This window comes from Tursiops truncatus, chromosome 1 (assembly GCF_011762595.2).
Source record: "Tursiops truncatus isolate mTurTru1 chromosome 1, mTurTru1.mat.Y, whole genome shotgun sequence".
Lineage (NCBI taxonomy): Eukaryota > Metazoa > Chordata > Mammalia > Artiodactyla > Delphinidae > Tursiops > Tursiops truncatus.
The window spans coordinates 9,079,866-9,151,954 of record NC_047034.1 but is presented as its reverse complement, the minus strand read 5'-3'; the positions used below and the strand labels follow the sequence as shown (position 1 = coordinate 9,151,954).

The window sequence follows — 72,089 nt, the reverse complement described above, 5'->3', positions numbered from 1 at the left end:
TCTTGGTTTAGGGAATCCAGGTGTGTGCTGGGTTGAGTCTGAAAAAGCAGCATGTCTGGCCAAGACTCCCCACACCCTGCATGATGCAGCAGCAGCCCAGGAGAACCGCCTGGGGTCTCTAGGCAGCCAGCTCTGGAAGCGTCAGAAGGTCCCTCTCCCTGAGTCATGGAGGAGCATGGAAAGAGCTGGAGAGTTGGACTGGAAAGGCCTTGCAGCCAGAGATGAGAAGAACTTGGCAGCTACCTGCCTGGACCAACAACTGAGGACTAGACAGGCCCAGGGATGAGTAGGCCATCAGAGTGGCTGGACCACCAAGGACCAGAGGGCAGTGTGGAAGGATGCCAGGATGTACAGAGGATAGAAACTAGGACCAGGTGGTCTCTTCTGCTAAAAACAAGACAACAGGCCCAACATGGAGTCAATTTTGCTGAGCTCCATGTCACCAAATCGAGACAATTAATTTTCACTCTCCCAGAATGAAATCCTACACCAATCAATCAGGAGTCACCTGATCAGCACTAGTGAGGTCGCCTGCCTGATAGACCCATGCCATCCCTTAAAGGAAAGTGCCCTGGCAATAACCAATCCGCTTTTTTTCCAAATATAACTTCCTTGTGCCTGTTCCCTTCTGCCTGTAAAAGTCTTTCATTTTGTACAGCTCCTTGGAGCTCCTTTCTATCTGTTAGACTAGATGCTGCCCAATTTGAACCAATTTTTGCTCAAATAAACTCTTAAAATTTTTTAATATGCCTTATTTTATCTTTTAACACTCCCTACCTACCCTGATGCTACAGTTCTATGGTAAACCCCAGAACAATCAGAGATTTTGAAATTTACATAGAGGATATGAAATTTCAGTTTCTTAAATACATAAATTAATGGACTGAAATCCATATTCACTCAACTGTTGAGGAAACCAAGAATGCAAATATACATATTTCTATACAGATATGAAATACACATTTGGCACGGAATATATACATTGAATGCCAAGACCTCTTTTTTTTTTTTTTTTTTGGCCACGCCACATGGCTTGCAGGCTCTTAGTTCCCCAACCAGAGCTTGAACCCGGGCCCTCGGCAGTGAAAGCACTAAGTCCTAGCCACTGGACCGCCAGGGAATTCCCCCAAGACATCTTTTTTCTTGCTCTATTTTTCTCTGTGATTAAGGTTATCTAAACTCTGGATGTCATCAATCTTGTACAGACCAAATCCTGGACGTGCTAGGTAAATAACATTCTGCTGTAATCAAGAAAATAAATTACAGCTAAGAAACTGCTATGACAAGTAGAGAGTCATGAGAGCAGAGAGCAGGGAAATCTGACTTGGGTTGGAAGATTGGGGACAGCTTCCCTGGGCAGGTGGATTTTAACTCAGTTTCCCGAGTGAGGGAGCCTCACTGCAAGCCTGTCTAGCAGGATTTTTTCACACCTGTTTTGCAGGTGAGGAAAAGGGAGACAGTGTTTACCTGGGTATGTGTGGGTGGGGGGGACTGGTGCACTGTGGCACCGCAGGGGTGTCAAGGAGCTTTATTCAGCCTTATCTATAATTGTTTACTTTTCATAGGGAGAATGGTTTTGTGTATTACTTGTGTAATTAAAAATCAATTTTTATATAAGTTTACATAAATCATGCCTGAGATCACCTAGCAAGAAACTGCCAAAGCTGAGATTTCAATTCAGGTCTGCCAGACCCCAAAGCTCATAACCAATATGCTCTGGAAAACATCCAAACTTCCAATAATATGGCAATGGGTATGGAAATAATAGTAAAAAGAATACAGAATGAGATATTTTAATTGGGGGGTCAGAGGCTCGGTGCCCTGGGTGTGTAGCATAGGTCTAGCACGGATCTGCCAGCATTGGGGACTTTAATGACTGCTCCAGGGCAGGTACCCAATGCCCTTCCATATGTACGTTCTTCTGTTTTTCTACGTCAGAGCTGTGACATCCCCTGGCTACAGTACTATGACTCGTGTGTACTGTTCTGCAAGGTGAAGGAAAGATACAGAGCTCCAACAAACAAATAAATGAATGCCAAGGGCAGGACCTGGATCCTTGGCCTCCACTGGCAGAAATCTCTTCCTGCTGTAAACAGACACACACACAGGGCACATGTACACAACCGACTACCACCACCGCTATTTTATCCAGCTCATTACTGGCAGCTAAGAGGAAATCTATGATAATCTGGTAAGAAAGGGTGATAGGCCTTATTTTATCACAATATAAGCATCAATGTTTTACTGCCTTGGAAATTTTAAGTATGTAAGTCAGAATTCTTTGTTGTAAGCAAAAATAAAACAAAACAAAAACCTAATTAAGCATAAAAGGAAGTTATATATTAGAGGGCTATTGGGTAGCTCTTATAATCTCTACAGGGCCCAGAGGTTGGAAACTCCATTCCAAATCCTGCTGGAAAAGTGTCCAACACATTGGCCATCACCACCACAAGCCCAGGGAAGAGGCCCGCAGAGCTGCTTCCAGATCCCTCAGCACCACTGCCCCGGGAACAGATTACAGCTGCCTCTCCTCCACAGCTCTCCCTGCAACGATCTGCAGCTCCTCTTTTCCACGTGACTAACTTCTGATTCACACTGGTCAACGTGCAGATACATCTGATTAGCAGATGCCATGACATGTACCACGTCCTTGCTACAGGGAGTCTGAAACATTTTTAATTTTCATTTACAGAGTGGGCTCTATCTTATAAAGTAGGGGGTCTTCAAGGGGTTCAGATGCCTAGAAATCAAACAGAATGACAAACATCCACCAACAAGTACCATGGCAGAAAAGAAGAGAACCAAAAATGTCTTTTTCTATCCTTGTTTTCTTTTTCGAAACAAAGGACTAAAAAACCAAAGTCAATAATGGATGTGACAGATCCATTCCGAAAACTCTTTAACATCTTCATTTTCAGCCAAAAGTGAGTGAGTATACTACCCGAAGAAAACGAGCCTTCACAGAGGTTAAAGTGTACTGCTGCGAACTGGTGTAGGAGAAAATAGATGCCTGGTTGGCTTCTAGTCACCCAGACACAATTATGTGCCCCTTAAGCACTGAAGTTGCCATTCCTGCAGACCCTCCACAGGTGACCTCTCCCCTCCTCAGCAGCCCTGCCACCCCTGCACTCCCCTCTTGGAAATAACATGTGCATGACAAGTGGAATCCCAAGACAAGACAAACGGCGTCATTATTTAACATTGCTAAAACATACTGCTTTGGTCACTAAAATCCTCTCAGTACTATAATCATAGACTATGAAAATAACTATGTGAAATCTATTACTAATTTCTCTGTATCTAACCTAGGGCTTAGATACAGAATCCCAGGGGTGGAAAAACATAGAGCTATGCAGCTAGCCCTCTAAAGGTGTCACAATGCTTCAGGAGAAGTGCAGCTATTGACTTTTTCTACAAAATTATCATATTGGCTTTTAATTACAGTGCATTATGGTGACATCTAGTGGCTAACAGGCATATTTTGAAATCCCCAATTTGATCAGTTTAATCAATTTTCCAATTTTTTTTTCCATAAATGCAGACATAATGTTTCCATTTATGGATTCTGGCACATTTAAAGAAGAAGATAAATATATGAAAGATAGAAATGCTCCCTATCACAAAGACAGAAATGCTCAGGAGAGCTCTAATTAAGAAAGGCCACCTTTAAAAAATTCTACTTAAATAAATCTCTTGGTATCAGCTATCAATCGTAGTTAAAAAAGAAATATAGACAATAAAATTATGCAAGTTCAGAATGAATGCATGCATTGTAATCAGTCAACCCTCCAAAAGTACAGGAATATGAGGCAGAATTTATAGGCCTGATTGGGCTGCTAATTAGCTATTGTGACCTTGAGCAAACTCTGTAACTTCTCTGTGCCAAAATTCCATAACTCGTAATACAAGAAGGTTAGAATTTAGATGACATTTGAGAGTCACCAAATTGCTACAAATTACTGTCAGTCACGTGGTCTTCCTCGTCTTGACCTCTGTTCCTAACACTCCAGAGTATCTGGGTGCTCTGTTCTGACTCAGGATTAAAGGCTTAATATACATCAGCATTTCTGGTACATGAATTTTCTTTTAGGTCATCAAATTTAGGTCCCTAAAATTGAATTCATTTATGGTCTCAACCTTGAATAAATGTTTCATAATTTCTTTAGCTGCTGAATGAAGTGATATTAGCTTTGAATGTTTCCTCCACTTACTTCACTAAAATGAAGAAGGAACCACGAGCATCCTTTACTTGGTATTTAACAAACAGATCTTTTTTCACTTAAGCCATGAGATTCTTAATTCTGTGTAACTCCACCAAGTCTTCTCACAGTCTTCCATTTTCTACATCTGAAAGCCCTAGTCCTGTTTGAACTCATTTTAGAGTTTTCCCTCTCCCCCCCACTAGACCTCCTTGACCACTTTTCATATCTTCACTTTCTCTCTTGTTATTTTAGTTTTCATTTTCTTTAGAAAAATTTATCATTATCTATTCTGAGCAGAGAGAAATTATAAGTAATAATACATCAAAGACTCATGGATCCACCACTTTTTTTTTGGTAAATTTTAACATTTTGTCATATTTGATTTAGTAAAAATAGAACACTGCACAATTGAGACCCTGTGTACCTATCCTCCATCCCTGTATCTTCACTATCTAAATTCGCAGTTTATAATCTACCTGCATATCTTCACATTTTATTACATATAATTATAAATAGTATGTGTATTAGTTTGCCTGTTTTTAGATATTATGTAAATTTTATATACAAGTATATATCATTTTGCAATCTATACAGAAGTTGTTCATTTTAACAGAAAAATTTACTAATCTTTTCCCTTAAGGTTTATACCTTTAGATTTTAAGGATCTTTCTCTTAGCTCAAGGTCATAAAAATAGTCTCCATTAATTTTTTTTAATTAAAGCTTTAACATTTATGTCTTGAACCCATATTTTTGTGTATAAAGTGAGGTTGGGGGTTTAAATTTATGGGGTTTTTTCCCAAGTGGATAATCAATTATCCCAGTACTACTTATTGAATAACCTATATTTTCTGCTAATTTCCTCCTCTGTCATTTTATTTTCCATATGAGTAAGAATGTTCTGTCCTGGTTCTTCTTTCTACTTGTCTTTCTTTGCACAGATATTGTACTCTCTTAATTTTTGTAACTTTAAGTGAATCTAGATATCTGTTCTCTCCACCTTTCGGGAAAGTGCATTCACTATTTTTGAGCCTTCCTTTTACATATGAATTTATGTCCAGAACTTGTCCAATTCAAAGGAAAAAGCTCTAGTGTACTTTTGTTTGGAATTCTATGGAATGTACAGACTAATAAGGGCAGAGTTCATATGTTTATAATATTTTCCTTCATGAACGCAACATAGATTCCTATTTATTTAGGTCCTCTATTTGTTTTGCAAAAAATATTATATTTTCTCTAGAAATTCTTTCCTTTTTCTTGTTAAATTTATTCCTAGGTTCTAGATAATTGTTGTCACTATTATAAATGTTATGCTTTAAGTTATATTTTTCTCATTGTTTACACTATATAAAGAAAAGCAATTTATTTTTACATGTTAATCTTGTATTTCAACAACATTATTAAACTTTCTTTAATGTCAAATAATTCCCCTGTATCATTCTTTGAATTTTCTAAATAAGATAATCCTACCATAAAATAAAAAGAATAATTTTGTCTCTTCATTGCTAATAATTATTCTTATTTTTAATTTCTGCACCAGATATGGCCTGTAGCAAAATGTCGAATAAAAAAAGTGATAACTACATTTTATGACAATACTTGAAATGTTTCACTCTTACTATGGCAATTGTTGTAAATTTTGGTAGAAATTTTTCATAGGATTAAGGAAATTCTCCTCTATTATTAATTTTTCAGGAATTTTTATTGTAAATGAGTATTGCATATTTTTATCAAATGATTTTTCTAAACTTATTGAGGTGATCATAGGGCTTTTATCTATTAATGGGGTGAAATATGCTAATAAATTTCATAACAGTAAAAATTCCTTGCATTCTGGAACAAACCCAATTTAGTCCTAATGTGTTATTTTACCCAATACTAGATTGGATTTGCTAATACCTTAGGAATTTTGCTTATAAATTCATAAGAAAGATGAACCTACAATTTTCCTTTCTCATGTTGTTGCTCTTTGGTTTCAATATAGAGGTTTTACTAGTCTTATAAAATGTGTTTACAAGGGTACTGACTCTCTACTCTCTGTAAAAGTTTATGTATTGGGATTATCTGTTAATGACATATTTGGTAATGGATTTGTACGTTTGTGAGTGTAAGTGAAGGGGGGGAAGGGATTGCGCGCTGAAGATTTTCAACCCTTCCATCCAATTCCCTTAATATAGATTTATTCAAATATTTTATTCATTTTTCAGTCAGCTCAGATAAATTATATTTTTGTAGAAATTTGACCATTTATTTCCTGCATTGATAGTACTTGCCTATGATTATGCTTAATATCTATTGGATCTGTAGATCTGTAACCCTGACCTTTATCCATCCTTAATTGTTATAGGACAGATCTCTTTTGTTCCTCCATCACTTTTGCCAGACAGACTTTCTTATTAACTTTACATAGAAATAGACAAATTTATTTCTTAATTCTACGTTCCCCTTCTATTAAATTAGAATGACAATTTCTACATTTTATTAATATTTGCTACAGGTCTATATCATTGATGAATATAGATGCAAGAATTCTCAATAAAATACTAGCAAGCCAAATTCAGCAGAACATTAAAAGAATCATTCACTATGCTGAAATGGGATTCATCCCTGGGATGCAAGGATGGTTTGACATATGCAAATCAATCTTTGTGATATATCACATTAATAAATGAAAGAAAAGAATCATATGATCATTTCAACAGACACAAAAAAAGGCATTTGACAAAATTCAACATCCATTCACAAAAAAACTCTTAACAAAGTAGGCACAGAAAGAACATATCTCAGCATAATAAAGCTCATATATGACAAACCCACAGCTAACCTCATACTCAATGGTAAAAGATTTTCTTCTAAGATCAGGAACAAGACAAGGGTGCCCACTTTCATAACTCCTATTCAACATAGTACTAGAGGCCCTAGCTAGAGCTATCAGGCAAGAAAAAGAAATAAAAGGTATCAGAATTGAAAAGGAAAAAGTAAAATTGTCTCTATTTTCAGATGACATGATTTTATACATAAAAATCAATCAAAAGGGCTTCCCTGATGGCGCAGTGGTTGAGAGTCCGCCTGCCAATGCAGGGGACACGGGTTCGGGCCCCGGTCCGGGAAGATCCCACATGCCGCGGAGCAGCTGGGCCCGTGAGCCGTGGCTGCTGAGCCTGCGTGTCCAGAGCCTGTGCTCTGCAACGGGAGAGGCCACAACAGTGAGAGGCCCGCATATCGCAAAAAAAAAAAAAAAAAAAATCAATCAAAAGACTCAACCAAAGAAACTGTTAGAGCTAATCAATCAATTTACTAAAGTTTCAGGATAAAAATTAACATGCAAAAAGCAGTAGCATTTCAATGTACTAACAACAAATTTTCTGAAAAAGCAATGAAATAATCAATCCCATTTACAATATCATCAAAAACAATAAGATACTTAGGAATAAATTTAAATTTTCACCTCTAAGGAGGTGAAAGATCTCTACTCTGAAACTATAGGACATTGATGAAAGAAGACACAAATAAATGGAAAGGTATTCCATGATCATGGACTGGAAGAATATTATTGTCGATTCTACCAAAAGCCATCTATAAATTCAATGCAATCACTATCAAGATATTAATGGCATTTTTTACAGAAGTAGAAAAAAAAAACACTCCTAAAATGTATACGGAACCACAAAAGACCCCAAATAGCTAAAGAAATTCTGAGAAAGAAGAACAAAGCAGGAGGCATCACACTTCTTGATTTCAAGCTGTACTTATAAAGCCATAGTCATCCAAGTAGTATGGAACTAGCATTAAAAACAGACAAATAGACCAATGAAACAGAATTGAGAACCCAAAAATAAACCCAAGCATATACAGTCAACTTATATTTGACAAGGAAGTCAAGAATACTCCATGAAAAAAAGACAGTCTCTTCAATAAATGGTGCTGGAATAACTGAACATTCACATGTAAAAGAATAAAACTGAACCCATATCTTACCTTACTCACAAAAATTAACTCAAAATGGATTAAAATCTTAAATGTAAGACCTGAAACTGTGAAACTCCTAGAAGAAATATAGGAATAAAACTCCTTGATATGGTTCCTGGTAATAATTTTTCCTTCTTTTTTTTTTTTTTTTTTAATTGTGTCTACATGACAAGATAGATGCTGCCTGAAACTATTGTGGTAATTATTTCACAATATATGTAAATCAAACCATCATGCTCTACATCTTACACAGTGATGTATCATTTATTTCTCAATAAAAGTGGAAAATGTATATATACTGAATTGGCATCATGGGAAAATAATAACAGCAAAATTAAAATATCAATAAAATCTACCAATCATTAGGAACTTGAGATGTGTCAGTTATTACTAATCCTGATAATAACCTTCAGTTTCCCTCAGGAAACTAGCATTTGTAATGTTAAGTAACTTGTTTGTAATCTCGCAGCTAGTTTCATGATTCAACTGGGAAAAAAGATCCATCTCTTTCTGACGTCAAAGTTGGTAACCTTTCTACCTAAGAACTTCCATATGTCATTCATGGATCATAATCAGAGAGCACTATTGCTTATTTTGGGTATTTATTTGTGAACACTTTAACTCAAGTTTATTCAAGTAAAACTCATGTTACTTTTCTCTTTATCCACTATAGTCACCTCCATCAGCTTGTATATCCAGAGCTTATTTTTTTTATCTGTAAACTTGTTTAAGTTGTCACAAGTAGAGATTAAAATCATAAAATGGTACACAAAATGCAATCAATGGTAGAGACCGTGTCTTGTTTATCTACGTAATCCCACATCCTCATATAGTGCCTGATATTGCTAAATAAATAAAGTCAGAGTGATCTGAAAATATTTTATCTAACTACTTCATAAAGTACCTTACAGTTCATAAATAAAACATATTATAAATATAATTCTTCTTAGAAATTATTGAAACTTCAGCCCATAGCAACTATGTATACTTTTTTTTTTAAAAAAAGCCTTTTATTTCGTGTAAAAATAAAGAGAAAAAAACTGAATTTAAGATCTAAAAATTCAAAATCATATTTCTCTCATGTAGCTATTAGGTCAGTCAACAAATTTAAGTGTGCAAAAACCTTCATTTTTTTCAAAGGAAACTAACTGTCTATCAATAAGTTTAGACTTACTAGGAAATAAACCAATGAGACTTATTACCATAACGTGACTCAGACCACGTGGTCCCAGGAGATTGTGGCATCTTGCTCTTTTCCACGGCACTAACCAAAAACCAGAACACATTTCTATCACCCTTAACTGTCTATCCTTTCCAGGATCAGCCTGGGGAAGGAAGGCGCAGGCCCTGCTTGGTAACTAACTCTCATCTCCTCAGAAGGTTTTTGCTGCTACTCAGACTCTCCTTTCCTTCTGTGGTACTGAGAAACTTTATTAAATCTGGGGACAGAAGTAGTCCTCACAATCTATATTTTATATTCTGATTTAAGCATCTGAATTGTACTTGCTTGTTGCTGTTCTTCCTGTGTGTTGTGTATCATCCTTCCCTGAAACAAACAAGGCTGCAGGCCTGATGTCTGGGACAAGTTGGGGCAGCAGAGTACAGAAGGGTAAAGAGATTTCTGAAGAAATGAGGTGAACTGTCTGCTTTATCTGCAAAGAACAGACAAGTCTTAGAAGCCCAAAACAGTTGGCTTTAAACGTGAGTAAAGACAATAGCTTGAATCATATAAAATTATTAATAAACTATAAGTATTACCTTATAAAAAGACAATTTCATACGGTTTAACCTAATAGAAGAGTATACATGTTATGAGTCAGTTCATCAGCTTAACATATTTTCTCTTTAACAGGGAAATCAAGGACCATTCTCAATCTATATAATCTATATTTCTCTGTAGAGGAGGAATATAATTCCCTTCATAATGCCATCTACAGAGATTAGGGTCATAAACTCTCCATCACCTATGAAATTTTATAATATAAAAGCCATTTGGACAGATTATGAATACCTAGAAGGTGGCACCGTGTTCTTTGGCATGTAAGAGTATGTACATTGGAGCCAGACAGCCTGGATCCTAACCTAAAAGTCTCTTTTTTGCAAGCTATATGACCTTCTGGTGCCTCACTGTTTTTAATCTATAACAAAGAGATAGGGAAGGGTAAGCTGGGATGAAATGAGAGAGTGGCATGGACATATATACACTGCCAAATGTAAAACAGATAGCTAGTGGGAAGCAGCTGCATAGCACAGGGAGATCAGCTAGGTGCTTTGTGACCACCTAGAGGGGTGGGATAGGGAGGGTGGGAGGGAGGGAGACGCAAGAGGGAAGTGATATGGGGACATATGTATATGTATAACTGATTCACTTTGTTATACAGCAGAAACTAACACACCATTGTAAAGCAATTATACTCCAATAAAGAAGTAATAAATAAATAAATAAATAATAAAGAAGAGATAATAATAGTACCCATGTCACAGGGTTTTTATGAGGATTAAATGAGTTAATGTTTGGAAGGGCTTGGTACATTCTGTGCTATGTGCTTGCTTATTAGTATTACTATTATTAGATATCACGTGTTGGATTCTGTCCCCCAAAGGTTCATATGTTAGAATCCTAACCTCCAGTACCACGGAATGTGATCTTATTTGGAAACAGGGTTGTTGCTCTTGCAATCAGGTAACATAAAATCATACTGGAGTGGGGGGAATTCGGACACAGACAGACATGCCCTCAGGGGAGCACCCTGCGAGGATGAAGGCGGAGACTGGGGTGATGCTTCTACTGGCCGAAGAATGGCAGGGATTTCCAGCAAACCACCGGAAGCTAGGAGAGAGCTGTGGGACAGATTCCCCACCAAAGCCCTGAGAAGGAACCAACTCTGCTGCCACCTTAATCTTGAATTTCCAGCCTCCAGAACTGTGAGACGATACATTTCTGTTGTTTAAGCCACCCAGTTTGTGGTATTTTGTTACAGCAGCTCTGGCAAACTAATACATTAGATAAAGCACTCCTATCTAGAAATATGACCAAGAAGTCTAAAATAAACCTACTTTTCTTTAAAAAGACACCCACTTTCTTTGAAACACGTGCAGTCTGACAAAGAATAGCCTCCCCAAGTATTGGCCACAGCAAGAGAGAACAGTGACCCTGTTCTGCAAGGACAACCCACTGGTAGAGTGTGATATGACACACTCTAGCTTGGGAATTCTCAGTACTTGCCAAGCAGGCTTTCTGCACATACACATATGGCCAGGATAGGATTCAATATGATGTGCACTAGGTGGCCTTCCAACTCAGAAAAACATCTATGCCAATATGTCCAACATTTAAAATCAAGATCACCTACAACTCAGGATGGACTTAACATGATCCTAATAAATATTTATTTCCTCACTGAAAAACAAAGAGAGAGATTATCACATTATTCAATCAAACATTTTTATCTAAATGAATTGGTCATCTCAGGTGAACTGTCTTGGTGTCTAATTTATTTGTTTCATTTCTGCATCTCTACATGAATAGCTCTTGCCCTTTTTTATAGTTCAGTATCTTTGGTCTCTATACAGAATATAACCTTTAATTTTATGATTCACTTTTGAAATAATAATGTTAATCTCACCTTCCTTAGTTGTCAGATTTTAAGAAACAGGAAATATGCCTTACTCTTTAAAGAAATATACATATATATATATTCCCCATAGTCTCTAACTCACAGAATTCAATCAAGGATAACTTACTGTGAAATGCCCGGAAAAGATAAATCTGTAGAGACAGAAAGTAGACTGGTGGTTTCCAGGGGCTGGAGAGAGACTGCAATGGACACATGTGATCTTTGGGAAGTGATGGATATGTTCTAAAATTAGATTGTGGTGTTGGTTGACTAACTGTACATATTTAGTAAAATCCCTGACTTTTACAATCAAAGTGAGTGAATTTTATGGTATATAAATTATTTCTCAATAAAACTGTTGAAAATTTTTAATAAAATAGGTCTCTACATGATTTGTATTTTCATAGCCAGCAACACAGAGCTCTAGACATGTAGAATGGTGAAGGCTTAGGGCTATGAAAAAAAAAGCTGCTGCCATAGTACAGCTAATTAACATCTTTACTATCCATCCCATTTTCTTCTATTAGCAAAAGTGTCTCTGGCCATCCTCACCATGGAAACATTCCTAGTGTTGGTTTATGTATGTTACTTTATTAGTTTTACAATCTCCATCTAAGGAAAAGCTAGTTGATCCCATGCTGGACTGATTGCCTAATATTCAGACAGCACCCACTATGTTTTATGTTCAAGACACTGCCATTTGAGAAAGGATTATTTACCATGACAAATCATAAATGGAGAATGAAACATAATTTAACTTGAAAAATGTTTCTGTGCCAGAGCCATATGCGCGTTGCAAGAGGGAAATCAAACTTCCCTTTAAAGTGGTTTTAATTATTCAGTCTCTGACGTGATTTCAATATAATCCAACCCAAATGCTGCCTGATTCTCCTTCGCCAACTCTGATGAGTAGTGTAACAATACACTGCACTGTTTAGGGAAAAATCCTTTCCTTTTCCCGACAGTGTGGATTCCATACTCAAGCATCCTGAGTCCCCGTGAAGACTGAGTCACTGAACCAGAGGAGTTTATGTTCACTGAGTTTTCTGTGTGTCTCTAGAACCCCCTTTGGATCCTTTTGTGGAACAAACTTTTAAGGGCCGGATCAACACAATCTAAAACGCAGGCTCCTGGGCTGCTGGTCACCGATACAGGAAGTCTTTACTATTTCCCCTAGAAAGACACAGTCCCACATTATCTTTTCAATATTATCTTGCATAATTATTTCTTTTTTTTAATTGAAATATTATATTAGTTTCAGGTGTACAACACAGTGATTTGATACTTTTATACAACTGATCACCACTATGAGTCTAGTAACCATCTGTTACCATAAAAAGTTATTACAATATTACTGACTATATCCCCTATGCTGTACATTACATCCCTGTGATTTATAGCTGGAAGTGTGTAGCTCTTAATCCTTTCACCTGTTTCTCCTTCCCACCTCCCCTCTCCTCTGGCACCCCTAAGTTTGTTCTCCATATCTATGAGTCTGTTTCTGTTCTGTTGTGTATGCCCGTTTGTATTTTAGATTCCACATAGAAGTGAAATCATGCAGTGTTTGTCTCTGTCTGACTTAGGTTACTTAGCATAATACCCTCCAGGTCCATCCATGTTGTCACAAATGGCAAGGTCTCATTCTTTTTATGGCTGCGTAGTATTCCCTTGTATGTATGTGTGTGTGTATATATATATATATATATATATAAAACACATCTTCTTTATCCATGGACACTTAGGTTGCTTCCATATCTCAGCTACTGTAATAATGATGCAATGGAAATTGCTTTCTCTAGTCCACTATTCTCTGGACCAATCGATGCTCACTCGGCACTCATTTCTGCCAAGGACTCTTACCTGTCCTTGAAAGCAGAGACCATGTCATTCATCATCTTCAAATGTCCAATTATTAGATTCCACCCATTTTTCAAGAACTATCCCAGTACCACCCCTTCCATAATATATTTCTATCACCAATCACATATAATTTTTTATTCCTTTTATACCCTTTCTACATTGAACCACTTTTTCCACATTTATTATATCCTCTTTTATTACATAGTACCTTGATTATTTTTCTTACTCCTCATTATACTACAAGCTTGTGAAAATAAGAGGTACTTTGTACCACCTTGTGTTCTCCATTCTGCTCCCAGCCCTCAACCTCACCCAGTATCATTCTCAGAATTAGAAAGGGCTCAATAACATCAATTAAATCAAATAGTAACGGTTATGCCATCCTTACCTATAACTACAATACCCATGTATATCAATTCAAATGGCAGAAACAATGAACAAACATGCCTCATCCAGTTTCCTTGTCTAAGGAGCAAAAAATACTTCTCCTCAATGAAAAGAACTTCTCTGTGAAAATTTCGAAGGGGACACATCTCTTTACCAATGTCCTTTTGCCAGTGTATCCACACACCTCCCCAGCTCTCATGTTTTGCATGCTTCCGTCAGCATCTGGAGTGATTTTTATATCACTCTACCTTCTAACACACAGAGCAGTGTGGTGTAGCAGAGAAGGTGAGTGATTTGCAGTCACTCAGGCCCAGCTCCAAATTACATAGCTCAGCTGGATGACCTGGGCAGGCTGCTTACCCTATCTGAGTTCCAGATTCCTTATCTGTAATATGAAGATCAGCAACAACCCTGAATGGTTACTGTGAGGATTACATGGGAAAATCTGTTTAAGACATGATTTGCAATGCCTGGCATATTAAAGGTACTAATAATATTGAATTAAAGGTATCAAATCAATTAAACAAATATTTATTTGAGTGCCCACTGAGGGCTTTGCACTAATTTGCGCTGAGGACCCAATAATGAACAAGACTGGCACGGGTCCTGCTCTCAAAGAGCTTAGAGTCTAGAGAAGGAGCCAGGCCCTTGCATATGCAAATGCAGGCCTGTGACAAGCCCAGTAAACGCAGAAATAAGCACAGAATGCTCGTAGGGCACAAATGAGGGGCGCCGATGGCATCAGAACAGATGCTGTCACTCCTCTGATACCGTCAAATTGCAGAGAAAACTCGGTACCTACAAAGTATGGCTGTTATTAACATAAAATCTATGTCATGGCCCAGTGCTGGGGCATAGTACAGGGTGCCAGGTACCATCTAAGTGAATCACCACACCTTCTAGGGCATGCCACAGTCCAGAATCCACAAGCAGAGTCACATGGAGAAACAGGAGTCAAATCTACACACAAATGCCCATCATTCAGATATTCAAAAGGACCTCAAGATACAAGCATAATCAATACACAGGTATTTTATTTGCATATTTTCCCATTTTTGGTAATAAGTTAAAACTCAGCGTGAAGAGACAGGGACTGATATGCAGTTTCCGTAAAGCAGATGCCCTGCGATGCTTCTAAAGCCTGCTTTCTTCGTTTTCTAAAATAGCATGCTAATTTTAAAAGGCAGAATAATACACGACATACAGGCTGGTGAGTGGAAAAGTTTCAAGGCTCACAAGGTCAATTTCCCATTGTAAGTGGCCCCTGGGGAGTGATGAGAAACCTGCACTCCACTCATCAGACAGGAACCTGTGTGGCTATTTTACACTTCACTGTACTTACAGCAGCCTTAGCCGACCGAAAAGCTTACAGAGGAAAAAACAACACGAGTTTAGGTAAATGAAGGCCGCTTGGCTTTGCTGTTTAACATGGATGACAGCGGTGACAGAGGGCCTTGAGTTCGTGTCTAGGGGCCACGTCCTCTGCTTCTGAACGGGTTTGGCAAAGAGCTGCAGGAGGGGGCCCGCCATGTCTCCAACCCTCCCCAGACGGGGGGCATCACCACACTCCTCTTATTCTTCTCTGCTCTGCACCCGGCAGAGGGGTGAATATGCACATTCTGACTTTGTGGCCTAAATCCTGAACATCTTGGGCAAGCACAACCTAGCAAAGCCTTCCATTTCTTTTCAATTTCTAGGCAGGTCTGCTTAAACTGACTTCAAATATTGTCCTTTCTTATAATCAGAATACATACGTCACCATAATATTTCCATAAAGTGGCACCCTTGTAGCTCTTCTATTTCTTTCGCCTGGATTAAATCTTCATCAACTGGAAAAAATAATGAAACTAAATACCATGAATTAATGCACACCCTAGTTCTTTCTCAGCAGAGAAGGATGGAATGGAAGGGCCCCCACTAAATGCACTGGAGCCTATGCTAAAAACTGCTAGAAGGCTGATGAAACCTAAAATCTACCTAATTAAGAGCCATGCGACATTGAGCCCCGATTTCCTCTTCTGAAAAGTGAAAATAATAAGATCTACCTCTAAAGGTGGCTGAAAGGATGGGGTGAAGTGCTGAGCTCACTGTGCCCATCGCAGGCCCTATGTAAATGGTACTTATTACTATTATTATTACTCTGATTAATAAGCAGTCCATAATAACCTTGGGACATGTGTAAACACAGAATGCAACAGAACTCCTCAAATATAGCGACTACGGACCTGACTGACCAGAAGACGTGTGATGTCAGGGAAATTACCTGGACCAGAAGTAAAAGATCTGGTCACTGGACACGGCTCTGCACACTTAGCTGGGCCACCTGGGCCACCCATGACCCTCCTCTCTTCTGATTTTGTCATTTGAAAATTTAAGGAGTTGAACTAAATTATCTGTAATACCCCTGAGAGGCCACAGGCTATTATTTTTATGAATCCTCTAGATTAATCAGGGCCCAGCCACAAGACCTGAGAAAATGAATGTCCGGGTCTGACCCCATACTCAACTTGGTGAGGAAATACAACTAGATAATACACAGGAGCTTTGGGGGAGAGGACGGTGGCTACTGCATATAAGCTGTCTCCCTGGACAACTGCTAAGTACAACACTTGAACTCCTAAACTTCTTCAAACCACATCCTCCAAGGCAGCTCTGCTAGACCCCAAATTCACTTTCTGGTGCCAGGAACAGGCCACTGTACTCATTGATAAAGCACCTATCTCCCAGGGCTCAAGCACTTGACAGATGCTATCACACTAAACTGTTAGTATTTGAGAGAAGCTAGGATAAAACATCTTTCTACTGATAAGGAATCTGAGACACTGCAAGTCAAGAGACTTTCTCTTGAGCACCAAGCAAGTCAAAGGCCATGGAATGCTGCAAACTGTCTTTACTCCTCAGGCCTCCTAATTAGGTCAACCGCAACGGCCCAGGCCACTTGGACGGCCCGTGCTATGGACCTCTCCCCCAGCGGCCACTGCTGCACTTCCTCCTCTGAGACCCCCCCGCACCCCCTAACCTACTGCTCCCCCCAGGTGACATTCGAAGCTGCCCTTCACTCCACTATCAGCTCCACTACGTGGCCTCTCCCCTCTCAGCAACTCCAGGGTCAAATGCCCTCCAGACATTTCATCAACATCATGATGTCAGGAGGATTATTTAAATGCCTTCTCGCTAAACCCCATTACAGAGAACAGAATTCTCCATGGCACAGACTGGAATTTGCACATTTGACTTCTGGTCTCTACCTCCTGATCTTTTCTCTCCCCTTCCAGCAAGAGCAGCTAAAGAATTTGTGAGGCCCAGTGCAAAATGAAAACAAAAAGCCCTTTGATTAACAACAACAACACAACTGTGAAGAATTTTAAGACCATGACAGCAGAGCATTAAAGCAAGCCCTGGGCCCTGTGTCTCTTCTTCCTGAGCTCTGAACACCTTTAAAGATGCATGGTCTGTGTCTTCCTGCACCTGGACTGCCGCCCCGCCACTACAGCAGCCCCCAGCCACTGTCTGCCAATCCCTTCGTCCCGCGCGCCACTGCCACCTGCATCCTGCCACAGCCCCTCAGAGACCAAGCAGTCGGCTAGTTAACTCACCAGATGAATTGTGCGCTGTGTCACCTGGAAGGTCCTAATCCCCACATCCTCATTTCAAGCGTGGCCTCCGGAACCCTGGCTGCACTGCCCTGAGGAATTCGTCACTGATCGGCCCAGGGAAACCCTGTGTGTGTGGACTGTGGGAATCCCACCATCTGTCAAGTAACCTTGCCCATGGCCCACCTAGACGTGGGGCTTAAGCCTGGAGAGAGTCTCCTCAGCAGAGTAATCCATCTCCTTTCTCCAGAAAGACAGACGAAACATTTAATTTCTCATTCTCTAGAACCAAATGCACATTTGTCAACTAAGAACAGCTCTGCCAATTAGCAGAGGCCTCAACCTGAATCAATAAACTTCAGCCTAAAAATAAAGCCATGCAAGCCCCTTTGCAGTACCGCTTGACTCAAAACAGACCTAAGTGGAATATTCCTTAATTACCACTGTTTCATAATAGGTTTTTTGACCCTCTTTTCTCAGGCATGTTTGACTCTCCAGGGTATTTCTAGGCATTGCAATTCAGCAATTTTAAATCTGTTTCTAGTCTCCAGATAGTATCATTCATCCTACCAAACAACCCAGGGCCTTGGCAGAAAGCAAAAATAAAATAAGAATTATATTATTAAGTACTGTATATCATTGCTCACATCATCCAATATAACCAGCGCTTTGAATTGCTGGCATTATTTAGAAAAGTCTGGGTGTTTTTCATGTGTCATTCAATTCAAGTACGTTTTACTTTATGTTCTGGAAACACTGAGCATCAGCTGAGTTTCAGAAATTTAAACTAGAGGAATTCACTAAGGGAATCCTTAAAGAATTCTTTTGTAAAATAAACCACTGTTTTCAATATGAATAATCATCCTGTAATCTATATTTTCTGTCAGATAGTTTACATATTCTGGTAGTAGGCAGCATATACTGTGTTTCATCAAAGAATGATGCCCAAACTGCATCATCTGAGACCGATAACTTAGATTTAGAAGTATTACATTCTATTTATTCAACTCAGGAAACCATGTTACTAACAATCCAGTGGAGACGCCAAGTTCTCAATATGAAATGAATTAATTACAGTGAATACAATGCAGGAAGAATGGGGCAGGACTTGTATAACTATAGCATCTGTGCCACATGTCCTTCTGGTAAAGAAAGAAGCGGGGGAGGGGTAGACATCTAGACACGTGTGCCTGAAAACTCTTGGTTACTACATAAAAACTGAAACAAAAATGTAAGATATGGGCTTCCCTGGTGGCGCAGTGGTTGAGAGTCCGCCTGCTGATGCAGGGGACACGGGTTCGTGCCCCGGTCCGGGAAAGTCCCACATGCCGCGGAGCGGCTGGGCCCGTGAGCCATGGCCGCTGAGCCTGCACGTCCGGAGCCTGTGCTCCGCAACGGGAGAGGCCACAGCAGTGAGAGGCCCGCGTACCGAAAAAAAAAAAAAAAAAAAAAAAAAAAGATACGTACAATTCTCTAGTCCTCAATCAGAAGTAGATCAGAAAAGGGATATAGGAAGAGCACAAAGCTCAGGGCTTAAGAGGCCTGAGTTTAGTGTGATTTGGAACAATGCAAAAGAGATCAGTTTCTTTGTCAATGAAATGAAAGCTTTCAACTAGATTATCTCCAAAGTTGCTTTAAACTCTCAATTTCTGTGATAGAATTTCTACTTTAAAATGCGGTTGGAGAAGCAGCTCTAGTACAAGCTCTTCAACTCCTTACACAGACAATACCAAGATTTAAAAACAGAAATTTCACCCTTGTTGTAAGTCTCTTTCACAAAGCTGTTCAGCAAAGGTATGAAGAAAACAACCAATTAATATAATTTTCACACTTTTGTTTACCCTCTGCCTACTTAGAAAAGCAATAAGAAGGCGTAAATGTCCACTAACCTGAAAAAAATGCCATCTTTCCCATATTATTGTATTTGAAAGTTTTCAGTAAAGTTAACACAAATTTCATGTTTTATTAAATATTATTTTCTGTATTATTTGAAAGTATGTTGGGAAAAATGGATGTTGTGACGACAGCCCCCAATTTTTCTTTTCCAAACTAAAGTCATACTTTCTTGTGTCTCAGTCTCCCTTGTCTAATTCCTATTCGGCCCCTTTCCTTGGCTTCATCTCTAAAAATCATTCAATAATCTCCATTGCTCTGATGCCCTGTATGAAGGATGCCTTGCAGGATTCTAGGACCCCAGGATTGTATCTTTTATAATGGCAATGCTGCTCGTTTTCCTTTGGACATAATTTTCTTTGGGCCAAATTACTTTTCCTTTATGTAAAAATGTCTTAAGCAAAGATTTTCTATATCTTAAAAAACAAAACAAAACACTTATTTGAATGACTAGTTTTACAGTTGCTAAAGCAAACCCCAAATATTCAAACTTGTGGGAGGAAAAATACGTATTTTTTTTTTTTTTAATGGAGGAAAGCACATCAAAGTAGACTTCTAAAGGTCTGGGATCGCCATTTTTTAAATTCCTTGCCTTCCATAAAAATTAAACATGTTTTAACTCATTTTGCTTGCTTATCATGTCCTTCCAAAGGTTTTACAATGTAGTTTCATTTTGTTATTTTTCAGATCCAAAGACAAATGTTTGCTTTGTGTTTTATTCTAGTTCCTTATTTGAGAGACTCATAAGGACTCCATTGTTCAAATTTGCATGCTTCATAAAAAACACATATTTGAGTAAATTATACTTACAAAGCTTAGCATTTGCTGACATCTCTCATTAATTACTACACTAATTTATAGGTTATAAAAAGGCTACAGGGAAGACACAGGACTGTCTCTAAGGAAGGTTTGTGATAGGAAAACTTGTGCAATATAATCCTTCTCCCTAAACTCCACAATTTAATCATAAGTGAAAATTGGTCAAAAGAACATTAAGGGTAGTTTTTATTTTCGATGATTCTTGTTGGAAAGGGAATATATTCATTAATTGTTCAAATATTTACTGAGCATCTACTACACCAGTCTCAGTGCTCTGTCCACATATGCAGTTGAAGCATGGGTGAGAAAAGCAGGGTATTCCTTTGGTACAGGAGGGAGATCCATGCAGGCTGACCCCAAGTTCTCCACCCTTCGATGTACTGCCTACCAACCGACTCAAGGACCTATTTCTTCTCAGATTGCCCTTGTCTCTGAGCCACTACCTAGCCAGCTGTTTCCCTGAGTCCCTGGACACCACACAGACCTCCTGGAGTGGGATGGAGCTATTCATCACCATTCACCACTGCCCTGGGGACAGATTTGTTTCCAGATTGTCAGCAAGTTTTGAAATAGTGATCTGCAGAAGAGCCATTTTAATCTCTGTGATTTAAAAAAAAAAAATTTTTTTTTAAACGAAACATAGGAAATGTGGCCCAGGTGTGTTTGTTCCACCCATCTATAGCTGAAAATTCATACACTTCGCAGAAAGCGCCAGGGTTATGTAAAGAATAAGGGCAGTGAAGTGAATTGTTTAGGTGATGAGAAACCAGACAGGCCTCAGCTTTGCAACCATGTCCAGTGGGTCCAGTATGTCTAAGGTATTTCTCACTTAAAGAAGCACATAATGGTGGTTTCCATCTGTGATAACAAGGGACTACTGGAGTTCCAGCTTCCTTGATATTTCATTGAGTTTGACTTTGTTAAAAAATAAATATATCACATTTCATATAAAAGAAAATATGGATTATAGGAGACAAGGCGTATCTTGAAAGATCTCACTACCAGACACCTAGAAATGCTAGAAATATATATATATATATATATATATAAAACAAATACCCCCATTTAAATGCATAGTTGAGCTCACAAAAAGTAACAGAAATCCCCAAGGAAAACCAGAGCAGAGCCGTAAACCAGCATGAAATGTACAGCTGAACTCAGCCAGAGGGCTGGCTCTTAGGAGTCCTTTGAAAGCCAGAAAAAGAGATCCCAGGCTGTATCAGGTAGGAAGGCGAGCCAAGGACCCTCAAAGTGCTACATCTTCATTGAGAGAGTAGACTGGAAAACCAGTTACCTGCAAAGACTGAGGACAAGATGAAGCAAGCATGTTGGATTCAGCATAATACCAGGTGTGTGCTTTCCTGGATTCATCATTTAAATTTACCCTAACTGTGTGGTCCAGGAACCAGCCCCCTCAAACCCAAGTCAAAAAATAACAAAGCAGTCCCGGGTTGGAAGGGCCTGGGGACACCTGACAGGGCCTATGCAAATCTTCAAATGGATGTACCCTCAACCCCAAGCAGAGATAACCAGATCAGCGATGTGAATGTAGAAAAAAAGCTAATAGATGCGTCCCAGTCCAAATTAAACAACGGTGCACTGTCTTCCTTTTTCTAGGAAAAGAACATTGCTTTCCTAGCTAAGTTAATGTTGCCTTAAATACGGTGGGGAAAACAATAAAATTCTAACTGATCCCCTGGAGACTAATCTGAAAGGACAGGATGAGACCACTAAGTGCTCAGGAGAAAGGGAAACCAAGTAGGGCTGCTGTTGCTTTGTAATAACGAACTGGAGATCAGGACCCTGACAGCATTGCTGATTTCCTGGGAAGGCCCAGAGAATGGATTCAGAGCAGCTGTCGCATGGAGACTGTGATGATCGGGCGTTAGTGACTGAGCTTTATAGGCTGGCAGAACCATAACTGTAACAAAGGCATCTTTAGAGTCCGTCATTTGAATAAATGCAGACAAAATTGATAGTTAGTTTTAATTGCTATTTAAGTGCATTTTGTCCTGGCAACAGTGTCGGGTGCTCAGTTGACTGTTTCTAATTTATGTTGTCACTATGCTTCTGGCTCACACAGGGGAGAAGCCAAAGTTAGATTGTGTCTAAGTCAGCAGCAAGCCAGAGCTGACAAGACCAGGAGGTGAGTCAGGTCTCGTGGCAGAGGTAGGGCCACACTCTAAGACGTGGACCTTGAGTCCATCACGACAGATCCTTGCTCTGCAAGGATGCAACATGGGAAGGAAGTGCAGGCAGAAAGGACCAAGTGCAAGGCTAAGGGGGCAGGGTTAAAGGAAAGCAGGAGCGGCCCCGGTCATCCTGCACCAAGGGCACAGGTGGAACAAGGGGAAATCTACCCAGAAACGAAGAGGAACGTCTCAGGAACGTCTCAGGATCCGTTGCCTTTCCCGTTGCCTGGGAAAGGCAACGGATCCTCACAAAATGCAGATCACAGATATCTGGTCACCCCAGGAAAGGGGGCCTCATCTCTTACTTGGTGATACAGTGAGGATTGTGGCTAAGAGACCAGTAGTCTGGGTAGTTGCTTGGAGCAAGGTACTATCAGAACAAGGTACACAGAACTCAAATGTTTCCTAACTTTTTAGTAAAAATTCTGTGTCTTTGTAAGTAAGATCTTGAATAAAATATTTTTAAATCCTTTAATGAAAGAATGTAAAGCTAAAACAATTGCTTTAAAAAAAAAAAGCTTCTGTTAAAGACTAAAAAGGCGATGTGACATTCACATCATCTAAGACTGTCTTTGACAGATTGTTCCAGTACACTTTTCTTTTTGTTTGTCTTTTTAGATTAGTAAACAGGAATTATTGGCATTTTTATACAGTACTTAAGCATCGCTGTAAATGTTTTCATAATTCATTATCTAACCACTTAATTTTCAGTTTAGTGAAAGGAAATGAAAACATTCTAAATGAGTTTTCCTAAGTATTGGGTGAACACAGCTAGAAATAGCTGCTGAATATGATTATAAAATTTGGTTTGAAAAGAAATATACCTCTGTAGGCGGGTAGAATATAAAAGTCTGTACTTCAATCTGAACAGAAAACTTTCCACAGCAGTAAGTGTAGCAGCCATTCCGCAGGGTCTCAAAGCAGGTGATTATATTTGTGGACATGTGGGAAAATCTCTCCTATATGGGAATGAAAACACTGCCACACACTGTCGACTACTGGATACGTTTCATTGAAGAACTCACCAGCGCCTACTAGTCAAGTCACTAGAGGTTTCTTTTGGTTCTAGAATATATTATAAAGTGCTACCGTACGAATGAATGGCAACAACTATTTAAGTAGGATGCACTGTAAATAGTAGGCTTATTTCTTAAACAACCACCATCAATAACCAATATCCAATATTTCTTTATTCTACTCATATGAAGTTCATTTTGGATTTTAACCATACAAAAATATTAAATATTCACTGATTGTGCACATTTGAACTTCTGTTACTTTGGACTTAGTTTGGCTGAAACAGAAATAGAGTAAAAGTGATTATGCAGAATGTGCAGATCGAAGTTAATCAGAAAAAAAAAAAACAGCCTCTCAAAGGCAAGGGCATTCCAGAGCTGCACCAGCAAAAGCACAAGGATCCTGGTACCTGCCCAGACCTGACATCACTGAATCAGTCACAGCCGCCTAGGCACCAAGCATTACAATGCTCCAACCCAGGCACAGTGGTTGAGAGCCCACCTGCCAATGCAGGGGACACGGGTTCATGCCCCGGTCCGGGAAGATCCCACATGCTGCGGAGCGGCTGGGCCCGTGAGCCATGGCCACTGAGCCTGTGCGCCCGGAGCCTGTGCTCCACAACGGGAGAGGCCACAGCAGTTAGAGGCCCGCGTACTGCAAGAAAAAAAAAAAAAAAGTAGCCTACAATGCTCCAACCCCATCAATTGTCCTGACCTACCCTTTTCCAGAGACACCACAAATGCTAAGAAATCTGTCACAAGCATCTACACCTTGTTCTGGAATTCTTCCAGGACTGCCTTCTACCTACCCATCCTGTTACTTGTCCCTCCATGGCTTGTTTCCCAGCCCCTGTTGACACCCAGTTTTCACTCCATAGGAAGATGCTCCAGTTTTGTTCTGTTAAATAGGCTTTGAAAGGGCCATTCGTTCAGGGTGTCACTTTCAGAATCTTCCTGTCTGCTTCTTGCACCCAAACCATGAGAAAGAGGAGTCATTCCTGAATCCCAGGCTCAATGCCTGGAGAGAGTCTCAAATGCCCCGAGCTGGGGAAGGAACTGTACGACGAGAAGCCAATGAAAATGACTGCATTCAGCAAACAACCTGGATCCTTCCCAACTAATCCAAACCCCACCCTTTATTCCCTGCACCATTGCTACATCTATTCAGCTCCTGACTTCCTGAACTTTGTCTGCCTTTTCTATTCCCAAACTTACCCTTTAAGCTTGACAGATTCAATTTCCCTGGGTTTAAACCTCAAAATCATAGAATACACGTAAAGGTACTCTTCTACATCATTAGGCCTCTAACTACTAAGAAACACTCCATCAACCACAGCCTGATCTTTCCTGCTGTTTTATTTAGCATTCATTCCTCCACCGCCACCACTCTGTTTCTCCCCCTCTTATCAATCACCCTCCCCCCGCACCACACACACAATTACCGGAGGCACAGGACAAGGGCACTGGCAATCTCACCATCCTCTGCATTCACCAGTCCACATCTGCAGCACCGTGCTCAGTTAAGATTTTAACAGGTGTTTTCGCAAACTGGAGAATGAAGGAAAGTCTAAAAACTGCCCTATGAGGACCAGTTGAAAGAACTAGAAAGGTTTAGCTAGAAAACAGGCCTCTTCAGATCTTTCGATTGTTACAAGTCCTTAGTAATTTGACTATTCCAGATTGATTTTAATGGTTCTCAGTAATTTGATAACAAGTGTTTGCTGTGGTAGCCGACTTATGGGTACTCGGTTCCCTGTCTTTTTTTTAAAAGGGGGATTTTACTTTAAGCTATACATTTTCTAAAACTACAAAAATGAATTCTTGGGGGAAAAAAATGCTGACTACTACATTGAAGATTTCATGGAACTACCGCTTCCAATCATCTGATCACTTCAGATGGGCTAACAATGTTAGATAAGACCTCTTTATCAGCAACGCCATTGCATCCCACAGCACTGATTTCCATATTCAACAAAACCTCTCTTTGCATAGATACGTGTGTAAAAACAGAACATCCGGTACAGAGGCCAGAGTGCCATCGAAGGTAATTATTGAGACAGTCAAGTTCTTTTATGCCAGCAAAAATAAGATGCTGGGGGTCTGAGGGAATTTCAGAACCTGATTTCAAAAGGATCATACAGGGAGGAAATAGAATTTAGCATGGTGGACTACTCTACAGCATATATTTGTAAGTATGAGATTCTATAAAATAGTTGATGAATACAATAATGTTCCTTGATATAAATGACTAGTGGATGTTTATTTCAAAAGCAGAAGTGTTAGCAGGGTTCTTCTAAGGAAAACAAAGAAACAAACTAGTAAACACACTTTGTGTGGCCTAGGCTTTGAATACTTAAAACTTAAAAGTCACTCATGTATAAAGAAGCTTCTAAATTGAGCAGTAAAGTTTAGAGTATGGTCTTTCATTTTATGTGTTTCTTGTGTGTATGTGTGTATATATGTTTAGATAAAGATACATTATAAAATCAGGAACTTCAGAATTGTTTGTTTCAAAAATTACGCACTACCAATCATTAGTTCCATCATTTAATTAGCTGTACTGATTTCAAGTGTAGGTTGTTAGACGGTTTCTATGAAGTATTAACTTGATTTTATGAAATTTCTTCATTCTTTAATGTTATGCCTAAGCACAACTATTGCACAAATTACTTGTTTTTCACTTTTATTTAAGTTATTAATTTTTTAATTTTTTAATTTATTCATTTTATTTGTTTATTTTTGGCCACATTGGGTCTTCATTGCTGCACGCTGGCTTTCTCTAGTTGCGGTGAGGGGGGCTACTTTTCGTTGCGGTGGCGTCTCTTATTGCAGAGCACAGGCTCCAGGCACACGGGTTTTAGCAGTTGTGGCTCGCGGGCTCTAGAGCACAGGCTCAGTAGTTGTGGTGCACGGGCTTAGTTGCTCCGCGGCATGTGGGATCTTCCCGGACCAGGGCTCGAACCCGTGTCCCCTGCAGGCAGACTCCCAACCACTGTGCCACCAGGGAAGCTTGTTTTTTAAAAGGCAAGAATTTTGTGTGCTATGACAGACAAAATCTCACTAAAATAAAAATTTTTTCTACGTTTTTCTAAATCTTATGTGACACGTCACATTATAAAATAAACACATTCAAATGACAACATTACATATGAACAGAATGTCAACTGTCTACCAGGATAATAAGAACACTTAAATATGTCAAAAGGCTCAATTTAAGAAAATTTATTTATTTTCATATCACTTTGAGAAAGATTTCATTTAAACGTTAGAGGAAACTTGAATCTATTCCTGGCATATTATATATCTAACTCAATTAATAACTAATGCATTTATAACCACTCTAAGAATTGGCTTTCATAGATGAAATATATTCTTTCTTTAAAATAATCAGGAAAAAACATTGGAGGTAAAATCATACGGACGCCTAAACTTGTTCCAAATATTCTATGCTTAGATAGTAACAATGCACACTAGTTTTACCACGAGGATATTGAAAAATAAAAAAGCTAGGTAAATTAATATATAATATTAAATAAGATAAAATATTTAAAGAAAAAGCAATGGAAAATACAAATAAAAAGTATAGGAATTTTTATGATATCAATGCATGAAACTAATAAAATTCTAAATAAGGAGTTAATAAATCAAAAATGTAGATAACCATAATCTAGCACTTACAAAGTGGAAAAAATATTTGCTTAAAATGTAAGGCAGGGAATTCATAGAAATCTTTGCCAAATATGCATTCTCCAGGAAGCACACAATAATTTTTTGTTTGTTTTTGTTATTATTTTATTTTTAGGTCAATGGAATTTTTCTACGTATCATACCACCAATATGAGGAAAAAATGATTATTGTTGATGTGAAGCTTGGTGAGTTTCTCCAATTTAAATCAATTCTATAGCTCATCAGTTTAAGTCATTCTTTCACAGGAAACTCTTTTCTTGCCAAACAGAATTATAGTTATGTGGAATATTTGAGGCTTATTTATATTTTTACCAGTAAATGACCATGTGTGCTCTAATTTGAAAGGTATAATTTCACCGCAAATGTTCTTAATTGGATTTAACTATAAGCAAAATAAATATGAGTTTATCAACAGGAATTTTAATCAAATTCTAGTTGTGAAGAACTATACTTTAAATTTTTTTTAGAATTTACTCCTTTTGGAATCACCAAAAATATTTCTTAAAAGTTTGCAATTGTAGGGCTTCCCTGGTGGCGCAGTGGTTGAGAGTCCGCCTGCCGATGCAGGGGACAGGGGTTCGTGCCCCGGTCCGGGAAAGTCCCACATGCCGCGGAGCGGCTGGGCCAGTGAGCCATGGCTGCTGAGCCTGCACGTCCGGAGCCTGTGTTCCGCAACGGGAGAGGCCGCAACAGTGAGAGGCCCACGTACTGCAAAAAAAAAAATTAAAAAAAAAAAAGTTTGCAATTGTAAATATGAAAGTGTTTCACTCTGTCACTATATTTTGGTAACTGTAGATGTGGATGCACTACTTAATGATAAATATTGTTGAATGCAGGACTGCAGACATTTCCTTTTAAACCACTAGCTATTTTGGAAGTTCTTTGTCCTCACACTGTGAATTATATTTTCTTCATTTTGTCAGATGAAATTCCAAAGGCTGCCTTTTCTCTTCTCCTTTTAGAGGTATGAGAATTTTAATTTCTATTACTTTGTCTGCTTTCCATCTTCCAGGATTCGTTTGAAATATTGTGTTTTCTGTCTCCATGTTTAATCTGCCTTCTCCTTCATGTTTAAGCCTTATACATTCCTTTACTATAATTTGAGCAGTGTCAGTTGGAAGAAGTAATAAACTCAGGAGTTCAATCTGTTCTATTACCAGAAACTGGGTTAAATAATTGTGCATTTATCTCTTGGTTTCAACGCTGGAGGCATTATGAGGACATGGGGAGTGTTCTGTGATATTCCAGCAAAGTGGAGGTGCATAGTGATAGTGAATCCAGCAGTAACTGAAGGAGGGTATGCAGGTGTGCAAGGGACGTGCAGTCCCAGGAATCTTAGAAGATGAGCAGCAGGCTTCCAGTCACTGGGACAGCAACCAACAAGCTGCATTTCTCAATGGATTAGAAAACCAGAAAACTTCACAAAACAAGACTATTTTGTGATCTGATTTTTCTATGTAGAAAAATCATCTTGTACCCAATTCTGTCACTAAGTATTAATTTAATTGTTGATGCTTTTATGTCATTATATTCTATTGGCATTCCATAATTTAATAAATCTGTGAATGTTTGGCTTAGAATACAACAACATATAAACAACTACTTATACATGATTATCAAATAGCATTTGTACATAACAGCAGGAAATTTATACTCTAGTAAGAGTAAAGTCAGAAATATAAATAACATTATTTTTATATATTTGTATATATTTTTGTATATTATATATATTTATATTCCACTCCTTTTCCGACTAATGAGCCACCTGGGCCAGAGAACCTCCCTCTGCATCAGTCATGTAGCTGAGCACAGGGCTGCGACTCATCTATACGGAGCCTTTGCTGGAATTTAAAAAGGGAGCCTTTCCACCACATGGATGAAACCCCACTTGGGGGCCACAACCTGGAAAGGGAAGTGTGGGTGGATCTCAGCCCTTCTCTCCTCCAGACCAGGCATCCGGGTTGGGGGACAGCCTGCATAATTGTACATAAGCGGAAGCTCTGGCTGGGCTGTCCTCTCGCCCCTTCCCCTCTACCCCTCAAGCTTGTCAGGGCTCTTCTGGCCAAACAAATCCTTCCTGGCGGCCCCATCCCTTCAATAGGGTACACATGCCACATGTGTCTGAAGCTCTGCAGCAGACCTAGCTAATTATAAAGCTGGAACCTCAGCTACTAACATAATACGTGAACAACAGAAAAACAGGAACACAAGAGCAAACGCAAACGAAGGAAGGAGGATTTGCAGGGTGTGCTGACACACTGAAGAATGAACAAGATTAATTGGAAAAACTTATGAGGTGAACTTTAAAAAGAGGAAGGAATACAGTCTGACAGAACATGTGCTTCCTGTACATACATTAGAGCTTAGGAAATATTTCCTGAGGGACAGAGTGTAAGAAGCTGAAGGACTGATCAGATTAACTGGAACAGAAAGTTTTCGCACACATGCATTTTTCTAATATTTACAGTTCCATTTTAGAGAAGAGGAAATTAGGAAACTGAGAGTTTAATTAATATGCCCAAGTTCACACAGCTAGTAAGAGCCTGAACTCAAGCATATGTCTGTTTGGCTTCAGAGCCCAGGATTATGTTAATACACCCTGTCATCTCTCAGGAACTGCGGGACTCCCCAAAACTCTAGTGCACCCAAAAATTACTTTACCTTTGCTGTGCTGCTGACCTCCGTGGGTGGTGCACACTAAGACTGCTCTGCTTTTGTCAAACAGGTGCATTCAATTTAGAAAAGAAAATATGATGACTTATAAACAGACATGAACTTTAGATACACAGATCACCAATGTGTGCAAATAGATCCAGTAGATCAAGTGAGGAGACGATGAGATATAAAAACGATTGTTAGGGCTTCCCTGGTGGTGCAGTGGTTGAGAGTCCGCCTGCTAATGCAGGGGACACGGGTTCGGGCCCCGGTCCGCGAAGATCCCACATGCTGCGGAGCGGCTGGGCCCGTGAGCCATGGCCGCTGAGCCTGCGCGTCTGGAGCCTGTGCTCCGCAACGGGAGAGGCCACAACAGTGAGGGGCCCGCGTACCGCAAAATAATAATAATAATAATAATTTAAAAAAAAAAAGAAAGAAGTTGTCTACCATCCTCCTACTTAGAAAATAAGCAGAGAGCCATCAGGTATAATCCTCATCTTAGAGTTGATTACAGAGATGAGGAATCTTGAAACTTGAGGGTGCAATTACACACAGGATCAGTTAAGGACAGCCAATCGCTGCAACAGTTTTCTCAGCCTCGATTATTTCAGTGTTAATCAACTTCAGTCAGATTTGTCCTTCTAGAAAAAGACTTATTTTCATCACATTATTATTGAAAGACCTCAATGAATTATCCCTACCAACAGGGTAGAGCCCAGCATTGAAGGCTGTCCAGAATCTACCTGCACAAACATATTCCCTATAATAAACTCTCCCTTTTGCTTAAACTAGTGTGAATCTAGAATAAACTCTCCCTTTTGCTTAAACTACAGTGAATCTATATTTGCACTCAAGAGTCCTAATTTTGTTCCATCCTGTAGATGTATTTAGCTTCCTGTCCCTTGGTTCTCCTCACAGCAAAGACCACACAGAAAATGAAGTCCAGCAGACCACAGCACCCATAAGTTCTTATCCCCAAACCTGCAAATATACTTAGACCTGCACCTGTGCCTTCCCTGCCCCTTCCGATTACAAGGGGACAGTAACTTCCTCCTATGCTTCCACTGGGACATCTCCAAAGTCCGACACCCCCCTTCTGAATCCCACCTCCTCCTTCGTCTTCAGAAACCTGAAATTCTACTGATTTTCCCTCCTTCTCCTATGTGTTCACCCTCTGTCCATGGCTACCACGGCCAACTTCAGGCTGAATCACTCGCAGTGTAGACTTTATGAACCATGTCCCCAGAGATGTGCAGGCCAGGTCTCCATTTCCTCTTATTTTTTGCTGCTTGTTTCTGCCCTCCCCACTCCACTAAAACCACTCTCACCGGGGTTATAGATGACCTTCTTGTTCACAAATCTGAGGGATGTTTTCAGTCCTTTGCTCTCTTAATCTCTACCCAGGTCCTAACTCTATTAGCCATTTTTTTTCCTTCTGATAACTCCTCCCTTGGTTTCTGTCATAGCATATTATTCTGATTTTCCTCCTCTGTCTCAGTCTCTCTCTTAATCACGTGTGTTCATTCATCTGTCTTGAGCCACCCACTCTTCTTGTTTTGTACTGTCTCCTGGACCATCTCATCTTTTCTTTTGGCTTCTCTTATATGTTTTATGAAAACTGCCCATGTTTACCTTGAGGTTGAATCTCTTTCACCTGAACTTATTTCCTTTCCTTCTCCCACCAGGTAGAGTCAATAGATCAACAAGTTCAGATAGTTCCTCCGCTAAAACACCTGAAATCTATCCCCTTCCCACCACTGCTACTGCCACCTTCCTCACCGAAGCTTGTAACATCCCTCACCTGGACTCCTGCAGTCACCTCCTAACTGGTCTCCCTCATTCCACCCTGGCCACCCTACAATCCATTCTACTACAGAACCAGTTTCAAATGTTAACACGTCTATTCCATATCTTAAAACCTTCAATGACTTTTCAGCTTCTTACTATGAAACTGATGGTGTGTAAGGCCTATCGTGCTTGGCTTCTGCCTCTACCCTTATGACTTCATCTCCCACCACGTTCTTGCTGCAATGAACACTTTGGAGCCTTTCTCTCCGAGCTCTCTCCCTGCCACACTCTGGACTCATGTAGTGACCACATTCCTTTCATTTCCTCAACGAGGACTCGACCCATTGCCTCCTGACCTGGGCCCAAGCTGCCTCTCTCCTTCACTCAGCACATTCCTGCACACCCTGTAGTTCTAGCTCAGCTACTGCTTTACCGGGATGCCTCCTCTAACCACCCCCGGGTCCGGTTAGGTTCTCCTCGCATGTGTACTCATGGGCCCCTGTACTTCCTGTTGCAAAGTCCCCACCACGTGAATTTTCACTGCTTGTTAGTGAGGATGGGAAGAGGAAAGACGGGACCTATGTAGACCCCCGGCAGCCAGAACCTGGTACATAACAAGTGTTCAACAGATGTTTCCCATGAACCAATAAAGACTGATATTAAACTCACTCTTTATCCTGAATAACTCACTGCAGATAAGTGTGAATATATATTTAGCAAAGTATTTCCGGCTCTCATTGTAAAGTGTGGATTTAATCATTTTTAACAAATGTTTGAGTTTTTTTTCTCAAAGTCCTGAGTTAAAAACCTTCTGTGCCATACATTGTCGATAAAGCCTGGGCTGACTAACCTCTACCTGAATTTTAAAGTCAAAGTCACGCTGACCAGAGTGGGGAACGCCAGGTAGGCAACACTCCACTCAGCACCCGCCCTTAAAAAGGCTTCTGTTTTTATTTGGCTGTTTACACTATTTTGTTTGGTTAATTACAAAGAGGCCAATTCTTGTTCAGTATATTGAGAGATCTTTCTATAAACAAGAGTTCTCCAAAGTGGGAAGACTTGGGAGTTGGTGAATTCATTGCTGGGAGCCCCTGCATGGAAAGATCTTTTTCAGAGAGCTGTATTTTTTGAAAGCTGTTATTAGAGAACGGGTGGGCCAGATGAGTTCTAAAATCACAACTCGAAGCACCTATATTCCTATAAAGCATTTATGAGATGAGTTATTTTATTCTCTTCCCTCCTTCCCATCCCCACCAGTGGTTGTGTTCCATTAACTTCAAGAACCCATCCTTATTATTTTATGATTTATAACTTTGTCTGTTCTTTAGAAATTGACTCTAATATATAATCATTTTAAATCACTAGATTATACTAAGTATATGCTGCATTTCTTTAGAAAAATGAGCAGGCGGAATTGTTGGATTTGTAAGATGTGCAGAGATGACTCTAAGAGGCCTCCTTCAAAGTAAGTAGCATGTAAATTATATTACCGTTATCATGTATATTTATCACATGATAAGTAGGTGTATGTTTATTCAACTGCTGTCTTAATTTTGCTCAGAAAGTAAAATTTGCATTTACACGTAATTCCACTAGAAGGGCAACCATGCGTTACACTAAGGTTCCATTTTCATTATTCATGGTTCACACTTGAGAATCCAGCAAGGTTAATGTTTTTAGAGAGTCTTTTACAAACAGATATTCTTGGGGTTTTTTTAAAGTCTTATATTGTTAAAATTTTATATGTTAAAATGAGATTCTTTCATCCAAACTATTTACATGGTTCAAACCCTCTATCTACAAAGCGCCAGACCTTCGTCCGTGGTCGGAAGAGGTGAGACTGGAGGGGTAACCAAATGCTCACCAAGCTCCCAGGTCTCTTCTACATTTTGCCATAACTCAAAGTGAAGCCATTCAGGTGGGGCCAGTGGCTATACTAAAATGGAAAGCGGAATGCCTGAGGAGGGTAACAAACCATTTGACTGGATTTGCTCACCCTGAAGAATCCCCAGGCCGAGGATCCCTGTTAGGTTAACCTGAGAGCCTGACCTCATCTGCATGGAGACTCAGTCGTGGCCACACATCCCTGCTGCAGTCGGAACTCCTGGTATGCAGGCTCCCACCCTGAGGTATCCAAACATCCAAAAATGCAAACCACCTACTGTGTGTTTGGAGGATGCAGAGTCTCCGGTGGTGGGTGGGAGAGACAGGAAGACCCAAAGCTCAGCATTTCAATTGACCAGTTGAGGCTGCTGAACTGCACAGGCCTGTGTGAGGAGGAAGACGAGAAGGCTGGTTTGGGAAGAGCTTCCTCTTCTGCTGACGATTCCCATAAAGCATCACCATCAACGCTTGCCTTCCTTCTACCTGCCCTGACACCCACCATCAGGGCCGGCGAAGGCCAAGGAAAGAGAATTCACATTCCTCACAAACCAAGAGATGACAGTCATTTGATAAGTGCTTAATGTTCTTGACCTAACTTAATGTTCAGGGTAACTTTGTGGATAATAAAACTGAAGCTTGGAGATTTTAAGTTAGACCAAAAGCTATCAAGTCCAGCCCAGGAATCAGAACCCAGGACTGTCAGACTCCAGACCCTCCTCATTCCTCTCTCCGCAATGTTGTGATGTCTCAGAATGCTCCCGTATCTGTTTGGTGCCTGCTCTCTCTCTGTCCAGAAGAAAGGAGGGGACACAAAAGTGGAGTCTGTTATTAGAAACTCCAGTGGATGAGGGGACAAAGGTGTTTAGAATTACCCTAAGGGAAACTGGTAGCCACGGGACAGCATGAAATTGGTGAAATACTCAGGAAAAATTACAAGCAAAAATGGGATTCAGCCAAAACCAAATTTTACTTCACAGCTTTACCCCCAACCATAATTACCCCAATCACAATGCATCTCCATAAACTCATGACCCTTAGAGGCACAGGTACTCCCTTGCCAACAATCACCAACACCAAACTTTGAGCTAACCCAGGACAGTGACGGCATCTCCTCTCACGCTGTAGCTTTTCTTCTCTCCTACATGACAGTTAGGTCTGCAGGACACCTTGCCAAGCACTTTTCATTTCGACGGATTGGCAAAGGTGATTTTAGGTTTCTGTTTTTAAAAGTTCTAATACGAGAAAGGAACAACGAGTCTGACACCGTTGCATGGAAATGTTTGTTGAAAACAATCTCAACGGCAGTGCACTGTTAAGCCTCAGTGCTGATGTGAACAGTCCATCTAGAACTAGCAAGTACCACCTGAACTTTCAGAAAACAAAGGATATTTGACCTTTCTAGGACTCCCAATATTTTTCTGTGTCCCAGGTTACTTTTTAACCTCTTTAACTAATCTTCTTTCGCTGTGTTAAGTACCTGCTAATGCAGATGGCTGTCACCTCAACACTGAGTACTGAGCTAACTATACCAGGTGATAGCCAATGGGCAGTGCTTGCTTGTATCTATAGTGGCTTTTGATTAGATGCGGTTATTAAAAATAGGAAAAGTAAGAACGTATCATAAACTCAGTGGCAATGAACGGATTGAGTATTTCAAAGGAGGGAAAGAAAGTGATTCTAAAGAACAGTCGCTTACCAATTCACCTCAAAAAGCCCACCAAAATGAAAGAAATGAAGTCTCGAAGCCAGTATCTTCCACAGATATTTTCAAAATGGTAAATAGCCTTTTTCATATGTTTAGGTCAAATGTAACTTGACATATTATTCACAGTGATAAAAACTAAAACTGTCAAGGTAAAAACATATAGAGCAAATAACTGACCAAGAAAAGATTTATACATAATAAATACAAAGTTATGCATGCCAATAGGTTTTGTGGATAAACTCTAAGAGTCTAATACATAAATGAGCAAACACATTGCTGGTGGCAGCGGCATACAATGTATAACCTTTTTAGAAGCATTGATTCTACTTCTGTTAATCTCTTAAGGAATTACCTTGACTGTGGGCATGGCAAGCCTCAATGACAGCTGGGTTATTTTGGTTTTATTGGTGAAAAATTAGAAATGATCAAAACACTCATTGAGAATAATTATGTAAACTATGGAATGCCCCCTTGTAGAATACTTCATGGTCACTATAAATGATACTGACTCCCAGTGATTATAAATTTACAATTACTCATCTAAAGATAAGAGAATAAATATCTCCCTAATCAAAAAAATAAATAAATTTACAATTTTATAACACTATAAATTGTGAAGACATAAAAGGCTTATTAAAAGGGTATATATGCATATGTATGTGTGTGTATATACACGTATATACACACCCCACACACATATAAAGTATGCGCACACATATGCAGAGAATGATTGCTTCTTGGTTAAAAGCACACAAACATGCATACAACCAAAAAACTAAAAAGAAATACATCAAAATATTAACAATGGTAATCTGGGCCGCAGAGATTATAAAACTCTGGTTCTTTGTCTTTTAAAATTTATTTTATCAGATTTTCATGTTTTTTCTACTTTTATATTTTTATAATTCTAATCACTTAGAAAGTAAAAATAAAACGTAAAAGATCACTGGAAAATAAATTTCCACCCAAAACTACACACAAATAGAGTATAACTATATTTGGGCATTATTTTCAAGATAGCATATTTCTATTTAGTTCAGAAAAAGCTTGAGAATATTTTAGTGCAATGAGCACCTTTTGTTTCTTTTCAAAGCCTTACTTTGGAGGAAGCATTACAGTGGGCCCAGTCTTTTGAAAAGTTGATGGCTACGAAATGTGAGTATCATGTACATATCATTTTTTTAAATAACTAGTCAGTTTTATTCTCGGAGGAAGATGAGGGAACTTGGTGATGTATGTTTGCTGCTCTTCTCATAGCCTTCTAAACGGCAACTGCCACGGTTACAAAAAGAAACCTGAAAATAGTTTGCCGTGTCAACCAGTACTATTTTCTTTGGTGTGAATTAAAGCAAAATTAGTCATTGTGAATACTTATTCTTCACAAGTATATGTGTAAAATCCTTTGGAAAATATGCTTAAATAGTAACACATACTGAAATATACTGCCTTCCTCTAGCTTTCTAAAGTTATAATTTTTTAAAAAAACTAACAATTTCCTCTTCCTAGTGCCTTGGGACGTAAGAATAAATTTGAGTTTTGATATTCTAAAAATCCTCAAAGTTTGCTTCTAACTTTATCAGTGTCTGATTTAAGTGGGACTGCATATAAGTCCATAGTTAGTTATATGTAAGTGTCAGAATTCAGATGGTATAAATGGAAGATGATAGCAGTGGAGGTGAGGAAGATAAAGTCACAGGCTCAACACAAGACAAATGAAGGAGCAGTCAACTGTGTCTGGGGTAGGAAACTGGGAGGCTGTAGGAAATGATAAACACCAGAAGACAGGTACAGAGAAAAATTAGGGCGCACTCAAAGAAAATTCCTCTGTTTGCTGAACTTGGTACTTTTTTCAAAATGCAGTTTGTTCCCCTCAAATGTCTGCTACTGATTTGCTCTATATCTTTTTTTATTTGAGATTCCCTGTTAGCTCCTCTGTGAACGTTTAATCTGTTTACATCTATTGACTGTGGGAGGGGAGTTAGCTGTGATACCCAAGGTTTAAATTGGCAGGGGTGCCAGCAGTTATTCTGGGCAGGGTGCTTCCTGTCCCCCAAGGCTCGCCATGTTCCTGGGGTGCTGCCTGCTCTTCTCGACTCAAGGGCCCCCACCCCCCAACTCCTGTTCGGAGACAGCTGTCGCCACCTGGCCTCGAGGGCCATGGCACAGGTGCGGACCCCTGGCTACTCCTACTGAAACACCTTAGCCAGCCGGCCTGGCTCTTATTCCACGGCGCCCACAGTGCTGGGACCCACAGCTCCAGGCTCTGTCACCACCTGAGGGCCCACCTCAGGTAGCAGCCCTCCCCAGTGGGCACAGAGGGCCACGCTTTCTTTCTCTGACGCCACCATCCCCGCCTCTCACTTTTCAGGTGTACCTCCTAGTTTGTGATCCGGTTTGCCAGCATGATTGCAAATTTTAAGATAGGTACCCTTTTGGTCAATTTTAGGACATTGGTATAGGAGGAAGAGACTAAAGTGTATGTTCAGTTGGCTATCCTGACTGATCCTCTGTTAATAATTCAGAGTTCGTCCCAAGCCCCAGTAATCCATATTGTGCAGCATTGCCAGATTAATCTCCCTCTTGGAGTTTATTATTCTTCATCTGCAAAACGGCATAATATCATGTATCCTTTCAGCATTCCTGTGCAGGTTAAATATACACCCCCTCGCTCAATGCCTGATACAGAGGAGACACACAATGACTGAGAGTTATTTCTCTTAGAAATAAAGCGCTTGTCTTGAATAGCATTCCTTTTTCTCTACTGCCCACCCAAAAGTCCAAAATCTCCAACTTGGTTTTCAGGACTCTATACCCAACCTAACGCACTTTCTAACACTTACCTCCAGCTCTGTCCCTACACGTGACATGCCCTTCTGCCCTTGTGATGTCTGCCCCATCTTCTACATGTCCAACTCTCCTGGTTCAGGCTTTTGCCTATCTGTCTCCTCTATCTACCCTGCCCATCCTTAAAGGTAAAATTCAAGTTCCACTTCCTCCTCTTGGAAACCTCCTGGAAATATTTTTCTCTCTCTTTTCTATTTGATAGTATCATTATTTACTTTGCTTCTAATTATAGCAATTTCGTGTACTGGGTTTTTTCCCGCAGCTGCTTTCTCACTAGATTGTAAATTCCCTTAGCGCACAGATCACTTCTCATCCACCTTTCATCTTACCTCCCAGAGGCCGAAATTGTGCTTTGTACCTAATGGGCGTGCAATAAATGTTCAATGAATAAATACAAGACAAATATTAGTAAGAAAAGATCAAAACGCCAAACCATATTGTGTAAGAGTTCTGTGCCAATCCTGGCAGCCTCATAAACTAAGTGAATAAAGTTAATTACTCAGAAAAAATGTTCAAGTGGGATCTTGGCTAGAATTAGCAATTCAGAGATCTAGCATCACAAGAATAAGTAAAGTCTAAAGAAAAGATGAGGACAGGAAAACAGCATACTGCTCTTTACAAAAATCGCCAAAAACAGGGTACTAACCTTACCAGAAATTGAATTACTGTGAAATTCATGTAAAAATTCAACAATCGTGTAATAAAAAGGTGATAAAACAAATCATTCTACGGGACACGCAATCAGAAAGATAAAACTAAGAATACAAACATTAAATGTGCCAGAGAATAGACTGCGTTTACATTAACTAAGCACAGGAGTAAAACGCATCCTCTAGCTAAGACACACAGATGCCTCCACACAGATTAAAAAGCAATTTCTAAGAATACGTAGTTCAGAAACCCACATGGCAAAGATTCTCACAAGAGGCAAATTTTGAGCTGGGACTTAAATGACTCATATTGTTGTAAAATGATAAAGAGTTCTGACTGTAAGTACTTTAAAGATAGGAAACGGTTTTAAAAGAAGTAAGTACAGTGAAGACAAATGAGTGCTTCTTTCAATGAAGAAATGTAATGTGTAGTATTCCTCGGGATTTGGTGTGAAGACTGATCTCATTAAAAAAATCTCCACAATGAATTAAAGAGATAGTACCCTGCAGAAGTTCCAAGTTTACAGATGATAGAAAGTCCTTCAAGTTTCCAAACATCCAAGATTTTAGGAAAAATTTATTTTCAAATGGGCATAAAAGTAGTAATAACTTCTTTTTTTTAATTTTATTTTTGGCTGCATCGGGTCTTCGTTGCTGCCAGCGGGGGCTACTCTTCGTTGCGGTGCACGGGCTTCTCATTGCGGCGGCTTCTCTTGTTGCGGATCATGGGCTTTAGTCACGTGGGCTTCAGGAGTTGTGGCGTGTGGGCTCAGTAGTTGTGGCTTGCGGGCTCTAGAGTGCAGGCTCAGTAGTTGTGGCGCACAGGCTTCCCAGACCAGGGCTCGAACCCATGTCCCCTGCATTGGCAGGCGGATTCTTAACCACTGCGATACCAGGGAACACCAATGATCCCCTAAAAGCTGAGGACTCTACAAACTGGAAAGGTCAAGACTAAAAAATAATTAAAATCAAAACTTTGATTAATCAAAGTTTTATATTTGATTTTGATTAAAATATCCGAAAAGAATGCCAGAAAAGAAGGCAGAAGGCTCATACACAAATAATATTTTTTGGCCAAATCTCAAAATATGAGGATAGAGGTTTCCCACTAATATTCGAGTAAAGTATGCTTAATATAAATAAAAATAAGTTTAAAAGGGCAACTAATGCCCTTGGATGAGTCATTCAACCTTCCATGTGTCTGGCTGACCTTCCTGGCACTGGACAGTACAGTGAAAGAGGCCTAGAGGGTCACTGTGCTCAGCTCATGTGCACCCTCTAGAGGAAGGAGAGAGACAAACAGGAAAGCCAACTAATAGCTTAATTAATTCCAGAACGTAGTAAGTACTTTGAAGAAACTAAAACCAGGTCGCATGACAAAGAAAGACAGGAGTAAGAGGGAAATTCAACGGGATGATTAGAGACAAACTGTCCAAAGGTGTAAAATTTGAGCTAAGAACTGAATGACAAGAAGCGGCCAGCCACACTGGGGTCTGGGGGCAGAGCGGCCCAAGCAGAGGAAAACCATGTTCAGAAGACCCTGAGATATGAATGAAGCTAGTGTCTTCAACTGACCAAAGAAATTCAGCCTAACAGGAGCACAGGGCCTTACAGGCCACATGAAAGACCTTAAATGCAAAGTAACAAGCATTAATGTGCTTTGAGAAATACCCTCTGAGGGTGGGGGAGGGCAAGGGAGGGGAGGAGATTAAGAGATACAAACTACTGGGTATAAAACACAGAAGACCCAAGGATGCAATGTACAGTATAGGGAATACTGCCAATGTTTTATGATAACTTTATATGGAGTATGATCTACAAAAATATCAAATCACTATGTTGTATCCCTGACACTAACATAATATTGTAAGTCAATAAAAGTACGCGCTAGTTCTCTTCTGAAGAAAAGAAGCAGAGAGACTAGTTAGAAGGCTATTTCAATAAACCAGGTAAGACTGCAACTCAGTAGGGAAGACAAAACCTGGAGTAATTAGCATATAGATGCTAATCGAAGCCATGGCCCTATGAGTTCACTTAGAGGGAGAGTTCAGAGAGAGGTGAGCACAGACCCAGACGTGGAGCTTAGATGCACACCAATATTTCCATATCCAGAGAAGAGGAGGAGTCTGTGAAGATGTTAAAGGAGCATCAAGTGAGTGAAGAATGACCAGGACAGCATATCATCATGGGAGGCAAAGAAGAGAGCGTTTCAGGAAGGGACGGGTGCACTGTGTCTAAGGCTGCTGGGAAGTCAGGTAAGATGTGGAAGGAACAGCGACCATCGGGTGTGGCAACGTGAAGTCAATTGTGCTGAGATAAGAGCAGCCTGGGGGCCATGGTGGAGATGGACTGGACAAGAGGAAGCAAGGCAGATGATACAGCGAATTATTTACATAAATATTGCTGTGAAGTTCATCAGAGAAAAGCACAGAGACTGGAAGGAAGCGTGAATGCGGTCCACATTGGGCGTAAAGAGTCAGTAGTTGTTATTGGTTTTACTTGGGAAATACAGCAGCATATTTGCAGACGATGGCAACCATTAGAGAGGAAGAAACGGATGACACAGAATAGAGTGGAGGCGACTTTAAGAGCAAAGGAGAAGTGCAAGGCAACAGGGAAAGCAAATCAGGTGGGAGCCACAAATGAACTGTTTGGCCCACCCAAAAAGCAACTGGGATCCTTTCCTCTCGGGAGGAGAGTCAGAAAGGGCAGGTACCAGCAGAGGTAGGTTGGTTGATTGGGTGGAGAGAAGGTGAGGGAATCTCCACCTAATCAAACCTGTGTTCTCAGCTAAGTTTGAAGCAGGGTCATCAGCAGCTGAGGAGAGGATGAGTTGGCATTGTGAAAGGAGGGGATAGGAAATAGTTTCTGGAGAGTTGGAGAGTCACGATATTAGGGGAGGATAGTAGGATGACAGAGGGTAATGCTGAGTGCCCATTTTAAAATTTGCAGTGATGATTTCAAGTGAGAAAGTACAATTGTGTATTCTTCCAGGGCCTGTTGTGTGCACTCCGGCACAGACACAAGAGCAGACATACAGTTAAGCCCTTCTGGATCGGCAAGGGTTCTGAATCCCAGAATTTGCATCAATCTTAATTTTGGCCAAAATCATCCTTAAATGTACTGAACGCTTCCCTCCCTTTCTCAGTGATCACAGTCACCGTGGACAGCCTTGGAAATGCCAGATGGAAAGTGTAGGATTCTCATAGTGGTGAAGGCGCCGTAGTGCATCACGGCAGAGAGTGGACACTACAAGTCACTGGGGGATGTTGTCGTTCCCTCCTGTGTGTTCCCTCGGCTCTCCTCGTCCGTGAGATTCTGTGCTGCTCACTGGGGACTGGCAGCTCCCTACACCACCCTTTAGTCTCAGCGCTGCTGCCCACAGCTGTCGCCATGGTTCCCCTCGCCATCCCTCATACTCCCCATGCTGCCATGCCTCACCCTTCCCACTAGCACTTTTGTCTTCTTTAACTTCTCACGCATGTCCTCACCTTGCAGGGAAAACAACAACAAACCTGGCCTTCTGTAGACCTCAATGTTCAGTTAGTACATTTTCTGTCTCGCTCTCAAGAAACCAAAAAGTAACAACTTGCCAGGTATAATCCTCTGTCCTTTGGTGCTTCCTGGATGCTGAGTAATTAGAGCCTGCCTCTTTACTTTTCAAAATCTACAGGCAGTCTCTTTAAAATACAGAAGCACGAGGGACCCAAAAGCCTGGATTAACAAACATTTCTTTACTGGGTACCTGTTACCCGTCAGGCAGCACGCAGGCGTGGGGCACGCAGAGGTGAGTGACTGCCGTGCTTGTTCTCAAAGGGCTTGCAGGCGAGCGGAGAGTAAGAGAAATAAATCAACAAACAGAACAGACTGTGGTACAGAGGGAGATACAATGAGAATGAAAATAAGTGTGGACTAGGTGCTGCTTGTCAACTGACAGGAAGCACTTATCTAACCTGCTGTGGGGACAGGGGCTTCAGAGAGATTTTCTTCAGAAACTGAGATACCAAACCTGAGTCTTAGATCAGGGTATAAAGCCCGCCACACATACAGCAGGAACTGCATATACAGCAGCATGGCAGTAACACACTACCTGGCCAGGAAGAGCAAGGTGCAAACCAGGACGGTGTTCAGGCATGACAGGATGAGGCTGGAGAGGTAGACAGTGCGGTATCCTCATGGGCCTTGCAGCCACTGCCGAGAGGTAGGGGTTTTACCATTAGAGCAATGGGAAAGGTTGAAGGCTATAAATAAAGGGCCATGGCCAGATTTTCGTTTTACAGATTTTTCTCTAATAAGAGTGCAGAAAAGATTGAAAGCAGATCAGATGGATAAACTTAAGCTTTTTCAGATTAGATATTTTACAAATATTCCCCCAAAATCATAAACAAAAGTAACATGTAAAGGTAAAACCGAAGATAATGCCATAAGTAAAACAGATAGTGTCTTTAATATACAAAGAGACCTGGAAATTCAAGAAAACAGTAACAATGCAAAAGAAAAATGGACAAAAAAATTTGAAATTCACAGAAAGAAAAGAAATGGTCTGGAATAAAGAAAAAATGTTTAAGCATTAATATTTTTAAAACACAAATTTAAATAACTACAAGTCACTAGTCTTACCCAATCTGATTGGGAAGGAAGGAGTGTGTAGACATGTCAACACTGCTATTACTAATGAAAAACAATGAAATATTTCTGAAAGCAATTTTACAATAGGTATCAAGAGTCTCCAAAAATATTACATCATCAACCTAGTAATTCTACTCTTTTAATTCTAGGGAAGTAATTAGAGACGCAAAGATTTATAAACCAAAATGGTCAATGTAGAATACGTTGCAACATATAAAGGGGAAATAATCTAAATATTCGATAATGGTAGCACAGCTAAATATAATACAGTGTAGTAGTCCTGCAATGGACTGTTACATGATCTTTAAGAGTAAACAGGAGGGAAAAAAAAGAGTAAATAAGAGAAAGTGTTTGCTACACCATATTAAGTATGGAAGAGTGATACAAAATTGCTTTCATTGTATAATGCCAATAAGGTAATTTGAGAGTGTGTCCGTATTTGTGAAGATGAATGAATACTGTTTAGGTAGAAAGTTAAATGAATACTGTTTAGGTAGGAAGTTAAACATGAACAAAGGACTGAAAGAGTGAAAGGAAATATGTCAAGTTGTTAACAAATTTCTGTATTTAAGTTGCTTTTATAATAATACAGCAAACAGAAGTTAGGAGAAAACCCAGAAATGATTAATATCATACAAGCCAAACCAGAGAATTTCAATGAAACAGACTTATTTTAAAACTTCACAGAGGCTGGTAGAATTATGGAATTCATTTTCCCCAGTGGTACATATTAAAAATAAAATGGATTTAACATAGTTTTAGACACTTTTCTGGTGGCAGACTGCCACACAGCCCATTTTTAGGATTTAATGATGCCATGAGCCTTGCCGCCTTGCAGAAAACAATCCTGGAATAGATGGGCCACCATTCTGACTCAGACAAGAGGAATGTCATGTTTCCTTTCTATTTACATCAAGATACCAGCATGTGTCACAGAAAAACTAATTTCAGTGACTAAGTTGTAAAGAATACACCAGGGAGTCCCAAAGGCACCACTCTCATTCTTCAAGGAAAAAGCACACACTAGGTGTGACATAAACCTAGTTCTTCCAGCTTCTCAGTTTAATGAGCAGTTCTCCTATTTATCCCTATTACCCTGTTCAAGCAGAATCACGGTCTCTGGAGCGTTAGTGCTCAGAAAGGAGCATCATTTAAAACCTCAGAACGGGCCGCACTGGGCTGCATCGCCTAATTTGGAAAAGGCTTTCCCACCTTGTAATCCCCTTGTTGTATGAGTCAATAGAAATTCTAAAGTGAGCAATTCAGTTCTGACTTTAATAACTGCTTGGATTCCTAGAACACTTTCTTTTTCTTATAAATTTATTTATTTATTTTGGCTGCGTTGGGTCTCCGTTGCTGAGCGCAGGCTTTCTCTAGTTGCGGCAAGCGGGGGCTACTCTTCCTTGCAGTGCACGGGCTTCTCATTGCGGTGACTTCCCTTGTGGAACACGGGCTCTAGGTGCGTGGGCTTCAATAGTTGTGGCACGTGGGCTCATAGCCATGTCTCACGGGCTCTAGAGCGCAGACTCAGTAGTTGTGGCGCACGGGCTTAGTTGCTCTGAAGCATGTGGGATCTTCCGAGACCAGGGCTCGAACCCAAATCCCCTGCATTGGCAGGCGGATTCTTAACCACTGCGCCACTAGGGAAGTCCCCCGGAACACTTTTGTACAACTATTTTCAGCTGCTTAACTTACATAGCATAACAATTAGCCTAATGAAGACAAAATTCTATAAAACATACCAATCATATGAGCTACTTGTTCTACACACCAGAGTCCTATCCATAATATCAGACAAGTTCAAGCGGTCCAGGTCAGCTTTCACTAGGATATGATACAGTAATACGTGGTACTACAATCTCACTAATCTACAAGAAAGGTGCATTTCTTGTTCATGCTACACAATGACTGGGTCAACTGTAGCTCTGTTGCAGGTCTTTATTCTGGCCTTCAGACTAAAGGAGCAGTTCCTCCAGAATGCGTCCTTCTCACGTTTTTTTTTTTCTTTTTTTGGGGGGAGCAATGGCAGAACCACCTGATAGTCCCCCTGAAGCCTTCTGCCCGAACTGCACATGACACTGTGCATGGGTGTCACTGGCTGACACAAGTCCAACAAGCAAGGCTGAAATACGTGGGACATGAAAGTACAATCCTCCTCCAAGAAGGGCAGGAATAACTGAGAACAATACCACCGTCTACCGCATCGGGTATCTATATAAAAATATATGTGGGGCTTCCCTGGTGGCGCAGTGGTTGAGAGTCTGCCTGCTGATGCAGGCGATGAGGGTTCGTGCCCCAGTCCAGGAGGATCCCACATGCCGCGGAGCGGCTGGGCCCGTGAGCCATGGCCGCTGAGCCTGCGCATCTGGAGCCTGTGCTCCACGGCGGGAGAGGCCACGGCAGTGAGAGGCCCGAGTACCGCAAAAAAAAAAGAAAAAGAGTTAAAAAATATATGTGGCACCACATGGATGGGCTCCTCAGCAGAGGACTTGGGAATGTTGAGAACTGTTGAACCATTAGGCCAGCCCCAGAAGACCCTTCCTCCACTCAATCAGGAGGGAAGGTGAAAAAGGCAGATACAGATGCAGGCAGCTTCTAGAATAAGAATCCCTAAACATTTTACTATACAGTTAAGCTAAACATAAATATAAACACAAATTCGGAATACTATAACATGTAATCTAACACTGGTTTCCAAATTATCCCCCCACCTGCCCCCCACCCCATCCGCTTAACCCACGCAAGCAGCCTGGTGGCTAAGTCTCATTCCAGGATCTGTAGATGTCATCTGGTAGCTTGTTTTTTTTCCTATTCCATAACTCATTTATTTTAGGATCCTTATTTTCTGTTCCTAATGAAGCACTCAGTCAAAATTTCTCTAAGTACAAAGTATAAAAAATTGCTTTTTATTTTCTTAAATAGGCTTCTAATTCTTTCAATATACACGGCAAATTACTAGCTTCCAGCTTCACTTGTTGTGCCAGAAATGGCTTTCTGTTTTGATTTGTTTTGTTTTTTGGCTTGCCTACCCATTCAGCTGTTTCTCTAACAGGAATACCAATTGCTACATCTGTATTCTCTGACCCCAGCTTTCTGTGTCTGTGGTGAGGTGAGGCACATCTTAAAGTTAATTGTTGTGAAAACAAACTTCTTGTTTTAAGTGTAAGGTAAAATATTTTCCCCCGTTGGGTAGAAATACCAAATCCATATCCTTTCCCTGTTACATTTTTATACAAGCCCTACCCCCATCTCGTCTGTCCTCTCAACTCAAACAATGCTTCTTTTGAACCATCTCCCACCCAATGTCGTGAAGGCTACACTTGCTCCCATGATACTAATGAACCAAGCTCTAATTCTGTGTCTTCCTAGGATAGCACATTTCTTGCAGATCAACAGCTTTCCCCAACCCTAATGCCTCCTTAGAAGGTGTTATTAGAATCTGCCTCTGAGTTTTTCTCTTGAATACAGAATACCTTAATTTTTGTCTTTGTTTTTGTATCAGTGCTGACAGAGCAGTAGAAGCCAAGGAGTCAAGGAGCCTGGCTTTCTGGTGCTAGGAAACTCATTAGATCCAATCTCTAATGTGAAGATCTAGGAAAATATGATTTTACTCACCATTGCTATTCCCTCTGATTACTATCATTTCTTGTAACAGTTAACAATACTAAGACACTGTTAGTCAAAATCCTATGTTTCATCACGTGTTCAATGCGCCTACATACACATTTCTGTCACTATCACTGGAAAGTTACATTGCCTTATCATTTAGCAATTCAATTGCTCAGATATGCCAAGAGACTTCCTAGTCACCAAAAGAAGTTTAATATTTTTCTCAGAGGGTTCATCTTGAATCTTGAGAATACTTGATCCCCCCAAAGATTCTGACTAATGTGTTAGATTTGTGAAAACTCACTTAACCCTCTTCTTCAAACACTGGTGCCCACAAGATAGTGGCTCAATTGGGAAAGTTCCTCCCACACGTTTGCCCCTATCTTCCCACTTCAGAAAAGACCAGAGCTGAGGATGCCCACTGATCCTGGCATCAAGTGCCACTTAATGGTTGTTCTGCACATCCTCACTGTCCTGTTCTGGATTTTGAGGTAGTTTCCAACACCCTATCCAAATTCCATTCCCTGCCTCATCCTTCATTTCTGGTGTGAACCATAAACCATGGATATGAAGTTGAATTGTTCATTATCCATGTTCTCCTGCTCTAACTGGATATGAGAAACACCCCAGGCTACACAGCCTCATCAGTTTATCACTTCTACATGGTCTGGACATTTTCCTTTCAACCCTGACCTGCCTGTTTAGATTCTAAACCTTGCTCTTACCCTCCAGGTTGTATTGAGGTTTTAGATTTTTCATGTCAGGTTCATGATCAGAGCTCTCTCCCACTGAGGCCATTTAAGTCCTGTTTCTGGGTCCTTGTGACCTATTCCATCCTAGACCCAGCCACACTAGTGGGCATTTTTCTCTGAGTAACACGGAATAAAGGAATGAAGGAATGATCCCACCACTAACTGGCACTGTCAAAACATGCTTCAGATGCATAGATGTAACTAAGATGTAGGGTGTGTGTGTGTGCACGTGTGTGTGTGTGTGTGTGTGTGTGTGTGTGTGTGTGTGTGTATCATTATATAATACTCACTTGTTAAATAATTTGGGAGCTCTGATTCAGATGTTAGTTTTAAACTGCATTACATATTGTTCAGATATTTTTAGGATGCTGACCCAGGAAAATAAAATGATTTCTCCTCTACTTTTAGATGGTCCGGTAGTCTATGCAGCATACTTAAAAATGGAGCACAGTGATGAAAATATTAAATTCTGGATGGCGTGTGAAACCTATAAGAAAGTTGCCTCACAGAGGAGCAGAACTTCTAGAGCCAAGAAGCTTTATAGGACTTACATCCAGCCACAGTCCCCTAGAGAGGTAACCACACCTGACAATGCCGGCAACCGGAAATCAATACACCCCAGGAAAGTGTTAGTGTCTGTCAAGCACACGTATGTGCCAGCACTTTACAGCCAGTACCTCCTATATTGCTATGTAGTCAGTATTGTTAACCTTACTTTACAGATAAGAAACCTGAGAATCTGAGAAGTTAATTTAACTTCTTCAGTGTCACACAGCAGCTAAGTAGGAAAGTTAGGCCTGTCTGGCTCCAAAGCGTCTCCTCATTAAGTTATCTTAATTCCCAGGAAAGTGAAAAAAAAAAAAAGAAGTCCTTGTAAAAACTGACTCTGCTACAAGAAACAACAGATAGAATAGACGTGGTGACTTCCCCAGTGAGGGTGGGCAAAGTGTGCCATCACCGCTCACCTTAGTTTAAAACCAGCAAACCCAGCGAACATTCACGCCGACATGCCTGCCAATCACTTACGACTGTAGGAAGGAAATAAAGAGTCATGAATGAAACGGACACCCTGAGACTCCTGCTGGTGGAGAGAAAATGAGGAATGAAAGTTCTGGTCAAGAGGATAAGGGTAGAGGGTGGTTCATGAGATTCCTGTCTTTCAGGAGAGTCCAACATTACCGACTTGTTCCTCAAAACTCTTGTCTGGAAAATACTTGGTTTATTGAATAACCACTTCTCTCCTCTATTTCTCCACTTCTCTTCACTTTCTTCCCATTTCAGGGCATAGTCAGTTAAATCAACGTTCATGACTGTTTAAGGAAGATAAACTTCAAAATAGCCCCGATTTCCCTTTACTTTAAAAGAGGCCTCCATCTCATAAACTCCTTGCTTGCAGACTCCACTAATACACCACTTGCATCTGCCTAAGGAAGCAACGGTTTCTGGTATTTCCCTGGTCTTGGCCCTCATGTTTTGTTGTGGTGGGGGGCGGGGCGGGGTGTTTTTTTTTAAATCTGGGATGTGGAGTTGGATGTTTACTTTTTCAAAAGCAAGTAGCTTATCTCTTATCAGTCTTTTAAGATACCAATGAAACTGCAAACAAAATTACCCTATTCCACTGAAAAGGAGAGGAGGAAAAAAATTAAACCTTTCCATTCCATTTTCAACTTCAATTATGCCTACTTATGTTCTACATGTAATTTCACTTTTCAGATTAACATTGACAGTTCGACAAGAGAAACCATCATCAAGAATATTCAAGAACCCACTCAAACTTGTTTTGAAGAGGCTCAAAAAATAGTGCATATGCACATGGAAAGGGATTCCTATCCCAGGTTTCTAAAGTCAGAAATGTACCAGAAACTTCTGAAGACTATTCAACCCAACAACAATTCTTGACCACCACTCAAAAGTTTAAATTGAAGCTGGTATACTGAAAGTCCTGGCTTTGTGCTTTTAATATATATATATGAAAAAAAAAAATCTGGGCTTCCCTGGTGGCGCAGTGGTTAAGAAGAATCCACTTGCCAATGCAGGGGACACGGGTTTGAGCCCTGGGCCGGGAAGATCCCACATGCTGCGGAGCAACTAAGCCCGTGCGCCACAACTACTGAGCCTGCACTCTAGACCCCATGAGCCACAACTACTGAAGCCCGCGCGCCTAGAGCCTAAGCTCTGCAACAGGAGAAGCCACCGCAATGAGAAGCCTGCGCACCACAACAAAGAGTAGCCCCCACTCGCCGCAACTAGAGAAAGCCCGCGTGCAGCAACAAAGACCCAATGCAGCCAAAAATAAATAAATTAAATACATAAATTAAAAAAAAAATCAGAAATGGAGTAGGAATGAAATAGAAGAAATCAAACTATAAATTGATTTCTAGTTCTCAAAGAGAAACAGATTCTGAAAGGATGGACTACAGAACTCTTATAACATGAATAACACAATTTATGGCATACCTACATAGCTCACTTAATATGCAAGGAGAAGGAAGGTCTTTCTTCATGACAACAGTGCGATAAAGTTTTTACTGTAGAAATCCAACTAGATGGATGTTTTCTTATTAATGAAATTTTTCTGTCATAATGCACAGATCAGTTCTTTAAAAACTGTAGCTATATGAGTTTTGTCTCTAGTGTAAATGTACTCTTTAGAGTGCTCGTAATAACTTTAATTAGTAGACAAATTTGGTACTCAAAGTATAATCAATTGTATTATATCATAAGTCATATAAAAAGATGTGTTCTTGAGAGATATTTTACCTATAAAATCTTCCTACTATTACTTTCATAACTGAACTTCTATATTGCATATATCTTCTACATATGAAAAATTCCAAATGAGTCTAAGCTATTTAAATGTATGAATTTCCTCATTTATTTTCATACTTATATTGCTATAGGGTAGAAAATTTGGTTCCTATATGTTGAGGTTTTTCTCCTCACAATTTGAATCCATCATGATGGTCTTGATAATCAATAATTCCAAATATAAACTAAAAACTTTATAAATATGTGATTTTTTTCAAAGACATGATAAAGTAATTTTTCTGGTAAAAGACTTTTTATCTTCCCTGTCATAGAAGCTTCTTAGAATCTGTCAGAATATTCCAGAGGAAAGAACTCATGTCTATTTCACTTGCTTTGTTGAGCACATAGCACAGGATAAATGTTCCTTAGTAATGGATAAATATTCTTTACTTTTGATAAAGAATAAGATACTTAAAATATTTAATATCATTTTTCCAAAGAATTAACTGTAGGAAATTTCTGATCAAGATTTTTAGTTTTAGTATGAAAAGTGTTTCTCGGGTCTCAAGTTTGACTGAAATAGCATTACTATTTTAAAATGCCTATAAACCTAAGCTGTATCACATGAAGATAAATATTAACTGGAATTATTCTCATTAAACAAAGAATTATTATAATATAGAATCAGTATTCAGGGGTTCATTTCTGGGAAAGAGAATTAGCTGTGCAAGAGAACATTTTTTGTTAAAAAGTATAAAGCTGATTAATGGGGGCTCTAGTTACTTGTAGAAGGTGTTACCACAGTAGTCCAATTTTATCTAATCCACTGAATTTATTTCTTTTAAAAATACCAGTATAAGAACACAGGTTTAAGTCTTAGATATCTGAACTTGATAATGATCCCTAGGCACAATATGCCAGAAAAGAAATGTTTCCACGCGTTTCAAATAGTCTCCTCGTCTCACTCCATCAGCAAATGAGTATATGCATGGGCAAGTCAGAAAGGTCATCCATCCATGGCCTCGAGACACATGGTTTCAGGACACCTTGAACCCTTCTCACACAAATTATACTAAGTCAGCCAAACACTGATGTAACTAATAAATGGAATAACCAACATCCTTTGCTACTTATTTTTCCCCTTGCACTCCAACACAGGATAAGTCTAGAATTTTCAGTTTTGCTTATGTACTGATTTTACCTTCCAAATACAGTCCCTCTGCCCAGCCCTCAGAGCACGTTCACCTCATGTTGGGGAAGCAAGGTGCCACATGGTGACAAGAAACAAAAAGCTTTGGACCAAGCAACTGGATTAGCGCCTATTCACGCACCTCATGTCTCTCTCTGTACCTCCAGTACCAATAGGCCTCAGTTTCTTCACATATAAAATAAAGAACTGGGGCTAGCTGATGGAATGAGCCACATGCAGTGTGCTTTTACATCCCATTACTAATGTATTCATCACTTCCTTCAAGCTTGGACTCATTTTGAAGAGGAATTCTTCCAAAAATTGATGTTTTCATGGGAAAGTGGATAATGAACTATTCTGGGTTTAACACCAATTGAGGGAGTTCTAAATTGTTTTACTTAGGAACAGAGAATTTAAACTTAAAGTGCTATCTGTTTAAGAACTCTATGTGGAAGTATGTGTTTCATGTGACTGACAGTTAAATTAGTTTTCAGATTATTTTAACTTACTATCTTAAATCCTGTTTGTTTTTCTTAGGATTTTTAAAAATTAATAAATATTTCATTTTATTAAAACAATTCAAAAATTGATTGTATATATCAAATGGCTACAATGATATATTCACATTAACACATTTTTACATGATATTTGTTTTATCCTTATATTTTCAGATTAATAAATTAAAAACATATTGTTAGAGTTCTGATATCAGAACCTGGATATATTAATGATTTTTTCCCCATTTTTAGATATATATTTTCAAATTCTGGAGATGTACAAGATAAGCCTTCATTGTTTCCTCATAAAAATAAAGTCTTATCTTCTCCAAAAAGAGACAGAGATTTGTACAATTCAGATTCAAGCATCTTGGCATCTTGGCAGAGACGAACACTTTCCTGTTTATAACTTATCAGTCACACCACAGTTTTGGCAACTGCAAAGGACTTTTTACCAATTTTGGAAGGATGATTACAGAAAAGATATGTATGAAGCTTTCTTCAAAGACATAATGGGGTGTGATTTGAAGAAAATCATAAGATCCTACTGCCCCAAAATATCTTTCCCATATCTAGGACCTGAAATTTCCATCATAGTCATAAAAGATGAAAAACAGCATCTGAACTCAAGCTTTAAGTGAGCAGTGAAACACTAGTGCTGACACATTACCTGTTGCTTAGCAGAAAGCAAAACTTGGGGAAAATAGAATACAGGCATATGGGGTGGCACAGAAAAAGAGGCTGAGGGAACAAAGATATCAGAGTAAATAGAGGTCACCACATACGAAACAGGAGTGGGAACTTGGGGGACAAGTGGAAATGGATTTCTTATTAAAATCTCCCTATGTTGATAATAGAAAACCAAAAGGGGAAGGAGGGGTTAGTTTAAAAAGCAAGTATTAAGAGGTACAAACTACTATATATAAATAATAAGCTATAAGGATATATTAAACAGCACAGAGAATACTGCCAATATTTTAAGATAACTTCAAATGGAGTATAATCTATAAAAATTTTGAATCCCTATGTTGTACACCTGAAAACTAATATAATATAGTAAATCAACTATACCTCAATAAAAATAATAATAAAATAAAGTATACAGGAAAACAAAAAAAAACTGTGCCTGTTCAGGCTATTTTGAAGTACTATTTCCCACTGAATAAACAGATGTTGAATGATTTTTTTAAAAAAGCAGTTACTCCCAACTGCTAAGTTTACATTTTAGTAGAAAAAAATGAATAGCATTCCTATAAAAATAAAAGAGCAAGTATTAAATTCCCCAATGAACAGTATTTATAGAAACATTCCTTTAATAAAAATCTACCCAGCTCCTACTGAGTAGAAATATTGTAAATACGAATATTAATTAGAGGTTTCTTCCCTCAAGGATGTGTAGGCTGATAATTAAAATACAAAATAATAATGGCCAAGGTTGATGCGTGTACAGAGTGCTGTGGAATCCCAGCAAAAGCATCTACTTCTACCCTGGAGAACCTGGAAAGAGAAGAGATGCTGTGTAAGATGATTCTTGAAGAGTGATTAACAGATCATTCAGAGGAAAGGAGACGGCAGTGTGGATTGAAACAAGGGCTCAAGAAGGGAAATTTTGCAGCAATTAGGAAGATTTCAAAGATGGTGGAGGCTCTGAAATCAGATCTAAGTTCAAATCCAACAGCAGCTTTGAGAATTTAAGAAACTGCTTAATTTCTCTGAAACTTGTTTTCTCTTCATCTGTAAAATGATAATAACAATAATATTAGTAACATCTTCCTCATAGGCTGCTGTATATTTAAATGCATATCAAGTCTGTACTGTGGTCAATAAACTTTAATCATATTATTAGGTGCCATAAAAGTCCAAATGAGAGGCAATGACAGAGCTAGGCAAGTGAGGAAAAGAGAGACCTTTCTGAGGGAGAAACTGTGAATTGGTCAGATAAGCGAAATAAGGGAGAGATCAAGGCTGATGCAAAGCTTCTAATTTGAGCATCAGGGCAGGTACAGATATCATGAGTGGAGAGAGGCAGCCCGGGAAGGTGAGCAGGAGTGGGAGGCCTGCTGTGTGTGAGCGTCTGCATGCCGTGCTGGGGACTCCAGAGAGGCTGAGTGTCTACACGCCGTACTGGGGACTCCAGAGAAGTCGAGTGTCTACACGCCATGCTGGGGACTCCAGAGAGACTGAGCGTCTACACGCCGTGCTGGGAACGCCAGAGAGGCTGAGCGTCTACATTCCATGCTGGGGACTCCAGAGAGAGGCAGAGATGTAGATCTGGGAGCTATTAGCAAGGCTGAGTCACTGACCACAGAAGGTCTTACAGGGAAACTGCAAAACAGAGGGTAGAAACCCAAAGCACTCAATCAAACCTTACAGAGGGACGAGGGGAAGATGGCGGAAGAGTAAGATGCAGAGATCACCTTCCTCCCCACAGATACACCAGAAATACATCTACACGTGGAACAACTACAGGACACCTGCTGAACGCTGGCAGAAGACCTCAGACCTCCCAAAAGGCAAGAAACTCCCCAAGTACCTGGGTAGGGCAAAAGAAAAAAGAAAAAACAGACAAAATAATAGAGATGGGACCTGCACCTCGGGGAGGGAGCTGTGAAGGAGGAAAGGTTTCCAGACACTAGGAAGCCCCTTCGCGGGCAGAGACTGCGGGTGGCGAAGAGGGAAAGCTTCAGAGCCGCGGAGGAGAGCACAGCAACAGGGGTGCGGAGGGCAAAGCAGAGAGATTCCCGCACAGAGGACCGGTGCGGACCAGCACTCACCAGCCCGAGAGGCTTGTCTGTTCACCTGCCGGGGGTGGGCGGGGCTGGGAGCTGAGGCTCGGGCTTCTGTCGGAGCACAGGGAGAGGACTGGGGTTGGCGGCATGAACACAGCCTGCAGGGGATTAGTGCACCACGGCTAGCCGAGAGGGAGTCCGGGGAAAAGTCTGGAGCTGCCGAGGAGGCAAGAGACTTTTTCTTCCCTCTTTGTTTCCTGGTGCGAGAGGAGAGGGGATTAAGAGCTCTGCTTAAAGGAGCTCCAGAGACGGGCGCGAGCCGCGGCTAAAAGCACGGACCACAGAGATGGGCATGAGACGCTAAGACTGTTGCTGCCGCCACCAAGAAGCCTGTGTGCGAGCACAGGTCATTATCCACACCTCCCTTCCAGGGAGCCTGTGCAGCCCACCGCTGCCAGGGTCCCGGGATCCAGGGACAACTTCCTTGGGAGAACGCACGGAGCGCCTCAGGCTGGTGCAACGTCACGCTGGCCTCTGCAGCTGCAGGCTCGCCCGCACTCCGTGGCCCTCCCTCCCCCGGCCTGATTGAGCCAGAGTCCCCGAAGCAGCTGCTCGCTTAACACCGTCCTGTCTGAGTGAAGAAAAGGTGGCCTCCGTCGACCTACACGCAGGGGCGGGGCCAAATACAAAGCTGAGCGGGAACTACGAACCTACAGCCTGCAAAGAAGAGACCCCAAACACAGTAAGATAAGCAAAATGAGAAGACAGAAAAACACACAGCAGATGAAAGAGCAAGATAAAAACCCACCACACCTAACAAATGAAGAGGAAATAGGCAGTCTACCTGAAAAAGAATTCAGAATAATGATAGTAAAGATGATCCAAAATCTGGGAAATAGAAAAGACAAAATGCAAGAAATGTTTAACAAGGACGTAGAAGAACTAAAGATGAAATAAACAACAATGAACAACACAATAAATGAAATTAAAAATACTCTAGATGGGATCAATAGCAGAATAACTGAGGCAGAAAAACGGATAAGTGACCTGGAAGATAAAATAGTTGAAATAACTACTGCAGAGCAGAATAAAGAAAAAAGAATGAAAAGAACTGAGGACAGTCTCAGAGACCTCTGGGACAACATTAAACTTCTTCCAGAAGAGGAAGAGAAAAAGAAAGGGACTGAGAAAATATTTGAAGAGATTACAGTTGAAAACTTCCCTAATATGGGAAAGGAAATAGTTAATCAAGTCCAGGAAGCACAGAGAGTCCCATACAGGATAAATACAAGGAGAAATGCGCCAAGACACATATTAATCAAACTGTCAAAAATTAAATACAAAGAAAACATATTAAAAGTAGCAAGGGAAAAACAACAAATAACATACAAGGGAATCCCCATAAGGTTAACAGCTGATCTTTCAGGAGAAACTCTGCAAGCCAGAAGGGACTGGCAGGACATATTTAAAGTGATGAAGGAGAAAAACCTGCAACCAAGATTACTCTACCCAGCAAGGATCTCATTCAGATTTGATGGAGAAATTAAAACCTTTACAGACAAGCAAAAGCTGAGAGAGTTCAGCACCACCAAACCAGCTTCACAACAAATGCTACAGGTACTTCTCTAGGCAAGAAACACAAGAGAAGGAAAAGACCTACAATAACGAACTCAAAACAATTAAGAAAATGGGAATAGGAACACAGATATCGATAATTACCTTAAACGTAAATGGACTAAATGCTCCCACCAAAAGACACAGATTGGCTGAATGGATACAAAAACAAGACACATATATATGCTGTCTACAAGAGACCCACCTCAGACCTACAGACACACACAGACTGAAAGTAAGGGGATGGAAAAAGATATTCCATGCAAAGGAAACCAAAAGAAAGCTGGAGTAGCAATTCTCATATCAGACAAAATAGACTTTAAAATAAAGACTATTAGAAGAGACAAAGAAGGACACTACATAATGATCAAGGGATCGATCCAAGAAGAAGATATAAAAATTGTAAATATTTATGCACCCAACATAGGAGCACCTCAATACATAAGGCAAATACTAACAGCCATAAAAGGGGAAATCGACAGTAACACATTCATAGTAGGGGACTTTAACACCCCACTTTCACCAATGGATAGATCATCCAAAATGAAAATAAATAAGGAAACACAAGCTTTAAATGATACATTAAACAAGATGGACTTAATTGCTATTTATAGGACATTCCATCCAAAAACAAGAGAATAAACATTTTTCTCAAGTGCTCATGGAACATTCTCCAGAATAGATCATATCATGGGTCACAAATCAAGCCTTGGTAAATTTAAGAAAACTGAAATTGTATCAAGTATCTTTTCCGACCACAACGCTATGAGACTAGATATCAATTACAGGAAAAGATCTGTAAAAAATACAAACACATGGAGGCTAAACAATACACTACTTAATAACGAAGTGATCACTGAAGATATGAAAGAGGAAATAAAAAAAATACCTGGAAACAAATGACAATGGAGACATGATGACCCGAAACCTATGAGATGCAGAAAAAGCAGTTCTAAGAGGGAAGTTTATAGCAATCCAATCCACCTTAAGAAACAGGAAACATCTCGAATAAGCAACCTAACCTTGCACCTAAAGCAATTAGAGAAAGAAGACAAAAAAAACCCAAAGTTAGCAGAAGGAAAGAAATCATAAAAATCAGATCAGAAATAAATGAAAAAGAAATGAAGGAAACGATAGCAAAGATCAATAAAACTAAAAGCTGGTTCTTTGAGAAGATAAACAAAATTGATAAACCACTAGCCAGACTCACCAAGTAAAAAAGGGAGAAGACTCAAATCAATAGAATTAGAAATGAAAAAGGAGAAGTAACAACTGACACTGCAGAAATACAAAAGATCATCAGAGATTACTACAAGCAGCTCTATGCCAATAAAATGGACAACCTGGAAGAAATGGACAAATTCTTAGAAATGCACAGCCTGCCAAGACTGAATCAGGAAGAAATAGAAAATATGAAAAGACCAATCACAAGCACTGAAATTGAAACTGTGATTAAAAATCTTCCAACAAATAAAAGCCCAGGACGAGATGGCTTCACAGGTGATTTCTACCAAACATTTAGAGAAGAGCTAACACCTATCCTTCTCAAACTCTTCCAAAATATAGCAGAGGGAGGAACACTCCCAAACTCATTCTACGAGGCCACCATCACCTTGATACCAAAACCAGACAAGGATGTCACAAAGAAAGAAAACTACAGGCCAATATCACTGATGAACATAGATACAAAAATCCTCAACAAAATACTAGCAAACAGAATCCAACAGCACATTAAAAGGACCATAAACCATGATCAAGTGGGGTTTATTCCAGTATGCAAAGATTCTACAGTATACGCAAATCAAACAATGTGGTAAACCATATTAACAAATTGCAGGAGAAAAACCATATGATCATCTCAATAGATGCAGAGAAAGCTTTCAACAAAATCCAACACCCATTTATGACAAAAACCCTGCAGAAAGTAGGCATAGAGGGAACTTTCCTCAACATAATAAAGGAAATATATGACAAACCCACAGCCAACATCGTCCTCAATGGTGAAAAACAGAAAGGATTTCCACTAAGATCAGGAACAAGACAAGGTTGCCTACTCTCACCACTTTTATTCAACATAGTTTTGGAAGTTTTAGCAACAGCAATCAGAGAAGAAAAGTAACTAAAAGGAATCCAAATCGGAAAAGAAGAAGTAAAGCTGTCACTGTTTGCAGATGACATGATACTATACATAGAGAATCCTAAAGATGCTACCAGAAAACTACTAGAACTAATCAATGAATTTGGTAAAGTGGCAGGATACAAAATTAATGCACAGAAATCTCTGGCATTCCTATACACTAATGATGAAAAACCTGAAAGTGAAATCAAGAAAACACCCCCATTTACCACTGCAACAAAAAGAATAAAATACCTAGGAATAAACCTACCAAAGGAGACAAAAGACCTGTATGCAGAAAAGTATAAGACACTGATGAAAGAAATTAAAGATGATACAAATAGATGGAGAGATATACCATGTTCTTGGATTGGAAGAATCAACATTGTGAAAATGACTCTACTACCCAAAGCAATCTACAGATTCAATGCAATCCCTATCAAACTACCACTGGCATTTTTCACAGAACTAGAACAAAAAATTTCACAATTTGTATGGAAACACAAAAGACCCCGAATAGCCAAAGCAATCTTGAGAATGAAAAACGGAGCTGGAGGAATCAGGCTCCCTGACTTCAGACTACACTACAAAGCTACATTAATCAAGACAGTATGGTACTGGCACAAAAACAGAAAGATAGATCAATGGAACAGGATAGAAGGCCCAGAGATAAACCCATGCTCATATGGTCACCTTACCTTTGATAAAGGAGGCAGGAATGTACAGTGGAGAAAGGACAGCCTCTTCAATAAGTGGTGCTGGGAAAATTGGACAGGTGCCTGTAAAAGTATAAGATTAGAACACTCCCTAACACCATACACAAAAATAAGCTCAAAATGGATTAAAGACCTAAATGTAAGGCCAGAAACTATCAAACTCTTAGAGGAAAACATAGGCAGAACACTCTATGACATAAATCACAGCAAGATCCTTTTTGACCCACCTCCTAGAGTAACGGAAATAAAAACAAAAATAAACAAATGGGACCTAATGAAACTTCAAAGCTTTTGCACAGCAAAGGAAACCATACACAAGACCAAAAGACAACCCTCAGAATGGGAGAAAATATTTGCAGATGAAGCAACTGACAAAGGATTAATCTCCAAAATTTATAAGCAGCTCATGAAGCTCAATAACAAAAAAACAAACAACCCAATCCAAAAATGGGCAGAGGACCTAAATAGACATTTCTCCAAAGAAGATATACAGACTGCCAACAAACACATGAAAGAATGCTCAACATCATTAATCATTAGAGAAATGCAAATCAAAACTACAATGAGATATCATCTCACACCAGTCAGAATGGCCATCATCAAAAAATCTAGAAACAATAATTGCTGGAGAAGTTGTGCATAAAAGGGAACACTCTTGCACTGCTGGTGGGAATGTGAAATGGTACAGCCACTATGGAGAACAGTATGGAGGTTCCTTAAAAAACTACAAATAGAACTACCATATGTCCCAGCAATCCCACTACTGGGCACATACCCTGAGAAAACCATAATTCAAAAAGAGTCATGTACCAAAATGTTCATTGCAGCTCTATTTACAATAGCCCGGAGATGGAAACAACCTAAGTGTCCATCATTGGATGAATTGATAAAAAAGATGTGGCACATATATACAATGGAATATACTCAGCCATAAAAAGAAACGAAATTCAGCTATTTGTAATGAGGTGGATAGACCTAGAGTCTGTCATACAGAGTGAAGTAAGTCAGAAAGAAAAAGACAAATACCATATGCTAACACATATATATGGAATTTAAGGGGAAAAAATGTCATGAAGAATCTAGGGGTAAGACAGGAATAAAGACACAGACCTACTAGAGAATGGACTTGAGGATATGCGGAGGGGGAAGGGTAAGCTGTGACAAAGCGAGAGAGAGGCATGGACATATATACACTACCAAACGTAAAACAGATAGCTAGTGGGAAGCAGCCGCATAGCACAGTGAGATCAGCTCGGTGCTTTGTGACCGCCTGGAGGGGTGGGATAGGGAGGGTGGGAGGGAGGGAGACGCAAGAGGGAAGAGATATGGGAACATATGTATATGTATAACTGATTCACTTTGTTATAAAGCAGAAACTAACACACCATTGTAAAGCAATTATACTCCAATAAAGATGTAAAACAAACAAACAAACAAAACCTTAGAGAAAAAAATAACATACTAATGATTCAAATTCTCGTTGTAAGCTCATCATGATATTTGCAGTAACAATAATGATGGTTTATTGCGTTTTCCTCTGTGGATATTGTGCTAAGTGTTTGAATACATTATTCATTCATTCAACAAATAGTCTCAGAGCTCCTTCTGAATGCCAGCCTGGTTCTCAGGTGAGAACCTGAGATGCACCAACAAACCTAGCAGAAGACATGGCTGCCCACATGGAGCTTACACTGTCTTGTGTGACAAAACAGTAACCAAATAAAGAATATCACATCAGATTACGACAAGTGCTACAAAGAAAGGAAAAGAAACCAATACGATAGAGAGCAGCAGAGGCAGGATGGGGACAGCTGGAGACAGCTGTCAGGGGAGCTTCTCTGCAAAGTTCATATGGTCCCTGCTCCCGACAGCCCTAACCGAGGCTGGGACTCCAAGGCTTTGCGAAGTTAACTTTTTCAGTGCCTCTCGGCTAGAACCAAGATTTTTCTGACTCTCATACCTTAACCACGATAAGTACAGCCTCCCACAAACAAGCTAAATGGCAAGTAAATGCACAATAACCTAATATAGTAAAATACATATTCAAATGTAAAGTGCTATTACCTACACAGACGGTTTTAATATGGAAATGGTCACTATTATAGCTACTGCTAGTTACTGCTGCTAATAAGCTCGTACAGACTGGTTTAAATCATTGCTGATGCTTAGGTTTCTGCTAGAAAGAATTACCAGGCAACTGATTGAGGTAATGATGCCCAAGTTCCAATAATAAGATGAAACCTCTTCTCTTTAGTTAGCAAATACACTGTTGACTCCAGGAACTGAAACACACATATTGAGTAGTCAGCTTATGTTTATGAAAATGATGCAGGGGGAGACAGGAGAGGAACCAAGCCTGTCGAGAGGTTGGAGGTCATGGTACTTACCATGCAGCATCCCACACTGTCACTGCTGTCCTGGATGACAAATGAGCAGGAGGTCCAGGCTCAGCACCATGGCCATGGCCAGTCAGTACTAACGGCTAAATCTTCAGATTGAGAGCCTGGAGGAAAGGTGTGGGCAGAGAATGAAAATGTCATTAGAAACACTAAAAGCCAAAGAAAAAAAGTGCTGAAAGAATCTAGAATCAATGGCCAAAAATTTAGAGAAAATAATGTAGGAAATCATGAGGGTATTTTAGTTTTTTTCACAAGCAGCATCTTTGTCATCTGAGGTCATTTTTAAAAAATCTATCAGCCATACATGCAGCAGCATTTGCCACTTTCTGAAGACACCACCCAACATCTGGCACCTACCACTGTCACGGTCAGTTTTGCTTAAAATTAGGAACCAGTCACTTAGGGCTTAGATCCTTTATCTAAGTATAAAGAAATGTGTTTATAGAAAGGATTTGACCAGTGGTGTTTTCAAATTTTAACACTTTATCGGTAGAATGCCTTAGAAAGAATAAATCATTTTCAAAAATCAATAAAGTCTTAGTAGTTTTCTGGTAGCATCTTTGGGATGCTCTACATATATTATCATGTCATCTGCAAACAGTGACAGCTTTACTTCTTCTCTGATTTGGATTCCTTTTATTTCTTTTTCTTCTCTGATTGCTGTGGCTAAAACTTCCAAAACTATGTTGAATAAGAGTGGTGAGAGTGGGCAACCTTGTCTTGTTCCTGATCTTGGTGGAAATGGTTTCAGTTTTTCACCACTGAGGACGATGTTGGCTGTGGGTTTGTCATATATGGCCTTTAATATGTTGAGGAAAGTTCCCTCTATGCCTACTTTCGGCAGGGTTTTTATCATAAATGGGTGCTGGATTTTGTCAAAAGCTTTCTCTGCATCTATTGAGATGATCATATGGTTTTTCTCCTTCAATTTGTTAATATGGTGTACAACGTTGATTGATTTGCGTATACTGAAGAATCCTTGCATTCGTGGAATACACCCCAGTTGATCATGGTGTATGATCCTTTTAATGTGCTGTTGGATTCTGTTTGCTAGTATTTTGTTGAGGATTTTTGCATCAATGAATTTGGTAAAGTAGCAGGATACAAAATTAATGCACAGAAATCTCTGGCATTCCTATACACTAATGATGAAAAATCTGAAAGTGAAATCAAGAAAACACTCCCATTTACCAGTGCAACAAAAAGAATAAAATATCTAGAAATAAACCTACCTAAGGAGACAAAAGACCTGTATGCAGAAAAGTATAAGACACTGATGAAAGAAATTAAAGATGATACAAATAGATGGAGAGATATACCATGTTCTTGGATTGGAAGAATCAACATTGTGAAAATGACCCTACTACCCAAAACAATCTACAGATTCAATGCAATTCCTATCAAACTACCACTGGCATTTTTCACAGAACTAGAACAAAAAATTTCACAATTTGTATGGAAACACAAAAGACCCCGAATAGCCAAAGCAATCTTGAGAATGAAAAACGGAGCTGGAGGAATCAGGCTCCCTGACTTCAGACTATACTACAAAGCTATAGTAATTAAGACAGTATGGTACTGGCACAAAAACAGAAAGATAGATCAATGGAACAGGATAGAAAGCCCAGAGATAAACCCATGCACTTATGGTCACCTTATCTTTGATAAAGGAGGCAAGAATATACAGTGGAGAAAAGACAGTCTCTTCAATAAGTGGTGCTGGGAAAACTGGGCAGGTACATGTAAAAGTATGAGATTAGATCACTCCCTAACACTATACACAAAAATAATCTCAAAATGGATTAAAGACCTAAATGTAAGGGCAGAAACTATCAAACTCTTAGAGGAAAACATAGGCAGAACACTCTGTGACATAAATCACAGCAAGATCCTTTTTGACCCACCTCCTAGAGAAATGGAAATAAAAACAAAAATAAACAAATGGGACCTAATGACACTTCAAAGCTTTTGCACAGCAATGGAAACCATAAACAAGATGGGATACAAGAGAAAAATAAAATGAAATACATAGGGGAAACAGAAGAAGCAGTATTGTAAACGCAAAGAGCAGTGGCCTCAGATGACAATCGCTAGAAGGGAGGAGGGGGAAATGAAGAAATAAGCCGCATGCAGAAGTGCTATGAGAGTAAATAAGCAGTGCTTATAATGATAAACACCCTTCATTAGAGAGCTTCCATTCTTAATAAGGAAAGGAAACTTTTCAATACAAGAATGGAATCTGCCAGATCTAATAAACATACTTAGTTCATACTTAGTTTGAAACTTATCCTGTAAAAGGAATGGTATATAGAAAGAGGTGGGAAAACCTACTGGATAATTTAACTTCTTGACAGGACTACAGCTCATCTTGCTGCTTCTAATTAATAATGTATTTAGCTATATTATTAGACACTTAGATGTGTTTTTCTGGCAGCAACGGTAACTGAGTTCTTTCTCACAGGGCTTTGCTAGTGAGAAGAATAATAAAAGACAGTTAAGGTAAATATAGTCTGCTTTCATGCTGTAAGCATGGGCTGTCTGATAACACCCCAGCCCTTTGGTGATTTATACACAAGTTACATCCCAAGTAACTAATCCTAAAATTAGACTGTACGTGCTAGCTCAATTTTTATGTCTCAGTGTGGCAGTTTGTTTCTAGAGTTGCCACAAATGAACGTTACTATTAGCTTAAAGCTTTGGTAAAACGTGTCATCAATGCTTATTCTTTGAGAAGAGGAAAAAGAAAAAAAGATACTGAGGTTCTGTTCCCAGAAAAAAAAAAACTTGGAAGCTACTAGGTGCCAGGCACTGTGATAGTCATTTTACATTTCTTATCTCATTTAAGTCTCACAATAAATGTGCAAAGAAGTTATTATTAACTACATTTTAACCTTGAGAAAACTAAGCTTCAGAGAGATTAAAAACTTGTCCAAGTTCACTCAAGGAACCAAGAAACCAAGCCAGGACTAAAACTAAGAACTTTCTGACTCTGAAATAACCGCTCTTCCCATAAATCAAATGAGATTTTGCTGATTAATGACCAAAACTGCAACTTCTTTCAGTCACATGCTTAAAATTAGCCTCTGAAATTGAGGAGACTCTTTTGTGACTAATGACTGATTTTCTTAATAAATCTCAAAAGAGATATTGTCATCATTCAAATTGTATTGTAAGGATGGTCACAGTCATCATCCTAAACACAGACAAGTTAGAAAGTTCTTTCTATGCAATATGCAACAGTTATTGATACGTGCAATCTGATGCACATTCTAAGAAAAAAAAAACATGGAGACTTAATTTTAAAAGATATTACTGTTTTCAGTAATTCCCTATCTTTCCAAAGGCAAGGAAATTGTTCAGAAAAACTGAACTGAATAATCTGAAGTTTTTGAAATGAGCACCCGTTCAGAAAACAGGACGATGTTCAGAAATCATCACTGCCCTTCTCGCTTGCTAGACTTCTGTGGAGCAGTCTCTCACCCACTGCAGCGTCACCAATCATCTACCCCCCGTCTGAGATCTCCACCTGAACTCCAGACAGGAACTGTGCAATGGCACCACACTTCAGAACCCCCATGTACACTCACCCTCTTTGTCAGTTATTGCACTAAAGATGTAATACATTATCATCACCCATGTTCAGTAACTGTGAAAAGTGGGTGGTCTGAATCCCATTTTTCAGATGACGAACCTGTTACTTACCTGAAGTCATAAACCTAACAACTGATGGAGCCAGGCAGCAATCCAAGCCCAGGTCTTTCTGATTCCAAGGCTGATTCTTGTCCCTCTCGCCCTGACTGCCTCTCCGTATAACTTCCAGTTCCCACTCGTGGGTCCAGAGCTCTCCTGATCTTTTCTGTGTCTATAACTGAATGCCACTTTTCCTCCTTATAATTCATCTCTGTTTTCTTTTTCTCCTGGATTCTTTATGAGGATGAAAGGTGTCGCTTACCAGCTGTAATATATTTGTACGTTCACTTGTCTACCTCTTCCGCTAAATTCTCAGTTACCTTTGTGTGCCTACAACCCGTCGGAGAGCCTGGCAAGAAGTTTGGCACATTTAACATATAAGTATTTGCTTGGTAAATGATGCTCTCCAGTCACCTTAGCCGGAACCCCGGAGGTCATCCAAGACTCATTCCTCTCCTGCCCCCGAGACCAGTACGAATCAAGTCTCATCCGTTCTACTTTAAACGTCTCATGAAGCTGTCTTCAGTTTTCCACCGTGACTGCCTTGGTTATGGTTTCCGTTCCCACCTCTTGCTTGGATTACCACAGTTCTCTTCTGAATGATGGAAACACCCTTCTCTCTGAGGTGATTCTCGCCAAAAACACTGTCTACCAAATGCGAGCCGGTTCTTCAGTAACTCCCCACCGCCTCTACCATGATGTATGTCTCTTCAGAGCTCTGACCCTGCAAACCGCTCTCATCTCGCCCTTCACTGGCTCTCGCGTGCTCTCTCTCTCTACCCCCCACACCTCCCATATGAACTGTACTGTCCAGCCATTACACACTGCTTATAAGCCCCTTAAACCTATGTGCTTTTTCTCCACTGCGTGGCTTCTTGCACAAGAAATGCCCGTTATCCATTTATTTACCTCATACATTTCTAATTAAAAGGCCAGTCAAAGGTTAATAATTTGTCATCCCTTTAAAGGGACAGTCTTCACGCCTGCTGGATGAAGATGGCAGAGCAGGAGGATCCTGAGCTCACCTCTCCCCAGGGACACACCTGAGCTCACCTGTCCCCAGGGACACACCTGAGCTCACCTCCCCCCAGGGACACACCAACCTACAACCACATACACAACAACTCTCTCTGAGAACAGCCTGAAGACGAACAGGACAGATGTTCTACAACTAAGGATATAAAGAAAAGCCCACATGGAGATGGGAAGAAAGGGAAGAGATGCAGGCTTGTCACAGCCCCCACCCCGGGTGTAGTGGCCCACAGGCAGGAGGGACATCACAACCACGGATGCCCCCTGAGAAGCAAGGGGTCCGTGCCTCACACTGGGCTCCCCAACTCAGGGGACCTGCACAGGGAAGATGAGCCCCATAACATCAGACGTTGAAAGCTGGTGGGACTTACATCTGGGAGAGCCAGAGAGCTGTGGGAAACCAGGACTCCGCTCGTGAAGGGCTCGTGCACAGACTCACTCTCACTGCGTCTCAGCACAGATGAAGCAACTTGGAAAGTGCCTGGGTTATATGAGAAGGAGATTTGTTGACTAATATTAGGGCCTGTGCTGGAGCGACAGGGATCTGGTAAAACTTCCTTCAGGGACAGAAGCGCTGGCGCGTGCCATTTTGTTATGCTCTGTTTCTACCTACCTGGCCTGGCAGTGGCAGGTGCCACTTCTGTCACTTGCTATCATCTCCGCTAAAACCATGCACCCACCCTGGTGTTCTCCTGAGGACCAGCCCCGCTACCAGGCCCATCCCAGCTGGCCCTTCCAAAGCAGCTCCCAGCCCCCCCGCTCCCCGCCTGGCAAGTGGCCTGTGTCAGCATCAGTGGCCCCCCTAAAGCAGTTCCTGCTCCAGGGAGCCAGCCCACAGCCACAGCATGTTCACAACAGCCACCGCAAGGCCTCAGGGCCAGTCACACGGGGGGCCAGCCCCACACATCAGCATGCCCACAGCAGTTGTGTGCAGACCTCTCAGCCAGCTGGCCAGCCCTGCCCACCAGCACGCCTGCAGCAATCACAGCCCAACCACAGCAAAAGGGCACACGCAGTCCACACAGGAGATACACCTGGAGCACCTGGCTCTGGTGACCAGGGGGGATTGTGCCACTGGGTACCGCAAGACACCTTCTACGTAAGGCTACTCTTTAAAGACTGGGAGATATATACCTCACATGCCTAATACATAGAAACAAACACAAAGAGTTAGGCAAAATGAGAAGACAAAGTAATACCTTCCAAACAAAAGAACAAGACAAAACCTCAGAAAAGGAACTAAACGAAATGGAGATACAAAATTTACCAGGTAAAGAGTCCAAAGAAATATTCATAAAGATACTCATTGAACTTTGGAGAAGAATGGATGAACTCAGTGAGAACTTCAGCAAAGAGACAGAAAATATAAAAAACCAATCAGAGCTGAAGAATACAATAGCCGAAATGAAAAACATACTACAGGGAATCAGCAGCAGATTTGAGGATGCAGAAGAACAGATCAGCCATCTAGAAGACAGGGTAATGGAAATTAACCAACTGGAACAGCAAAAAAAGAATTCAAAAAAATGAGGATAGTTTAAGGGCCCCCTAGGACAACATCAAGTGTGCTAACATTCGCATGATAGGGGTCCCAGAAGGAGAAGAGAAAAAGAAACAATGACAGAAGACCTACCTATCTGAAGATAATGGCTGAAAACTTTCCTAACCTGGTGAAGAAAACAGTCATCCAAATCCAGGAAGCTACAAAAAAGAAAAAGTTACAGGTGAAAATCTCTGAGGAACACAGATGCAAAAATCCTCAACAAAATACTAGCATGCCAAATTCAACAATATATTAAAAGGATTATTCACCATGATCAAGTGATATTCATTCCAGGGATGCAAGGATGATTCAATATCTGCAAATCAGTCAATGTGATACACCACATTAACAAAATGAAAAATAAAAATCATATGATTGTATCAATAGATGCAGAAAAAGCATTTGACAAAATTCAACACCAATTCATGATTTAAAAAAAAACTCTTAACAAATTAGGCATAGAAGGAACATATCTCAACATAATAAAACCTATATACAACAATCCTACAGCTAGCGTCATACTCAATGGTGAAAGGTTGAAAGCATTTCCTCTAAGATCAGGAACTAGATGAGGATGCCCACTATTGCCACTTTTATTAAACATTGTATTGGAAGTCCTAACCACAGCAATCAGAAAAGAAAAGAGATAACAGGCATTCAGATTGGAAAGGAAGAAGTAAAACTGCAACTATTTGCAGATGACATGATACTATATACAGAAAACACCCAAAGACTCCACCAAAAATCTATTAGAACTAACAAATAAATTAGTAAAGTGGCAGGACCAAAATAAATATACATAAATCTGTTGCAATTCTATACACTAATAACAAAACTATCAGAAAGAGAAATTAAGAAAACAATCCCGTGTACTATTTCATAAAAAAGAAAAAAATACCTAGGAATAAACTGAGCCAAGAAGGTAAAAGAGCTATACTCTGGGAACTGTAAAACACTGATAAAAGAAAGTGAAAACAACACAAACAAATGGAAAGATATATTGTACTAGTGAATTAGAAGCATTAATATCGTTAAGATGTCCCCAAGCAATCTAAAGACTCAATGAAATACCTGTCAAAATACCAGTGGCATTTTTCACAGAATTGGAACAAATAATTCAAAATTTTGTACTGAACAACAGACCCTGAATAGCCAAAGAAATTTTAAGAAAGAAGAAAAAAGCTCGAGGTATCATGGTCTCTGATTTCAAACTATACTACAAAAGTATAGCAATTAAAACTGTATGATACTGGCACAAAAACAGAAACATAGATCAATGGAAACAACAGAATAGGGAGCCCAGAAAACCCATGAATATATGGTTAATTGATGTATGACAAAGGAGCCAAGAATACACAGGGGGGAAAAGAGAGTCTCTTCAATAAATGGTGGTGGGAAAACTGAAAAGCTACATGCAAAAGAATGAAACTGGACCACTTTCTTATACCACATACAAAAATAAACTAAAAATGGATTAAAGCCTTGATGTTGAGACCTGAAACCATAAAACTCCTAGAAGAAAACACTGGCAGTATGCTCTTTGATATCAGTCTTGGAAATATTTTGTTTGGATCTGTCTCCTCAGGCAAAGGAAACAAAAGCAAAAATTAAAAAATGGGACTACATCAAACCAAAAAGCTTTTGCACCATGAAGGGAACCATCAATAAAATGAAAAGGCAACCTTCTGAATGGGAGAAGATACTGGCAAATGATGTATTCGGTAAAGGGTTAATATCCAAAATATACAGAGAACTCACACAACTCAGTATAAAAAACAGTAAACAATCTGATTACAAAATAGGCAGAGGATATGAATAGACATCTTTCCAAAGAAGACATGAAGATGGCCAAAAGACACATGAAAAGATGCTCAACATCACTAATCATCAGGGAAATGCAAATCAAAACCATAATGAGATACCACTTTACACCTGTCAGAATGGCTATTATCAAAAAGACAAATAACAACAAATAACAAGTGTTGACAAGGATGTGGATAAAAGAGAATCCTCCTGCGCTGCTGGTGGGAATGTAAATTGGTGTAGCCTCTATGGAAAACAGTATGGAGATTCCTCAAAAAATTTTTAAAAACCTGCCATATGACCCAGCAATTCCACTTCCAGGTATTTATCCAAAGAAAACAAAAAGACTAATTTGAAAAGATAAATGCACTCTTATGTTCACTGCAGGACTATTTACAGTAGCCAAGATATGGAAGCAACTTAAGTGCTTAAAAGTGGATAAAGAAGATGTGGTATATATATAAAAACAATGGAATATTACTCAGCCGTAAAAAAGAAAGATATCTTGCCATTTGAGACATGGATGAACCTACAGGGTATTATGCCAAGCGAAATAAGTCAGACAGAGAAAGACAAATACCATACAATTCCACTTACATGTGGAGTCTAAAAAACAAAACAAAACAGAAACAGACTCAGATACAGAGAGCAAACTAGTGGCTGCCAGAGGGGCGGGGTGTGGGAAGTTGGGTGAAACAGGTGAAGGGATTAAAAAGTACAAACTTCCAGTTATAAAATAAATAAGTCACGAGGATGTAAGGTACAGCATAGGGAATATAGTCAATAATATTGTAATAACTTTGTATGGTGACAGATGGTTACTAGACTTATCGTTATGATCAATATGTAATAGATATAAATGTAGAATCACTATGTTGTTTACCTGAAATTAATATAATATTGTGTGTCAGCTATACTTCAATAAAAATGATAGAAATGGAAAATAAAGTGATAGTCTTCAAAGATGTGATCCTTTTGCACAAAACTTCTAATCATTAAAATATGTACACCTAATTCTACAGGTTCAAAATATGGAAATTTATTGCCTGCATTAAATATCACCAGTTATTTTATCTTTTCTGTTATCGTTCTTGTATTTCAGTCGATCTGACCTTCATTAGTAGGTAGCATTTGTAGCAGAAAAATAATATATGAGATATTAACCAAGATTTTTCATCTGTGCGTGGGGGGCATGGGTGAGAGGGGTGAAGGGGTCAAAAGGTATAAACTTCCAGGTATAAAATGAGGAAGTCACGGGGATGTAATGTACAGTATGGTGACTATGGTCAACAATACTTTACAGTATATTTGAAAGCTGCTAAGAGAATAAATCTTATAGGTTCTCATCACAAGAAAAAAAAATTTTGTCCCTACATGTGGTAATGGACGTTAAGTAGACTTACTGTGGTGATCATTTCACGATATAAACAAATATCAAATCTTTATATTGTACACCTGAAACTAATGTTATATGTCAACTGCATCTCAATTTTTAAAAACACATTTTTACTTTCATGTTCTCCTATTTTGTCGGCAGCAAACAGCAGCAGCTCAAGGAAGCAGAAAGAGCACAAAAAGCAAATGGTCAAAGTCTTGGCTTTTGAGTTCCAAAATAAAGACCTGAAACTTGTAGTGATGCCAAAGATCTTAAAAGATTGTTATTTGCAAGCACAGACTTTTCCTACTTTCAAAGGCTGTCTTGAAAACCCAAGCATAATGTTTATGCTGTTAGAAAAATAAATAAAGGGGTCTCTAATAAGGAGGTCTCTAATAGAATCACTCTTTCCTGAAATTTTCCAAACTTTTTGTCTTTAGCATGGAAAATTTTAATTCAAGTTTATGTCTTATAGTTATATCTATTCCCTTCGCTTTCTAGTTTTTATACTTTATTTTGCCAATAGAACTTTAGCAAACAACTCATCAGAAAAATCTGCTTTACTTTGACTGAAATCTTAGCTCTCTTATAAATACTGTTTCCATAAACACACTTGGGTCTTCTCGGTTCCACACTTTTCCCTGTTATATTTCACCGGCGTGAAATATCTGCCCCTTTTCTCTTGGCTTTAAATAAATCCTGTGCCTCCATCAATATCCAGTTTAAATCCCACTATGTTTTCCCAAAGTCCTTCATGATCACCCCTGGCTAGAAAGCCATCTGTCTCTCACCTCTGAATGCCCACAGCAACCATTATCAATGAAATCCATGGGCCGTAAATCTTGTGCCATTTTGCCATCATTTTTATCTTTATTGAACTACTTCTTA

The 72,089-nt window shown here is 39.8% G+C and overlaps 1 protein-coding gene across 1 annotated transcript; it reads left to right on the top strand.

Annotated features, from left to right (window-relative positions):
- The first annotated feature begins 33,077 nt into the window (after positions 1 to 33,077).
- Positions 33,078 to 49,649, top strand: RGS13 (regulator of G protein signaling 13). The gene is made up of 4 exons (XM_004324642.4): positions 33,078 to 33,142; positions 36,360 to 36,421; positions 48,159 to 48,325; positions 49,464 to 49,649. Exons 1-4 carry the CDS (start codon positions 33,078 to 33,080, stop codon positions 49,647 to 49,649), a joined length of 480 nt encoding a protein of 159 aa, XP_004324690.3.
- Positions 49,650 to 72,089: the final 22,440 nt, after the last annotated feature.

Bases quoted from the DNA above. Each gene is read 5' to 3' on its own strand.
- RGS13 (XM_004324642.4), top strand. From the start codon at position 33,078: ATGAGCAGGCGGAATTGTTGGATTTGTAAGATGTGCAGAGATGACTCT. The intron at 33,143-36,359 runs GTAAGTAGCATG...TTCTTTTCAAAG, and splicing joins TCTAAGAGGCCTCCTTCAAA to CCTTACTTTGGAGGAAGCAT. The intron at 48,326-49,463 runs GTAACCACACCT...TTCACTTTTCAG, and splicing joins AGCCACAGTCCCCTAGAGAG to ATTAACATTGACAGTTCGAC.